General features: G+C 35.3%; 3 protein-coding genes across 3 annotated transcripts; 2 read left to right on the top strand and 1 right to left on the bottom strand.

The window, feature by feature from the left end:
• Positions 1-29,840: 29,840 nt before the first annotated feature.
• On the top strand, positions 29,841-35,038 carry LOC114162092 (FAD/NAD(P)-binding oxidoreductase family protein). Its single transcript, XM_028059365.2, has 9 exons — positions 29,841-30,070; positions 30,199-30,298; positions 30,748-30,928; positions 31,586-31,658; positions 31,750-31,929; positions 32,099-32,196; positions 32,568-32,656; positions 32,736-32,909; positions 34,758-35,038. The coding sequence occupies exons 1-9, from the start codon at positions 30,028-30,030 to the stop codon at positions 34,927-34,929; spliced, it is 1,110 nt and encodes a 369-aa protein (XP_027915166.1). The 5' UTR covers positions 29,841-30,027; the 3' UTR covers positions 34,930-35,038.
• A 1,206-nt stretch (positions 35,039-36,244) lies between these two features.
• PSBR (photosystem II subunit R) lies at positions 36,245-38,132 on the top strand. Its single transcript, XM_028047902.2, has 5 exons — positions 36,245-36,549; positions 36,635-36,693; positions 37,474-37,529; positions 37,640-37,692; positions 37,867-38,132. The coding sequence occupies exons 1-5, from the start codon at positions 36,393-36,395 to the stop codon at positions 37,959-37,961; spliced, it is 420 nt and encodes a 139-aa protein (XP_027903703.1). The 5' UTR covers positions 36,245-36,392; the 3' UTR covers positions 37,962-38,132.
• Positions 38,133-38,842: 710 nt separating this feature from the next.
• On the bottom strand, positions 38,843-47,734 carry EMB1507 (U5 small nuclear ribonucleoprotein helicase). The gene is made up of 5 exons (XM_028047893.2): positions 47,577-47,734; positions 44,493-47,488; positions 43,462-43,851; positions 40,176-43,368; positions 38,843-39,138 (listed from the first exon to the last, which is right to left on the bottom strand). The coding sequence occupies exons 2-4, from the start codon at positions 47,466-47,468 to the stop codon at positions 40,180-40,182; spliced, it is 6,555 nt and encodes a 2,184-aa protein (XP_027903694.1). The 5' UTR covers positions 47,469-47,488; positions 47,577-47,734; the 3' UTR covers positions 38,843-39,138; positions 40,176-40,179.
• Between the last annotated feature and the right edge of the window lie 24,355 nt (positions 47,735-72,089).

The raw sequence follows: 72,089 nt of genomic DNA, 5'->3' as shown, positions 1-72,089 counted from the left end.
GCCTCTTTTGCATCCATGCATCGAAGGAGAACCATATCATGATTTCTCTTGTACAACACATCCCCGCTTAGGATAAAATTTGCAGCCAACCTTCTTAGTGTCCTTTTATCATACTCAGATGTTTCTTCGGGGTATTCTCTGTTAGTTTTGAAATGGTGAGTTTAGCCAAGAAGGGGGGTTGAAGTGGCTTTATAAAACTTTTTCGAAAGCTTAAATCTTTTTTCAATTGAATCTAACGGACTGGAAAGTTTGGATGTAAATGCAGTAGACCAGTACACTTTCAGTCGATTAAAATATAAAACAACAGACTAAATTGTTCTTGATGCTTTGAAATAGTTGATTAAAAAGACAAATCAGTCGACTAAAATACTAGAGAATTATGCAAAATACAAAATTCGCGAATTCAACTCAAACAACAATCTTTTACATGCAAGACACGTTCCAATCAATATTTATAACAAGTACAAAGCTTCAGATTACACAAGAACGCATTAAATCACACCAAAGATCAAATTGCTTGGTTTTCTTGAGTTTTTAAAGAGTTTCAAAGAGAGTGAGATGAGGGAAAGAAGAATGCACAACTGTTTTTATACTGGTTCACTCAATCACAGAGCTACATCCAGTTTTCCAGGACAACCTGAACCTGATTTCCACTATATTCAAAAGTTTTACAAATCAAACACCAAGGTTACACTTTTGAACACAAAGCACACAAGATTTTTGACTCACACAAAAATCTAGAACTACAACCTACAAGAATCACACTTGCAGACCTGAAATCACATCAGGCAAACCATCCAGAGGCACAAGAACATCCAAACCTGATGGTGGTTGTCCCTAGCACACTATACATGTGTTCTTCAAGCTACTCACAAGCCAAAATGCCTCCAAGATCAACCAAGATCTTCAAACACGAGTTGCAGTTGTGTATTGCAGAGAGAGAACGCTTCCCGGAGATGAATGACACGATTTCGTTCAGAAAAACTCATATTCGCACCTCTGCTCGCGAAAACACACCTTATATAGTTTTGGTTTAAGTAAAAACAGTCGATTGAATTTTTCGTAGAGTCAGCTGATTTCACCTGACTTAAGTGAAATCAATCGATTGAAAAATAATTCAACTGACTGAATGCATTCATACCAGAAACTATATACAACAAGCCTTTTAACCTGTTAAAACCTATTTTAACAGATTAAAAGAGACACACTAAGGCACACAAGACATCTAACCTATGTCATATAGCCTATCAATAATGTATAACACTAACACATTACATTTAACATGTTATATACAGATTTAACACATCAAAAACATAATCTTCAAATGGATCTTCATCAATCTTCATCAAACACTTAAGATCTTCATGCACATGGCTTTATCAATTCTTTGCTTCAAGCTTGCTTGTGCCAACAATCTCCCCCTGAATTGATGAAGCCAACATCCTCTAGCTGAATTGATGAGCTAAGATCCATAGAGAAACCTGAAAAAGCTTTTGCATACAAGATACAAATATTCCAAATATACAACCAAGCAAAAGCACACAAGCATACATACATATCACATATGCATATGCTCCCCCTATCATTAATAATATGATTTAACTTCAGATTTTTGATTAAGTTTGCAGTATTATATGATTACAACAGATTTATTTCAGGTTTTCCAATTTTAACACAATTTTACTTAATTTTCACTCATTTTTCTCCCCCTTTGGATTCATCAAATGAAAGTAAATGCATAGATCAATTTGGAAAGATAAAAATTTTCATTAAAGCATTAACATAGGGGTGTACCAGGGCAACTGGTGCGAATACAAACACACCAAAACAGAAATAGATATTACAGAACATCATGAAGCTAAAAACTGATATAATCAGCCGACTAAAATGAGAAAATAGCCAATTAAAATACTGGAACAGATAACAAACACACAAAATGCAACATGAAAATGCAATGCATGACCTATGAGCCATCCCCTTCACTCATTCCTAGGGTTGTCTTTGTTGTAGACATTGGATAAGAGGTCATGAACATTATGGAGTTGGTCATCCAAGTCTTGAAACCTTGTTGTGCAGTACATGTGATGTGCATTTTGTACCATGTTGAGGTCTTGAAGTTGATTGAGAACCATTCTCTCAAATTGGGAGTATGTAGGTCCAGTATTCTCAAAAGGGTTGTATAGCTCAATTGCCATTGGCTGAGGTTCATCTTCCTCTTGATTTCCTCCACTAGTGTCCGCTTCATGGTCATTTGCTCCAACTTCAATGTTTGCACCTTGATATCCTTCAACTATCCAAGTGTTGGCTTCCTTGGTGAATCCCATCTTGTGTATATTCAGTGTTGAAACATGATTGAGAAGGCTAGTAGACTCCTCAAGCTCTCCTTCCACATCCACACCAAAATGCTCAATGAACTTGGAGATGAGCACCACATATGGAAGCTTGAAATCCGTGAGCCTTTTTGCCTTCATCATATGGTCACGGATTGTGTATGTCCAATCCACCATCACACCATTTTGAATGCACTACATCACCACTAGATCACCTTCATTCAAGGTAGCATGGTTGCTCCCCCTAGGCATGATGATTTTGGTCACCACCATGGCTAGCAACCTTTCCTCCACACGAAGCCTTCCCACACGGAAATTTCTAACTTGCTCACCTTGATTTCTCACACATTGGTTGAAGTAGTGCACCTTGTTGAACTCATCCACTGCACTAGTTTCACCTTTGCGGACTTGCACACCTCTTTGCCTTAGGCCAGCCACATCCTTCCATGTTTGCCTAGTGATTTCCATTTCCACACCTTTGACATTTGATTTGAGAACACCATTGCTGAACTTGAGGTTGGCATAGAACACCTTCACCAAATTCGGATACACCTTACCCGAAAGCTCAAGGAAAGTCTTCAATTTTTGAGCTTTGAGATGTTGCTCAAGGTTGCCAAAGTTTTCTACCCTTAGCCATGACATACGAATCACCTTAGGAAGGATGATTTTCTTCCTATTGATCTTAATCAAGAAGGTTTGAATTCTGTCTTCATGGCCTTCAAATCATATCTCAAGCCTTCCTTGATTCATTGCATTTGGAGAGGATGTAGTAGGTGGGGTGGAGCTTTCATCATCTGAGAGGGCAGCTCGTGATCTTCTAGGCATGGCGAAATGTAGGTTTGGCTCTTACTAGCAAATGATAATGCCAATGCATGATGCTTATGTAAGTATTTATAGAATCAGCATGTTGATTTTCAAAATCAGTCAATTGAATTGTGCAGATTTTCAGTTTTTCAATGCAGTAAAGGAAATCACAACAATTAAATGTGAGGGAATCTGAATCAGAAATGCAGTGATATGTTTCCCATGCGTTTTATGATCAATCCACTCACAAATAGTTCACATCTAATGCATGCACATTGGAAATCATGTAATTAAAGCACTTTATGGTCAATGCAATCTGAAAAGTTAATTTTAGCTGATGTAATAGCTGTTACAACTGCTCCTACAGTCCAAAAATGGTCATGTGATGCATACTTTGACTGGGTCAATCAATTAAAATCAATTCAAGCAATTCCATATCAGCATAAGTGATTTTAACACATAAAAATACAGAGTTAGTCGACTAAAAATGTACCAGTAAACTGATTTTTGGTGCAGTGGCAGTTTTAAGTGAAATCTATGTGTTAAATTTGCAGTTTTAGCTAACTAAAAATTTCAGATTTCACGAAATACACACCAGACCAATTTGAATCAAATATATGTGCTATTTTGTGAGATTTAGCAGATTGAAACAGTTCCAGAACACAAATTATGCAGATTTTGACATTTTAAATGAAATCTATGTGTTGAAATTGCAGATTTAGCTGACTGAAATTCTGGCAGTTTTCAAATTATGCAGATTTTTGTCATTTTAAATGCAGCACACACATAATCTAATAAGATTAACAATCCAAACAGATATCAACATATATTCTTCATGTCAAGAACACCTAATTCAGTTATAAGCTTATTGAATCTATCACGTGCAAGTGGTTTAGTGAATAAATTCGCCAATTGATTTTCAATTTTCATAAACATGATTTCAATATCACCTTTTTAAATATAATCTCTTATGAATTGATGCCTGATTTCAATGTGTTTAGTTTTAGAATGCTGGATTGGATTCTTAGTTAGATTGATTGCACTTGTATTATCACAATAAAGAGGTACCTTCTCTAGCTTTACACCATAATCCATAAGTTGATGCTTCAACCATATGCTTTGAGCACATGCATGTCCAGCTGCTATGTACTCAGCCTCAGCTGTAGAGAGTGCTACACAAGCTTGCTTCTTGCTATTCCATGAGATTAGGCTTGATCCAAGTAGATGGCATGTGCCACTTCTGCTTTTCCTATCCAATTTGCACCTTGCATAGTCAGAATCTGAAAAACCACTAAGAACAATGTTAGATTCATTAGGATACCATAATCCAACATTAGTTGTCCCTTTCAGATACTTGGGAATCCGTTTTACAGCTTTGAAGTGTGATTCCTTTGGATTGGATTGAAACCTAGCTCACAAGCAAACACCAAATTGTATATTCAGCCTACTAGCAGTTAGATATAGCAAGGAACCAATTAGCCCTCTATATTTGGTTGAATCAACTTGGTTTCTAGCCTCATCTGCATCCATAAGGCAGTTTGTAGCAATTGGAGTGGCAGTCTCTTTGCAATCCTCCATTTTGAACTTTTTCAGTAGATCAAAACAATATGTTGACTGGCTTAAAAATGTCCCATGCTTGAGTTGCTTCACTTGCAGCCCTAGGAAGTAGGTTAGCTCACCCATCATAGACATCTCAAATTCTCCCTGCATAGCTGCAACAAACTCTTCACACATGGAATTATTATTTGATCCAAAGATTATATCATCTACATATACTTGAACAAGTATTACATCACTTGCATGCTTTCTAATGAAAAGTGTTTTATCAACAGAACCTCTAGCATATCCTTTAGATAAAAGAAAGTTTCTTAACCTCTCATATCATTGTCATCGTGCTTGTTTCAAACCATATAAAGCCTTTTTCAATTTGAAAACATGATTAGGATAGAGGTGATCTTCAAAGCCAGGAGGTTGTGATACATACACTTCCTCATTTAAGAAACCATTCAAGAATGCACTTTTCACATCCATTTAAGAAAGTTTGAAATTACACATGCATGCATATGCTAACAATAACCTCACAGCTTCTAGCCTAGCCACAAGTGCATATGTTTCATCAAAATCAATGCCTTCCTCTTGATTATAACCTTTAGCAACTAGCCTAGCCTTATTCCTAACTATATTACCACTTTCATCCATTTTATTCTTGAACACCCATTTTGTACCAATCACATTCATTGCATCCATTTTAGGAACAAGAGACCACACATCATTCCTAGTGAATTGATTAAGTTCATCTTGCATAATAATAACCCAATTACTATTACACAATGCATCATTCACATTCTTAGGTTCAATTTGAGAAACAAATGCAACATGTTGAAAGAATGCAAGCTTGCGTCTAGTGGATACTCCTTGTTCTATGTCACTAATTATGTTGTCCTTTGATAATCCTTTGGGTTCAATCCACTCCTTGGGTAAATTGTTGTCTGCAGCTTTTTCAGTCGACTGAATTTCCTTTTCAGCTGACTGATTTCCTGCAACAGATTCCAATTCTTCAGCAGATTTCTTTTTCAGTGTTGTTTCTTCTTCATCTGCAATCTTAGGCACATGATCTTGCAATTTTGGGTTAGTTTCATCAAATACAACATGCATAGACTCTTCAACAGTCATCAATCTCTTATTATAGACTCTATATGCATGACTTTGTGTAGCATAGCCTAGAAAAACACCTTCATCCGCTTTTGCATCAAACTTGCCAAGACTTTCTTTGCCATTGTTTAAAATGAAACACTTACATCCAAATACTTTTAGGTGACTTAAAACAGGCCTCCTCCCTTTGAAAAGTTCATAGGGTGTTTTCTTCAAAATTGGCCTAATCAACACTCTATTTAAAACATAGCAAGCAGTGTTGACTGCATTATCCCAAAAGTACTTAGGTAGTGAATTCTCATTTAACATAGTTCTAGCTAGTTCCTCAAGTGATCTGTTTTTCCTTTCAACAACACCATTTTGTTGTGGGGTTCTTGGTGCAGAGAAATTATGTTTAATGCCATGCTTTTCACAAAAGTGTTCAAACTTTTCATTTTGAAATTCTCCACCATGATCACTTCGAATAGACACTATCTTGGAACTCTTTTCATTTTCAAGCAACTTAGCAAGTCTTTTAAAAGCATGAAAAATGTCATTTTTGGCAGCTAAGAGCAAAGTCCATGTGTACCTAGAGAAATCATCTACTATGACTAATGCATAAAGATTGCCACCAAGGCTCATGGTTCGAGATAGACCAAATAGATCCATGTGAACCATCTCTAAAAGTCTTTTAGTTGAAACAACATTTTTGGGTTTGAAAGAGACCTTAGTCTGTTTTCCTTTTTGACAAGCTTCACATAATCTATCCTTCTCAAATTTGAGTTTTGGTAGACCTTCAACCAGCTATTTTTTGTTTAGCCGATTAAAATGCTGTATATGTATGTGACAAAGTCTCCTACGCCATAACCAAGTGTCATCCTCTTTTGTAAGCAAACAGTGGATGCTAAATGATGCATGATGCAGATCAAGTAGATATATATTGTTGACTCTCTTTCCTATCAAAACAATACTACCATGTGCATCATATATCAAGCAATTATTTGGTTCAAACATCACTTTAAAGCCTTTGTCACATAATTGACTTATACTTATCAAATTATGTTAGAGCCCTTCTACCAGCAGCACATTCTTGATGTTGAAGGAGGATCCATTGCCTATGACTCCATTTCCAAGGATTCTTCCTTTGTTGTTGTCTCCATAGGTTACAAATCCTTCTTCTTTCAATTCTAACTTTGCAAATTTGGTCTTATCTCCTGTCATATGCCTTGAGCAGCCACTATCTAGGTACCATAGATCTTTCTTTTCTTGTTTTATGACCTGCAAAACAACATAGTATTACATGGTACCCTTTGATAGTTTGGGTCCAACATGGTTATGCCTTTCTAGACCCTTTTGGGATCCATTTCATAAATCCTTTAGGTACATCATACTTTCTAACATGACAATTCTTAAGAATATGACCTTTCTTCATACAGTAGTTGCAAGAAATGAAGGGCATAGCATTTGGCTCACTCTTGGAAAAGAAACTAGAGAACTTCTTGGCTTTCTTTTCATGGATAGGTGTATAACCAAGTCCACCCTTTCCAAAAACACAATTTTGAGAGCCAAGAACAGCTTCGAAGTTTGCTTTTCCTCTTGTGAACTTTGCACATGTTTTCAAAAGATATTTCACTTGATTTTTCAAAGTAGTGCAGTTTTCACAAGGTTTTATAGCCAGCTATTTTTCAGAGCAATCGACTGAATTACTGTAAATCATTTCCAAATGTTCGAAATCAGTTTTTAAGTCAATTGTTTCTGATTCTAGTTGGCTAACTCTGTTTTTTAGCCAGATATTTAATCCTTTTAGCCGATTGTTCATGACAACAATTTTGTTTGCCTCACTATTCAACTCTTCAAAGTCATGCAACAATTGGTAATAGTCATTCTTATCTTTGGATGACAAGGAACTTACTTGGCTTGATGAGGATGATTCATATCCGGCCATGAGGCATAGATTTGCTTCCTCACTTTCTTCTTGAGATGAAGTACTTGTTGAATCATCATTGTCCTCCCAAGCTATGTAAGCACGTCTTTCCTTGCCCTTTTTCTCCTTTTTCCTATCATCAACCTTCTCCTTCTCTTTATTAACATTAGGACATTCAATCTTGATATGTCCTTGTTTTCCACAATTATAACATGAGAATTTAGAAGAATTACTTTAATCATTTTGTTTAGAATTGTACCTCCTTTGATTACCTTTGTTGCCTTTCCTCTTGAGATACTTTCCAAACTTCTTTACTAGTAGATTTAAGTTCTCATTGTCACTAGATTCAGCAACCTCTTCCTCGGTTTCATCACTCTTCTTAGAACTAGCCTTCGAGGCTATGAGTTTTACCTTTTTCTCACTTGTTTCAAGCTCACTTAGCCTTTGCATTTCAATCGCATGCTCTCTAAGCTTACCAAACAGTGCAGCTGTTGTGATGATAGATAAATCCTTAGATTCAGATATGGCAGTCACTCTTGGTTGCTAATTTCTATCAAGACACTTAAGCACTTTGATGTTTAGCTCCTCTTTGTCAAATTCTTTGCCTAGAACCATGACATGGTTGACTATGTGAGTGAACCTCTTTTGCACTTCATCTATGGACTCTCCATTTTGCATCTTGAAAAGCTCATACTCTTGAATCAAGGCATGCTTCCTTGTTCTCTCCACTTCACTTGTTCCTTCATGTGTAACCTCTAGGACATCCCACATTTCCTTTGCATTCTTACATTGGGATACCCTAAAAAACTCATCCATGCTCAAAGATGAAGTGATGATATTTTTGGCATTGCAATCATATTGAGCTCTCCTCATTTCTTCATCAGTCCATTCACTCCAAGGCTTGTCCACCTGCTTATTTTCAAAAACACATTTAGGAGTATATGGTCCATTAACTATTGCATCCCAAATTCCTTTGTCTATAGATTCAATGAAAATTTGCATCGTTATTTTCCAAAACTGATAGTTTAGGCCATAAAACATAGGTGGTCTATGAATAGAGGCACCTTCAGCAAAAGGGAGTTTACTTTCAGCCATTTCAAAAGATTTTTTATCAAACTTCAATACCTTTCAAGAACCTTGCTCTGATACCAATTGTTAGTTTTGAAATGGTGAGTTTAGCCAAGAAGAGGGGTTGAATTGGCTTTATAAAACTTTTCTGAAAGCTTAAATCTCTTTTCAATTGAATCTAACGGACTGGAAAGTTTAGATGTAAATGCAGCAGACCAATACACTTTCAATCGATTAAAATATAAAACAGCAGACTAAATTGTTCTTGATGCTATGAAACAGTCGATTAAAAAGACAAATCAGTCGACTAAAATACTGGAGAATTATGCAAAATACAGAATTCGTGAATTCAACTCAAACAACAATCTTTTACAGGCAAGACACGTTCAAATCAATATTTATAACAAGTACAAAGCTTCAGATTACATAAGAACGCATTAAATCACACCAAAGATCAAATTGCTTGGTTTTCTTGAGTTTTTAAAGAGTTTCAAAGAGAGTGAGATGAGGGAAAGAAGAATGCACAACTGTTTTTATACTGGTTCACTCAATCACAGCGCTACATTCAGTTTTCCAAGACAAACTGAGCCTGGTTTCCACTATATTCAAAAGTTTTACAAATCAAACACCAAGGTTATAGTTTTGAACACAAAGCACACAATATTTTTGACTCACACAAAAATCTAGAACTACAACCTACAAGAATCACACTTGCAGACCTGAAATCACATCAGGCAAACCATCCAGAGGCACAAGAACATCCAAACCTGATGGTGGTTGTCCCTAGCACACCATACATGTGTTCTTCAAGCTACTCACAAGTCAAAATGCCTCCAAGATCAACCAAGATCTTCAAACACGGGTTGCAGTTGTGTATTGCAGAGAGAACGCTTCCCAGAGATGAATGACACGATGTCGTTCTGAAAAACTCAGATTCGCACCTATGCTTGCGAAAACACAGCTTATATAGTTTTGGTTTAAGTGAAAACAGTCGATTGAATTTTCCGTACAATCAGCTGATTTCACCTGACTTAAGTGAAATTAGTCGATTGAAAAATAATTCAACTAACTGAATGCATTCACACCAAAAACTATATACAGCAAGCCTTTTAACCTATTAAAACCTATTTTAACATATTAAAAGAGACACACTAAGGCACACAAGACATCTAACCTATGTCATATAGCCTATCAACAATGTATAACACTAACACATTACATTTAACACATTATATACAGATTTAACACACTAAAAACATAATCTTCAAATGGATCTTCATCAATCTTCATCAAACACTTAAGATCTTCATGCACATGGCTTTATTAATTCTTTGCTTCAAGCTTGCTTGTGCTCACATTCTTTGGTTTTTTGATAGTGTTTAATATCAAAATACCACGACTTACCATCTAACTCTTCTTCGATGAAATGGCAATATGTTGGTTCTTCATGGCTCTTCATTTGGATCATCAGCATTACCTCATCCTGATTAATCTCGAGCATCGATGATAAGGTAGCTAAGGCATCTGCCAATTGGTTATCCTCTCGCAAAATGTGGTGGAATTCGATGAAATCAAAATACTCCACCAGTTCCATGATATAAGCTCTATAGGGAATCAACTTATGATCCCTAGTCTCCCATTCTCCCCTTATTTGATGGATAACCAACGTTAAATCTCCATACACATTCAAACATTTTGCCTTTGATTCAATTACGGCTTTGATGCCTATAGCGCATGCTTCATATTCAGCGATATTGTTTGTGCAATTAAAACACAACCTTGTCGTCATCGGAATGTATTGATTTTTCGGAGATATTAGTATTGCCCCTATATCATGTCCGATGACGTTAGAAGCTCTATCAAATAATAATGTCCATGTCTTTATGTTCTGATCTTCTTGATCATCTTCAAACAAGCCCATGACGTCCTCATCGAGAAATTTGGGTTGCATCAACTGGTAATCGTTAACGGATTGTTGGGCCAAATATTCAGCCAAAGCACTACCCTTGATGGACTTCTAAGTGACATACACAATGTCGTATTCTGACAATAACATTTGCCACCGGGCTATCCTTCCAGTGAGAGCGAGTTTTTCAAAAATATACTTGATAGGGTGAGTCTTGGATATCAACCAGGTAGAATGACTCAACATGTATTGTCTTAGACGATGGGCAGCCCATGCCAATGCGCAACAAGTTCGCTCTAAAAATGAATATCGTTGCTCACATTTTGTGAACTTCTTGCTTAGGTAGTATATGGCATGCTCTCTTTTTCCAGTTTCGTCATGTTGACCCAACACACAACCCATTGACTCATCGAGTACAGTCAAATACATAATGAGTGGCTTCCCCGGTTCAGGTGGGCGTAACACAAGAGGATCTTGTAGATATTGTTTAATTTTGTCAAAAGCAACCTAACAGTCTATATTCCACTCAACAACCTAATTTTTACGCAATAGCTTGAATATTGGTTCACAAGTGGTGGTTAACTGGGAGATGAACCTAGCAATGTAGTTCAGTCTGCCCAAGAAACCTCGCACCTCCTTTTCCGTACTAGGAGCAAGCATTTCGATTATCGCACGCATCTTGTCGAGATCGACTTCTATCCCCTTTTGACTGACAACAAAACCCAACAACTTTCCATATTTCACACTGAATGTGCATTTAGCTGGGTTTAGTTTAAGTTTAAACTTCCTCAATCTCTCAAACAATTTCCTTAGGTTGATGATGTGTTCTTCTTCTGACTCAGACTTGGCGATCATGTCATCTACATAAACCTCGATTTCTTTATGCATCATATCATGAAAAAGTGCCACCATGGCCCTTTGATAGGTTGCCACAACATTCTTAAGCCCGAAAGACATCACCTTATAGCAAAATGTTCCCCACAATGTGATAAACGTGGTCTTTTCCATATCTTCAGGTGCCATCTTAATCTGATTATATCCCGAGAAGCCATCCATAAACGAAAATAGTGAGAACTTGGTTGTATTATCCACTAATGTATCGATGTGCGGTAATGGGAAGTTGTCTTTTGGACTCGCACGGTTCAAATCTCGATAGTCAACGCACATCCGAACCTTCCCATCCTTCTTGAGCACTGGTGCAATATTTGCCACCCATTGAGGGTATTTTGCCACAGCTAAAAATCCAGCGTCGAATTGCTTTTGCACTTCTTCTTTAATCTTTAATGACATTTCTAGTTTCATCCTTCTTAGCTTTTGTCTGACTAAAGGACATTCCGGCTTGAGTGGAAGCTTATGTTGTACTATATCAGTATCTAAACCAGGCATATCATTATACGACCAAGCGAACACATCCCTAAATTCCTTTAGCAACATACACAATTCTTCTTTCACTTCTTTCTTCATACTAGTGCCAATTTTCACTTCTTTCTTCTCATCCCCCTCACTCACATTGAGAACTTCAACATCTTCTTGGTCAGGTTTTATTTCCCTAGATTCTTGCTCCACTAATCTCATTAGTTCGGGGGAGGGTTTCGAATCACCTTCATAATCATCTTCCATATTATCGACAAGGTGCTCAAAATTAGGGATATCGACATTGTTATTTTCAAAACATTCATTATCATATATGCATTATTTGAGTTTATAAAAAAATGATAAATAAACAAACAAAAGTGAAAAGTACAAACAAAGATAATGAAGGTAGCAAACACAAACGGATTATCACGCTGAGCATAAAGGAAAAGGTGTTAGCCCGTTAAGTCATGAATCCTAAAGTTCCGGGTAAAGCAGTAGGATAAATTAAAAATATTACATTTTAACCAAATTAAACATCACGGGTAGATCTAAAGTCTCCCAATTATTGAGTAGTGCATTTGGAGCACAAGGCTGCACAAAAATCGAGCTTTCAGGTTCATCTTCATCTTTGACAGCTGCTATCTGACTAGTGTTAATCCATCCCGCGCTATGGAAGCTATCTTTGATGTCGCAGATGTGAATCTTTCCTGACCCCAATTCTTTTCCTTGGATTTGAGTCATACTGCGCTCTCTCCTTTCTTCCGTCAGCCTCCTCTTATCCTCTCTAGTAGGCTTGTATCCACTCACCAAAATATCTTCCTCCCTTGAAACAATCACTAATTTATCACCCATGACATATTTTAACTTTCGGTGCAAGGTTGAAGGTACCACGCCCGTTGAGTGAATCCAAGGACGACCCAACAAGCAGCTATATGCTAGGAGGATGTCCATCACTTGGAAAGTTATTTGAAAGACACATGGCCCTATTTGGATTCGCAATTCTACCTCTTCCATTACTTCTCTTTTACTCCCATCAAAAGCTCTCACTATCATTGTGCTTGGTTTCATGTGAATACCTTCACACGGTAGCTTTCCCAATGTTGCTTTCGGCATTACATTCAAGGAAGATCCATTGTCAATTAATACATATGCTATGACATGATCCAAGCATTTTATAGAGACATGGAGGGCCTTGTTGTGTCCCCTCCTTTTAGTAAGTATCTCCTCATCAGTAAAAGTGAGGTAATTGTTAGTAGTGATATTGCTAACAATTCCCTCAAAACTGTCCAGAGAAATATTTTGCTCCACATGCGCTCCACTAAGTATCTTCATTAACAACTTTCTATGGGAGGTTGAAAGCATGAGTAGTCCTAAAAGTGAGATTCGAGCAGGCATGCGGTTCAACTGTTCGACCACTTTATACTCGCTTTGTTGTATGAACTTCAAGAACTCGCAAGCCTCCTCATCAGATACTTCTTTCCCACTGTCTTTTCTTAGACCTTCGTCGGTTTGGATGGTCTTCCCTTTCAAAAGTTCCTTAGCCTTTTTGTTATTCACTGATTCATTATTACCAACTCCATCTTTCACCAAGTTTGGAGGCGTAAAGATTCGACTACTCCTCGTCATTTCACCGATGCCTGATATATTTTTCACCACTAGCTCACCATTGATAGGTTGGCCACCTACCTGTTCTTCCTCACCCAACACGCATGCACCATATTTCCATGGGATAACTTTCTCACTTTTGTAGGGAAAAGGGGATGGTGCTTGGATAATAATAGATTGTCTTTCTTGAATTGTCGGGGTAGAGGTGGATCTAGTGAAATGAATCACCAATGGCTCTGGCAAAGTCACACCGGGTTTCAAACCATCTTATGCAAATACTTCTTCCTCCATATCCCCGTGACATACTTGCACAAAGTTTTTGTCTATAAGATTTTGTAGAACATCCTCGAACCCGGTGCATTCATCGATAGAATGTTTAGCACTCGGATGGAATCCACACTTTTCACTCAGGTTATATTCCCCTTTTAACAAACCAAATTTCAATAGTGTCTCAAAAACAAACCGCTTGGAGCTCCGAATTTCACTCACATCCCTCACCAGTCAGTGTTTTCTAACCTCAATGGCATTTGTCGAAGGGTTCCCAAGTCCAAAAAAGGGATTAGCCTCAATACTGGGTTTGTCTTCGTTGAACTTTATCCATTCTGAGTTGATTAAAGCATCCACCTTGTGTTTAAGGGACACATAATTCTCAGTAGAGTGACCAACTCCCCCTCCGTGATAATCACATTTGACATTTGGATCATAATTCTTGGGGAACAGAGGTTGCACAGGCTTCATCAGACAAATGGCCACCAAACGCTTTTGGAGGAGATAAGGTAACAATTTCGTATATGACATAGGAATAGGAGTGAAATGAACGAAGTTCCTTTCTTGATTCCTCCTTAGATTAGAGTTTTGGCCCGCGTTTCTGTTGAAATTCGAGTTAGGTTCGATTTTCCAAACATTATTTGGAGCATGTTGTGGTTGATAAAGATTTGACAGTTGATAAAACCCTTGTTGTTGAGGTCGTGTTTGATGAACAAACACTGCATTAGCCACATAAGGAGGTTGGTTCAAGTGTGGTCGATAATTATTAGGAGCACGACTTTCCCACACAAGCATCACTGAGGCCACCTGTACTTCCGCTTTTTTCTTCTTTCCTGGAATAAAATTGGGTTTCTTAGGAGTTGCAGCCGCGAATGGGCCGTATGCAATCTTTCCACTTTTTAACTCAATTTCTATTATTTCCCCTATGATAATGATATCAGCAAAATTGGAAGACATGTTCCCCAACACATGCTCATAAAATGGTGAATGCAGTGTGTTTACAAATGTCGCCACCATCTCCTTATCAAGTAGAGGTGGCTCAACTTGAGCAGCCAACTCTCTCCCTTGGCGGATTGAACATCGGTAGTGCAGTCTCTGCTTCAACTAATAATAGTGGGATGTCTTCAATTGCTCCATTTACCAAGGCAGCCAGCTGTGAGAAACATCTATTCCAATGTTCTATAGTCATTTTCTGCTCCACTGCGTACTCATTCATCCGACTGATCACCTCTTGATGTTCCTTTTCCAATTCAGCTCTATGCCAACGTTCTTCGTCCATCTTCACCTCATAGGTCGACACCACTTCCCTCATTTGTCGTTCAACCTCACTGATTCTCATTTGGGCATTGTGCAACCGTCTCAGTGCTTCGGTTTTCTCTCTCTTAAATTCTTCACACAATTGATCCCTTTGGCATTTATATGTTGTTGTTGCATCTCTCTCTCGGTCCCTTGATTTTAATGTGTTGCTTGTTGTGGCCAAATCCTGTTTCACTCTGAAAGCATGATCTCGTTCTTCTCTTTGTTGCCTAAGAATCCCTTCATACGCCTTTTTCATTTCCTCATTATCACGCCTCAGATCCACATACTCGTGTCAAAGACTTTGAAGCTCGTTAATTAATTTGGCATTTTTTAGTTTCATCTTCTCCATCTCTTCATTTAGCCCTTTCACCTCCTCAGACTCAGTAGGTTTCAATCACTCTGGAGCAGGAGAGTCCGATTTGAAGGGTAACTTGATCACATTAACCCTTTCTAGAATCCATCGTCGGTAAGATATCTTCCCATCTATTAACCATGGCCTTGGGTCTTTTTATGCTCGCAGAACCTCACCCAAGCACTCCAAACTCGTCGAATTAGATCTTGGGAAATTCCTTCTTCATAATAAGTCCATATGGAAACCAGAGATTCTGGACTTGGAGAGCTCTTAATTGGACACCCAGACTGTCGTTGAGCCAGAATAGGATTATAATTCACACAACTTCTGGTGCCTATCAGAAGGGCGTTAGGGAAATTCCCATAAGAAATGACATGCGACTTGGGCAGCCCAGGTACACACCATCTAATCTTTCCCCCATTTAAACTTGCACAAAATTGGGCCCATTCTTTTCCCCCTCGAATTTCAACACCGCCATGTGGCAATTCCCCAATCTGACATTCAGCATTTACTGTACCCAAGCGGACTCGGGATATAAACCATACGTACAATATAGGTACATAACATAAAATCTTATTCCTCTTGAGTGCATATCACAAATTCAAACTCTCGTACACATCAGCTAGAACCGCAGTGACTGGGCTTTTTGAATGAATCTTATAAGCAACAAACACATCGATGGCCGCTTGATCAACAAAATTCTCCATGTTAGGGAAGAGCATGACTCCATATAGTGTGAGAGCCAACACATCCATGAAGGTTTTCCCTATTTCTTTCTCAGCCAAACGACACAAGTGCCCTTCTAAATACCCTTGGGGAATCCCCTTCGAGTTGCCCTTGGAGGCCATTTCACTCTCCAGCTCAGCAGGGTGTACCTTCAAGATTCCTGCGAACGTAGAGATAGATGCATGTTGCTCGGAATATTTGTAAGGGACTTTATCTTCCACTGACAAACCCAAAATATGCTCGAACTCTTCTACTATTGGTGCCAACTAAAAATCCTGGAAGGTGAAACATCTTAGCAGCGGATCATAATATTGGGCCAAAGCGGTGACTATTGATGCTTAGACTTCCACATTCAACAACCTCAATAAGTTCCCATACCGCTTCTTGAAAGCATTCTTCTGTATAGTCTTTATTTGTTGCATTATTTCCCTTAGACCATTCAGATTGCTATCTACAACCCTGATAGGTAACTTCTTCTTCAAGGCATCCGACCCTAAATTCCCTCCGACTTGAAATCCCAATGTAATTTCTTTTGTTTTTTTTTCAAACTCAATCACAGCCTTAAAATTTCTGACCTAGAATCACAAAAAATGTTATGGCATGTCATGACAAAATACATGTTATGTATGAACAAATAATCAAAATGCACGTGCAATGATGCCATGCAAGAATGTATAGATGCATGACTTCATTGCTAGTTCAAATAAAGCAAGAAAAACAAGATGAGAATTAAGGTAATGCACATGTCTCCCCTTGTGCCTTATCAAAGGTTCGGCAGCTAATGGTCTTAAGCTAAAATACATGTGCTCGCTAGGATGGTTTCCTAATACCTAAGGATCAAGGTCACTATAGCTATGGCCCACTTCTAGGCATTTCCCACAATAGTTGGTACACAAAAGGATGCGTGAGTACCAAAGAAGTAAACAAACTCTAGCTGGGGTTCTTACAATGACCACTTGGAAAGTTCATCCATTGTGGCACTGCTACACAATCTCCTCTAACTCTAAGTTACACAGACCCGGGTATAGGGCCCCACTCATGATATGTACAATGTGTGTATGGAGGGAGAATGATGCATACCCAAAACCCCCACCTGCAAAACAACTAGAAAATTTCCCAAACAAATATATAACAAAATATGCAAAACAATTTACACACAATCAGTCCAAGAGACAAATATATACAAATTAAAATAGAGACAAGAATATCCAAATAAAAACATAGACAAAAATATACAAATAAAAGAAAGGGGAAAGAGAGAAGAAAAAGGGAAAAACCACATTCAGTTCACATATCTAATTAAATGGTTTGACTCTCGGATGTCCTCAGTGGAGTCGCCAGCTGTCGCAACCAGAACCGCGACGGGAAGGTGAACTGAAAAAGAAAACGTGTTTTTAAAAGAGATTTGGAGTCGCCACCATAGTTATTTTTGAAAAACTATGGAAAACCATGAAAATAAGACAAGTCTGCGGAAAAACCAAATTTTTGGGTTCGGGAGTCGGTTACGCATAGGGAAGGTGTTAGCACCCTACGCACCTGCCCGAGGGCGGTACCTTTAATTAAAAATGCAAAGTCGATGTGGTTTTCAAAATGTTAATTTTCCCAAAAAAAAAATAAGACAAAAATGCTAAAAAGAAACAATTTTTTTTTTTGGGCCCGACAAGGATTGACCTTGGTCCTACGTATTCTCATTTTAAAGTGAGAAATCAAGGTTATGTAGTTCTTGAAAAGATATTTAAAAACAGTATTTGGAAAATGATTTGATTTTTTGGAGGTGAACCTGACAAGGAGTAACCTTACTCCTACGTATCTCACAATAGAGAATTAAGGATCACATAGTTCTTAAAAAGTTAGTTTGTTCGAAAATGTTGATGTTTTTATATTTTGAAATTTCATATTTATTTTGGTATTTTTGAATTACTTGGAAATATGTGTCACACGACGCGAGCGGTCGGACAGACACTAAAAGGGAAAGAAAAAATATTTTAGTATTTTTTAAAATTATTTGGAAGAAAGTGTCACAAGACGTGAGCGACCGAACAAACACAATGAAAGAGAACCTTTTTTGATTTTTTTGTCTATATTTTAATTTTTATAATTTTCAAATATAGTTGTTTTTTTTTAAATAATAAAAAAAATTATAAAAGGATGAAATTATTTAAGAAGGATAAAAGTGGAAAACAAAAATATGGGGGTACATGAGTAGTTAATGGGGGTGCACAAAATAAATACAATAACAGACCCAAAAACAATAGACAAAGATATGGCGGTGCAGGAGTATCACATGTGGGATGTGTAAGAAGTAAATGAAGTGTGTGTATTAAAAGATGGGGTGCAGCGAGTAAAATATAAATCAAGCCCAAGATAGGAGTAAAAAGTGTGTGCAGGGGTGCGGGATTAGTAATTTTGGAGGTGCGCGAGGAAGTGAATAATGCAACAAAAGCCCAACAAACAAAAAAACAAGGCGGGGGTGCAAGATTGTCATAAATGGAGGTGCACGAAGAAAAGAAATGATAAACATGAAGGTGTATGAGATAAAAAACAGGGGTGCATGCGGTAATGCAGGGTCCAAGGCCCAAAGCCCTATTCTTTCTTTTTTTCAGAAAACCCTAATTAGAGCTTATTCCCTCCGCAGCTCCTTCTTCTCGACGCCACCATCACAACTCCAGGCCTTGGGACGCACGTCTGCTCCTCCTTCAACACCGACGACGACGTAGGCCACCGTCGCGAGTGTTGCCGGCAACGACACCGTCGTTCGATTCACCTCATGTGAGGCACTCCTACAGCAATGTCCACAACGTCTTCTCTTCCTGCAAAATCTGGATCGAGACACGGTAACCACATCGCCATCACCGCTTGCCCTCGTTGGCGACACCTAGAGCCGACTACATTGCTCTTTTTTCTTCTTTTGCGTGAGACCTTTTCTTCTTCCTCTGTTGCGAAAAAACATTGGAACCTGTGGCCAAGATGTTTCTCTGCTCCAGCTCTGACCCGCCTTCTGCCTTATGCTGGGTTGTTGTGGGGAATTTGGGTGTTTCGCCATCAGTGGCTTGAGGGTGATGAATGATGGTATAGGTAGAAGGGTGGGTTTGGAGTGTTGTATTGCTTTGTTTATTGTGTATGCTGGTTCAGGTGAAGAGAAAATGAAGGTTGTTGATGTGGGGGTTGAAGTTGTGGTTGGTTTGGTTCAGGGAGTGGATCTGATGTTATGGCGGTTCTCTATTTTTAATTATTTTGTGCAGGTTGGATGAATGGAGGGAATAGGGAGATGGTCGAAGCTGATAATGAAGACTGGTGGGTGGAAAGAGTACAGTGATATTGGATTGAAATTATGAGTGGTTCTGCTTTTATGCAACAGATGGAAAGGAGAAGAAAATGAGTGAGGGCTGGAAGAGGGGGATAAAATTCGTGTTGAATGTGGCTGGAAGAGGGGGATAAAATTCGTGTTGAATGTGGCAGGAAAGGAGATGATGATTATGGAGAGGAAAGGGAAGAAATACACAGGTGAATGGTTTGAGAATGAGGTAGCAGTAACACCCAAACAATAGCAAATATGGAATAAGAACATGTCTTAACAATGGCAGATAAAAAAAAAAAGAATCGTGTTTTGTTCTTTTTTTTTCGCAGGTGCGATGGGAATAAACAAAATAAATAACAAATGTAACTATGCACACCTCAAATCATCTCCAATTCATACATTCATGAACATCAATATCAAGTCATGAACATCAATATCAAGTCATGGTAACAGAAGTTTCAATTCATACATTCATGAACATCAACAGCAATATCAAGTCACGGTAACATAAGATAAGAAGGAGTTAAGAACACTTACCGTGAAAATAAAACTTAATGCATTAACAGCTTTGCTTCTGTTTTCAATTTTGACTCATTCTCTCCCTCTTTGATTTGTAGTGCCTTCTCCCCTCTGTAGTAAAAAAAATCCCTCCCCCTTTCATGAATCTTCCTGTTTTTATTATGTAACTCTCTCATTTGTTCTATTCACTTTTCTCTGCACCTTCCAATCTCGAAATGTGGGATAAGACTGAGAGCAAATGTTGCTTCCTGCTCTTTCATCCATCATGACCATGGCCAGCTAGCTATTACAGGTCATTCCTAATACAAAAACCATGATAGCATAGCAGGCATGGGTCTGATAACATAGACCTTACGTTTCCTCTAGCTTTCTTTCTCTTTTTTCTTTTTTTTTCTTTTTGTTGTTTTTTTTTTTACTTTTCTTTTGTTGTTTTTTTTTATTAAACTAGAATGAGAGGCGTAAAACAAAATGGAATTATAATAACAGAAAGAAAAGTAATGTAATAATAGTAATAATAAAAATAAAAAGCACCAATAAATAAATAAAACAAAACAAAATTAAATTAAATTAAAAATAAAATAAATAATAAATAATAATAATAATAATAAATAAAATAAACATAGATATTTATTTTTTCTCAAACTAAAACATATTTTTTACCCTTTTTTATTTTATTAATTATTTATTTATTCTTCTTAATTGAACTTTAATTAAATTTTTTTATTTATTATTTTTATCATTGTTATCCGGACGAAATTGGGTATTGACACTTTTCAAAGGAACTAAGTTGTGTGTGCCTAAAGGGTCAATGAGGAAATTATTTGTAAAAGAAGCTCATGGAGGAGGCTTAATGGGACATTTTGGGGTTCTAAAGACCTTAGACATATTGTATGATCATTTCTTTTGGCCTCACATGAAACATGATGTGCATTCTTTTTGTAGTAAATGTATCACTTGTAAGCGTGCTAAATCTAAGTCTATGCATCATGGGATGTTTATGCCCTTACCTGTTCCTAACTCTCCTTGGACCAATATTTCTATGAATTTTGTTTTGGGTCTCCCAAGGTCCAAAAGGGGAAAAGATTATGTTTTTGTTGTGCTTGATAGGTTCTCAAAGATTCCTTGTCACAAGAGCGATGATGCCAATCATGTGGCCAATTTATTTTTCAAAGAAGGTGTAAGATTACATGTGATGAGTTCAAATTTTTGCCCTCATTTAATATTTAAATTTGGGGATTTAATTGAATTTTCTGTGCTTAAAGATTGATTTAATTAGGATTTGTGATTATTGGATTTATTGAGTAAGTTTGGTAAAAGTGGCGTAAAAATTGATTTTAGTTTCATAAAATATTATTGGATATTCTAACGTTTGTTAATGCAGCTAGAATTTATTTTTAGTCAATTAATAATGTGATTTTGAAATATTCAAAGTTACAAAATAAGTCCAAAATCAAGAAATTCTGAAAAAGAATAAATCAGGAGCTAAATGCACCCTCAGATTTTATTTGTACACTCCTCCCTCAAGTGGACCACAAAAACCTGTTCTGCACCCCCAGTTTTCACTAAGTTGCACCCCTCCTACCACTTAAACTCCACTCAACCAGATCATGCCATGTGGCAATCCTCACCTTTTAAAATTAGCCAACCATAAGCCGCCACGTGTCATAATCCTCCACTCACCCAATTGACCACTCAGATCTTGCCACGTCATCACCTTCATCTCCCAAAACCCTAACCCTAATTTTCTCCTCTCCTTCCACCCTCACACGGCAGCCGCCGCCGCCAACCCGGACCACCATTCGCGCCGCCGTTCTCGTCGCCCACCTGCATTTGCGCGAGCCAGCCACCGCGCCGCCACAATCTACTGCAGAACCACCGCGACGCAGCACCTCCATACAGAACTGCAGCAGTTCCGGCCACCACGGACAGCGCCACCTTCTTCCTCCATCGCGCCGCAACCCATCCCGCAGCCAGCCACCGCGCCGTCACGCCACCACCATCGCCATCTCCACCGCGCCTACACCTGCATCTCTGCGAGCACACAGCCTTCGCGCCGTCATCTCCGCAGCAGCGCCACCATCATCGCGACGCCACCGCGACTGCAGCAGTGCCGCCACCACGAACCTTGCTCCGCCATCTTCTTCCTCGCGCCACCACAGATCGCGAAAGCTCCGCCGCACCACGCACCACCATCTGCGCGAACCATCCTCTCCATTCTCGCAACCTTCTGCAACACCTCCACACAGCCGCCGTCGCAGCAGCACCCACCGTGACCAGCAGCCGCCGTCAGCCGCGCAGCCAAGGAAGAGTGTGAGAGAGAAACCCTAGTTCTGGAGAGAGACGCGCCACGTGTCAGACTGCTATTGGACAGTCAAACTGGTCAACTGGTCAACTCTGGTCAACTGGTCAAAGTCAGCAGTCAAATTCTGGTCAATTTTGTAAAAATGCTTAAATAAGAGGGGCAGAATTGGAAATTGGACAGAAATTAAGTTGCTAATTAATTAAATAAAAATAAATGATTTTAGCAACTGACAGATAAAGCCCAAAGTCCAGTGGAAGCCTATGTAAATAGACTTAAGGGAGCAGAAACGGGGGAACTGACATTTTTTACAGCTTACAGCTTAGACACTTAGAACTCTCTGGTTTTGGCAGATACCATCTCCACCACATCTCTCATTCTTTCTTTTATTTTCTCTTCATCATATTATCATGTATTCCATCAAAGCCATGGAGGGCTAAGCTTTAAGGGTTGATTCCACTGTAATTTCTTAAATGGATTCTGAGGTTAGATGAATTTATATGTTTTGTTATTTTGATTATTGTTGTGGTTTTTGTTTATCTATGTCCTTTGGTTCTTAATCGAATAGAAAATAATGATTTAAAATCTACATGCATGCTAATCATATGAGTTAAAAGGTTTTTAAATTAAATTGAGACTTTACTTTGATTTTGTTTAGAAACTTTCATTTGATTAAATAAGTTTTTGCCAATAATTGAGACTTTAATTTGATTAGAGGTAATTACTTTAACTAAAATTAGTCAAGACTTTACTTTGATTAATTAAGTTTTCTATTTGGTAAAGAAACAAAGGAATAGACATGATTAGGCATAGTAAAATTAATTGAGACTGTACTTTGATTGAATTTACTATGGACAATCTAATAATTCTCACTTTTAATTGAGACTGTACTTTGATTAAAAGTGAGGATGCCAACAAATGAATTGAGTCTTTACATTGATTTATTTGTAAATCAACAACAATAATTAATTTAACAATAATCTCTAGATAACCAATGAAGAATCTTATTTAGAAAAAGCAGTGGAATTGACCTATTTACTATTACTGTGTTTACAATCTTCCGTGTCATTTTCTTTGCATATCAAAACCCCCCTATTTTTATAGTTGCTAGTTTTAAATTGCATTTTTGAGAATCAAATATTTGAGATCAATTCCGTATTCGTTGTGAGACGACTCAGGGTTATCTTAACCCTAACTATTTTCTTCACTACAAACTGGCAATACTGAAGTTGCTAAAGTAGTGGTAATTTGATCGCCTAACGACAGCGATATCAACATGGCCTTCCACGGAGCATTGTCTCAGATAGGGATGTCAAATTTGTTAGCTATTTTTGGAAGGTCTTATGGGGGAAGTTAGGTACAAAGCTTCTCTTCTCTACAACTTGTTATCCTCAAACAGATGGACAGACAGAAGTGGGAAATAGAACTCTTTCGCAACTCCTTAGATGTTTTGTAAACAAAAATTTGAAAACTTGGGAGGAGTGGTTACCTCATGTGGAGTTTGCTTATAATAGGGTAGTTCATTCTACTACTCAGATGTCTCCTTTTAAGGTAGTATATGGTTTTAATCCTTTAACTCCATTAGATTTGTTACCTTAACCTGATATTGATTCTATGACTAACAAAGATGGACTTGCCAAAGCAACTTTTGTCAAGAACTTGCACAAAGAGGTAAAGGCCCAAATCGAAAAGAAGATGGAAAAGTTAGCCTCTAAGGCTTACCAAGGGAGGCAGCAGATCAATTTTGAACCTAGCGATTGGGTGTGGGTTCACTTTAGGAAGATGAACCATTTCAAGTTCTTAAAAGAATCAATGACAATGCCTATGTTGTTGATCTACCTGAAGATTATGGGGTAAGCTCTAGTTTCAATATTAATGACTTGTCTCCATTTGATGTAGGTTCGAAATTGAGGACAACTTCGATTCAAGAAGGAGGGAATGATAGAGGACTATCCCTAGATTCCATACAAGAAGAACTTGAAGAGGAACCTTTACAATTCAAAGGACCTATGACAAGGGCAAGGAGCAAGAGATTGGAAAATCACATCTATTCAAGGCTCTTGATACTACAAGCAACTACAAGTGGAAATTCAAAGGATATGAAGATCATGGCTTGGAGCACTTTTGAAGGATAGTTATTAGGAAATTAGTTTATATTTTTTAACTTTGGGTTTTCTTTTAGAAAATAGTTATGTTCTATGTTTTTGGGCTTTAGACTTTCTTTTATAAATTAGTTTATGTTTTGGCTTGGGCCTTCTTGTAGGATTTTCAGGTTTTCTTAAACTCATGTGCCTATATATAGAGGTACCAAAAACTATTGTAGACACTTTTAGTCATATATTTGAATTTGATTTCATTAAAGAGAGGATTCTCTTTGTTCTTGGCTTAGGCCTCCGATTCTTATCAAAGATTAACATCTTTGTGGCGAATCTTCACTTGACTTATCAATCTGCTAGATTGTGGTGTCCTCCATCTCTGTCTTATTCTGTGTTCTTCTCTTATTTATTCGTGTCATGCCTCTTGAGGATTCAAATTCAGAAACGATCATACTCTTTCCTGGATAGGATCGTATCATGTTTCTTATGACTTTACCTTGCTCATAAAGCTTGTTTTTGTATACCCATTTTGTTCCAACGGTGCTTTTATTTTTGGGAGGACTCACCAATGTCCAACTTTCATCATCTAAAGCTCTATCCACATTTATAGGCTCAATTTAAGATATCATTTTCAATGTTACTAACTAATCCAATGATTCTCAATAAATTGATTGGTGTCAAAAGCTAAAAACTAAATATAACGTCTTACTTGAAAATTAATTAATAAAATAGACAATTGTAAATAAACTCAAATCGTTATAAAATAATATTCCCAAAATGAGGGAAAATTTAAAAACTTGTTCATCGGGCTTAAATTCAAATCCATAAATCCATAGTAATTATTAATACAAGTTCTAAATCAATTGAAAATTAAATAAATCAATCATAAATGGTTCATAAAATAAACTCCCATGATAGCCCTCTTTCGTCTCTATGCGTCTCTAGCATCACCTGAAATATCATCTACTCATGTGTTACATGTAACACGATCATCGTGAAACACAAACAGAAAGGGTGAACTCAAATCAACATGAACACACAATTTAATAATATGAATACCCACCCAAAATACTCTAACTCCACTTAATGCTTATTCTTGAAACCTTGCTGCCCCAAGGTATTCTGAAACATACCAAACAATTACTTGCCTATGGACCTAGGATATATCATGCTTCCACAAACCTCCCCGCTTGTAGTTCAACTCTCGTCCCTTAGTCCAACACGTGTGATCCATCCAGCTACGAACATCCTCGCTCGTAGCAACTCTCAAGTGTGAGCACGGAACATACGAACCTCCCCGCTCGTAATCTCACACAAGAGTATCACTAATATGAACCTCCCAACTCATATTAATCACGCATTCCAACACAAGTCACAAACCTACCCACTCGTGAAAAAAAATCAAGCATCTCATGGTCTAGATCCGACATCTCAAAACAGATAAACACAACCAAACCAACACATTGTACCATGCGCTATCGCCTGGCATTGCCTAAGCGCCGCTAGGCGAAGTTCCAACGTAGACCGCCTAGTGGAAACCTCTTGCCGCCAAGCACCAAACACTTCCAGACCCACTGGTTTGTGACTATCGCTTGCATCTTATTTTAATTTAAAATATATTCAATTATCCAATTACGTGAATCCCACTTCATATCAAAAGGTAATACTCCTGGTTACCAATTATATTATTCTACTTTTCTTATGTATACATATATTAAATAAATTAATTGTTCCACTGTCAAAATATCACAAGAAAAATAACAACCTAAATACCCAACTACCCATGTGACCAATACTTAAAACATGTCGTTGTAACTTTTCTTCTACCAACACATAATAAATTGACTAAAACACTAATCCTAAATATCAAAACCATTTTATATATATAAAAGATTATATTTTTGTCTGATAAATATACAATTTAGGTGACTAATATGAAAATATTTATCAGACAAAAATATAATCTTTTATATATATAAAGTGGTTTTGATATTTAGGATTAGTGTTTTAGTCAATTTATTATATATATATATATATATATATATATATATATATAATAAAGATAAGTTTAACTAATAAATACAGAAATTATTAAAAATCAAATAATATTATTTAATATTATAATATACCATTATAATATTACCCAACAGTATTTACAACATAAATACAATTCATCATAACACTTAAACACTAAAGTTGCAACAACGTGAAAGATGGAAAAGTTTCCTCCCTCGATGCCACCATAGAAAATGTCATTGATTTAATAATTGAAATAGAATAAAATAAAAAGGTCCACCACAATGAAACATCCTATCAATGTTTTAGGTACTTTAATGTTAAAAGGAAAGGCTATTGCCTCAAGGATGTCTTTGCACTGCAATGTAAAATAGGAGCAGAAAGAGAAACCAAAACAAAACACTTCTCCTCGACTCAACTCTTGATACCTCCTTTACGTGAACCATAAAGCGTCCCACGAGAAAAATCTTACATGAGTTTTTCATGTGAAAACCAACTTGATGCAATGGTAGAAACCACATGAAGTCTTACACCCCAAAATGCCATAAAACATGACAGCTCCATCCAAAAGGTACAAGACTAAATTAAAATAAGGTGAAATGCTACAGCAACACAAGCATGGTTGCATCGTAACAGTAGCAACCCCCTAATGCATGCCATGGATTTTCACAAGGGAATTCAAAAATGAGAGATATGTTATCCCATTGAAACCCAACGATGCCCACTTACGTGAATAAAAACCCAAGTTACAACATCTACCATGTTGCAAAACGAACATCACAGAAAACATATTCAACACACTAAGAAGATTCTACCATACATAAACCACTCTTTCATGCATACTTGCAAAACAATTAATTAATTAAATTCTCATACTAATGGCATACATTGGACTCGATCCCAAATCATCTTAGATAACCAAGTACTTCCAACCACTTGAACTAATACTATTCATTATTATAATTGACCCAATTAATTTTATTAAATGTGTCTCCATTCCCCATTTACTGTTAAATTAAACATTTATTTATATTTAATTTTCTTGGGTCTTACACTATTGATCAAGAATCAAGTTCTTGATTTTCCCGACAAAACTCAATTTTCTATGGTGTAACGCACATTATAATTTTGATTTTTAATCTTTGTTTTCAATATTTCTTACTGTTTCTAATAAGTTTTTTTTATCTATAACATGTTTTAATCATTAGTTTTAGGTTTAGAAATCAAAATCCTTTATTTTCTTGATAGTTAGGTATCATAGTTGATTTTCCCGTTACTGTTCATCCTTTGATTTTCAATGTGATTTCGTTTTTCTGCCATTCCTTTCATGTTCCAAACATACATACATGTTTGTTTCGATATTTGAATCATATATGCACTTTTAATTCCAACATTGTACATTCAATTTCCGGATTTCAACCCATTCATAGACATTAGGTTTTCAATTCTAGATTGAATTAGGGATTTTATTTGCATTGTTTCTTTTTATATAGTTTTCGATTTAGAAGTTCATTAGCATTATATGAAGCATTTAGACGTTAGAATCATACATTTATGCATACCATCTCATATTGACTGAAAATCTGCATAATTAATTTTATTTTCAAAAACCATTCTTAGCGTTTTTATTGTCAGATTTGGTTTAACAAATGATTTTGAGGAATTGGAGTAATTAGCTTGAGTTGATCATTCATTTTACATCTTTATTATTCACATGCATTTCATCAAACATATGGTAGAAGTTAGGTTTTCATTAAGGAATTTTATCAAACATGTTTAGATTTTGCATTTAGGCGCCGTTTTAGAGAAAGTTAGAACACATTCTATTCTATTTATGGTTCCTTAGTGTTTTACATATTCATTCATCACATTACATCATTTACGTAGTGATTTGAAGTATTTCCTTATTTCATACATTGCATTATTATAGATTTTAGGCATTTGTTCATTATGCATATTTAGGATTTTGCATTAGTTCCATTTGACATTTTAGGTTAGTTAATCATGTTCTAATCCTTCCTCGATAGTTTTGTTATAGTTTTCATTGATAATGAGACAAATTAGCTACCAAGTTAGACAGTTCTTTGAATCCACACTCGTGTTATGTCCTATACTTCATTAGGAGAAATTTGAGATTTTGTTTGAACTTTTTTTATTGTTATTACAAGTAACTTTTGTCTAAATGATAGCTTCAAGTTACTTCATATCTATTTTTATTTTGTTCTTTTAGTATATGCTTTATTTTTATTTTTTTCTCTTTTATAATTTAATTCTTTTTCATAGAGATTTTTTTTTTCTTACAAAAGATAAATATCATTATTTTTAATCTTTTAACAAATACAATATGGACAATAATAAAAATTTATTATTGTTATTCAAATACTTTTATATTATATCTTATGTTCATTCAAAAATACGTTCTTTTTATTTTATTCTAAATTTCTATAGAAATATTGTGAACATTGTATGTAATTGATAAAAACAACCTAAATATGAATAACTAAGGATGTCAACGAGGCAGATATAATATGGTACGGGTAATAGTTCCTTATACCTTATCCGTTGGATAAATATATATCTGGTATCCATATCCGTCAGGTATCCGTTATGCGGGTATCCGCATAATTTTTTAATATCCACAGGTACATACAGGTATTTAAAAAAAATAAAAATAAATAATTAACAACATATTTTAATCGTAAATTCAAATAAAATACAATACATAATATTCAAAAATTTTAAACAAAGTCTAAATAACTCATTTAAATAGTGTTGAATAACAGTTTACCAAAAATTGACATTTTTCTAAAAACTAATTGATAAAAGAAAATAACTCATTCAAAATCAATATGTTAATATTTTAATTATGTTTTTTAAATTGTTTTAATTTAAATTAGAGTATAGCGGGTATGGTATCCACGGGTACAGATACTATGATACCCGTACCCGTACCCGCCCCGTTAATATGCGGGTATTAAAAATACTCGTCCCCGTTAGCCACGATATCCATTTACAATATCAATTTCCTACCTGTTGCGGATTTTATCCACGAATATTCGCGATTACAGATTTTTTTAACATCCCTACGAAGAAGTATATAAAAATTTTAAGCAAAATAATTAAAATAATTTAATGTATAAATAGAATAATATACAAATTTAAAACTATTAAGAATTAGAAACATCCTTACAAAATATTCCTTTAGAAAATATCGTTTAAACATCTGTTATATATATGTATGTATAAGTAAGTGTTACTCTTGTCAATTCAGCTATAATTGCATGGAATAACCATTTTCAGCATTTTCTGTGTCATTTTTTTTTTAAACAGAAGAGATGTTATAAACTTTGTGAAATTTTTTCAAAAAAAAAGAAAAAAAAAAACTAGGATTTTCTTTGCCAAAGATCCATATGCATTTACTGGTCCAACCACCACGACCATTGGCAAATGTTTCAATTATTTCCTAAACCTTTCCTTTTCTCTTTACCATGTTTCATATTCAGAATCTGTTAGCAGCAAAGAAACGAAACGATGAGTAGCACATCCTTTAAGGTTGCCGTGTTGGGAAGTGGAAGTAAGCACTGCACCCACTTCACCTGAAATCAACTCGTATTTATTTGTTTATTTACATTCATTATTTTGGTTTTTAGTGAACTAATTTTGAATAATAAAATAGTGATAATAAAAATGGAATATTGACAGTTTCAGGAGCCGTGTGTGCTTCAACTCTTGCCAGAAATGGGGTTTCTGTTACTCTCTTTGAGTCAGCTAGAGGCCCTGGTGGACGCATGTCCCAAAGAAGGTATTTTTATTTCATCTCCTTGAAAAAAGTATTTATTTTTTAAGGGACAAAAAAGAAACAGATTTGAAGTTTCTGATTGGTACATGTATTTCTTTGCTCTGAATATGTGGAATTAGGAAGGTTTGTCACGGCTTATGTTTTTCACATCTTCAGATTGGTAGCATGTAGCTTGATCTCTCTCTGGGAAATCTTTATCTCAATTTTCAGTGTTTTAGGTTGTTTTGTTTTAAGCATCTAATATGTTTTATGGAGGTTTTTTATTTTATTTTCTGAGATAATTTGCTGACTGTCAAAGAAGTGACACTGATATTTAGTGATAATTAGTTTACTTTTAAGTTGTAGCACAGTTAATATTGTTTTTTTCTCACTAATTATACTGGATTTTCCTTCATTAGTTTGCTGATAATTTGAAAGAGGGTCCTAAATTTTGTCAATTTCATGCAATCCAGGGAGAAAACTGAAGATGGGAAGGAGCTGCATTTTGACCATGGTGCTCCATTTTTCTCGGTTGGCAACTCTGAAGTGTTACGCCTGGTTGAAGAGTGGGAATCAAGGGGTCTTGTAGCTGAATGGAAAGAAAAATTTGGCTTCTTTGATTTTCACACCCATAAATTTAACAACATAGAACAGGTTCACAAGTATTATTCATATGCTCAAATTGTTTTATGCAGTATAAGTTGTGTATTGGTCATTGGTGTCAAGTTAAGTTCATAAAATCTTACTATCTAAGACTTCTGAAAAAATTATTTTGAGCTCTGTTAAGTTAATAGGTGAACATTGAAAAGTTACACTACAAAGCTTGTAACAAAGTTGAGGTGTATAGGTTGATTTTAACCTTCTTAAGGACTTTATTTCATGTTACATCTTTGATTTCATTCTATTTTGTTTTTTTACAAGTGTTTGTTGAGAAGTTTATCCAAATTGGATCTACCATTTCTATTGAAAAAGAATTATGTTTGGTATGCAAATGCAAAAGTTGTGTTTCATGTTCTCATGGCAAATGTAGACTTTTGACATAGGTTTGGTGTTGATTATGAAAATGTATATCTTAGCAGCGCCTTATAAATGTTAATACTACTATATGGTGAAAATATGAAGGTATATATCATAGTAGCACATGAGAATTTAGATGTTAGAAAACTTATTTTCTGGAAAATTCCTCACATTTTACTTCCATTCAAAATGTTATGTACTAATCCAAATTATGTAGACCACTTGGACAAAACCTTGTGTATCTGAGATAACTTTTTCTTGAATAGTGGTTTCTGTGACTGGAATATTTATTAGGAAGGATTAAGCAAGAGATATGTAGGTGTTCCAGGCATGAATGCTATCTGCAAATCATTGGGAAGTGAGAATGGTATCAAATTTCTCTTCATTATTTAGTATTATTGTTCAGAGTTGACCATGAAGATAGTAGAAAGTTTATTCATTAGTTTTGTCATGGTTAGGTGTGGAAAGCAAGTTTGGTGTGGGTATTGGAAGAATTGAATGGTTGCATGATGAGAAAGAGTGGTCACTGACAGGAGTGGATGGGCAAAATCTTGGTCAGTTTAAGGGGCTTGTTGCATCAGACAAGAACATAGTTTCTCCCAGGATTACACAAGTAACAGGACGGTTGCCACTACTTGGTATGTGTATGATGGTTTTCTTTTCCTGTTTCTCTTTATTTTTCCAATGTTATTTCACATCTATTTTATCTTTTTGTGGAGACAATGTTGGACTCTGCAATATGTCTTTATTTTAGAAAGTATGGATTATGTATTATTGACTATGTCTACACTCATGTGAGCGATGCAGATACAAATTTAGTGCCAGAGTTGTCAGAAAAGCTGCTCAACCTTCCTGTTAAGCCATGTTTCATTGTTATGCTGGCATTTGCAGAGCCTCTATCTACAGTATGATATAGCCAAACAAATCCCAAGCTCTTATTGAATTCAATAACCTTACAAATATATGAATTGCATATGGCTCATTTTGTTTTGGCATGATGGTTCTTGATTTCCTTTTCAGTTTTTAGTGACTTGATGTCTTCTTCTTGTGAAAAAGTTATGTAGTTTGATATCTACAATATAAAACAACTGAAAAATGACTTAAGCAAGTTAATTTTTTATGACCAAAAGATTCAAAAGCATAAAACAGACTAGCTATCATGAAAAACAACCTAGTTGGATTAAGGTTTTAATGAGTATTCTAATCTTATGTTCAGTACCATTTTTCTGACATATAATTGAGGATCTTAGTCCACAAAATTCATCTTATGATTCAGATTCCAGTCAAAGCCTTTTCTTTTGAAAATTCTAAAGTTTTAAGTCGGGCTTATTGCGATAGCAGCAAGCCTGGTCGTTCTACTGCAAGGTATGTTGCATTTGTGTTATAAATATACTTTATATCTAAGTTTCAATTGTTAATAAGGTGGTAACTGATATCTCTACAGTGAAAGATGGGTTCTTCATTCTACACCAGAATACGCTGAGGATATAATTGCTCAAACTGGACTTAAGAAGCCCTCAGACATTACACTCAACAAAGTGGCTGAACAGCTTTTGCAAGAATTTCAAAGCACAGGGCTTGTCATATCTCAACCATTTTTCAAGAAAGCTCATAGATGGTAAGTAACTAAGAATTAATGTGTATAGAAGCTCACTGCTATTTATCATGCCATGGAGTTAGTGCCTTGAATGATAGAGATATGGTTAATATCTTCTAAGATTTGGTTAATATCTTCTGTCGCTTATTACCTTTATGATTTTATATTTTTATGTTGCTTTTGTTTTCTATTTTACTATGAGTTGAATATTTCTATATATTCGATACCTCTCTTTTTCTAAAGATGAAAATTCTCATTCTCATACTTTCAATAAAGTATTTCTTTTCTAACTTTCTCTCACTTGTGTTTTATCAAACACTAATATGATATCAGATGAAAAACACCTTCTGCCATTATCTTCTCTTTGCCATTTCACTCATGGCGAGCTTTGCTTCTTTTCACCCTTTATTTCTTCATCTTGGAGAGAATAATGCACTTGTTCTTGTATATCTTTATTGTTGATAACAATTATCAGCAATGACAAAAAAAATTATTGTTGATAACATTTATCAGCTATGAAAAACAAATTATTGTTGATAACAGTTATCAGCAATGAAAAAGAGAAAAATTCTCAAGGTGCCAACTTTCTCACCTGCCGACTTTGTCAAGGTTATGGGTCTTCTCAAGTTCTCGGCCTTCACCTTTCCAAGTTGCTATTTCTAAGCTTGGTCTTTTCCATCCATACGTCTAGCTTGAGGGGATGATAAAGATATGGTTAATATCTTTTGAGATATGGTTAATATCTTTTGTTGCTTATTACGTTTATGATTTTATATTTTTAAGTTTTTATGTTGATTATGTTTCTTGTTTTTGTATGAGTTTAATATTTCTATATATTCGATGTCTCTTTTGTAAAGATGAAAATTCTCGATCTCATACTTTCAATAAAGTATTCTCTTCTAACTTTTTCTCACTTGTGTTTTATCAAACACTAAGATTGAAAGAACTATCTTGAGTTATAGAGCTTTACTATACGTTGTCATTAGATGGTTATTCAGCTCCATTTGCACTTCTTATTCATTAATCTTTTTCACATTTCAGAAACTCGGTTGCTTTTACCTATGGTTCATAATTTATGAATTTTGTCTTGGAAAACCTTTTTCTTCTTAACAAAGTTTTAACCTATCAAATATCCTTGCATTTATTTTAGGTCCAAATAAGCTCATGCAATACATCACTACCTTAAGATAAAATTACATCACACACATATGCAAAATTGCATCACCTTATACTTTGAACTTCATATACATTCCAAAAAGGCCTTTAAAACTCATTAGTGCTTTTTAGAAATCCTTACTTTGAAGGATTTAATATTAACTTTTTTTTTTTTCATATTCCTGTCGGGTTTCCTTGTAAGTTGAACTCGTTCATTATTCTCTTCGGTAATAGATCTCTCTACCCATACCCATCAAGCATATTAGTCCATTTAAAAGCTAATTTCAATTTTTCTGCAAAATGAACTTTTTTAGTCGTCAAAGAATTAGGAATTTCCTCATAACTACTAAGGTGAATCTAGGTTTTGTGAAAACCTGCAAACTATTTTAGATCACGGCTTTACATGATGACAAGTATATAATAACTAGTGTCGATTAATAGAAGAATGCTAGCTTGTCAAAGACCACTGTACTGATTTAGTTTGTATTTATATGATTTGAACACAAAGGTATCAAAAGAGTTTACAACAACTCACATGCACTTCAATGATGTTTAAAACAACGTCATTATATTTTAGTTTCCTATTTATCTGCTTTATCATTAGAAACTGCATAGAATTTCAATCATAAAAATAATGCTGTATGCAACTATTTCCATTCTGATTATGATGAGAAAGGTTTTGTTTTTATGTTGCAAAGTTGATTGGTTTTACAGGGGGAGTGCATTTCCAGCTGCTAGTATTGCCCCAGAGGAAAAATGTCTTTGGGATAGAAACAAGAAACTAGCCATCTGTGGAGACTTCTGTGTCAGTCCTAATGTTGAAGGTGCCATAGATAGTGGTTTGGCAGCTGCATTAAAGCTTAGAGATAGTGTCAGCTCTTTATAGTTGGAGCCTTTGTTATCATCGAGTCCAGATTCTCTTCTGAATTTTTTTGTATTATTTTCTACAAAAATACCCTGATGATAATACGAAAAATTCCATTAGAAAATCCAAATTTGCTATCTTAAGTCCTTTGGGATTGGCTTTTTCTGGGAAATTCATGTTAAAAAATTGTTTTAAGACATCATTGTATTGTAAGCATAATAAGGTAAAGCATCTGTCATGTGCACTAACTAGATGATGGCAAGATCAACTATATTTGTGAGTACGTTACATCTTTTTAGTTAAATAAAACACATTTAAGACAGCACTATGACAAGGCAAGAAATCAAGGTAATGATTGTATATTGAATGAATCAACTTACTAAGTAAATTTGGATACTAAGAAGTAATAATACATTTTTTGAAGACACAGATGGGGATTTAGAGAAAAACTACTCTTCAAATTAATAGTGATTTGTTTGTTGGTTATAATCACGATTGTCATGGTAGATTGGAATAAGGAGGACATGTTTCCTCCAACAAATTTTTCATAAAATGAAATAAGAAAAGAAATAAAATAAATTCTTGTAAGTTAAACTTAATTTATATATAAATTACAAAATAAGAATTAATGTGTAATAACTCTAATTTAATTAGAAGTTTTTTCATTTGTTTTTTATTTTTTCTTTTTCTTTCATTGATAATTATTAACGAAGGAACTAATTCGAAATAAGTATTTATAAACTTATAATACTGAATTAATTATTAGGTCACGTAGAAGAGTCCCGGTTGAGAAAAAAATTTTAATTACACTTTATCGGCTAAAAATAGTTCATCCAGTAATAATGACTTAAAAAAATTAATTCATTATTCAGCATATTAATTATTTATTTGCTTTTCTTTATCTAGTTGTCCAACATGTATTTTATTTTTATGAGTTATATCAATATAAAACAATAAACGAAGATGAAAAGTAATTTTCGAAAATTTGTTTCACAAATAAATTTACAAATCCTCAATAATTTAACTTATACTGAATAAATCTTGTGTCAACGGAAGCTAAGGCAAAACGAAACCATAATAACTTTTTCGTCGTTGTTGAGTGAATATTTGTTAAGTGCAATTCTGCAGTAATTTTGACCTTAAAAAACACACACAAACACATGTTGCAAAATCTCTGTTTTTTTTCCACCAGAAAAAAAGAAATGATTTTTTTCCTCTGGGAATATCCACTTTTCTTTCATGAAGATTTTTGTTTGCATATTTATGTTGATGAACAACAGGTGAAAAATTAATGTTATTCAGATAATGTTTACATTATCATATCCCTGAGTGTACCACAAATGCAATGCCACGTGTGAGAAAAGCAATCTCAAATCCTTGGCCACACTATTGTTGTTATTACTATGAGTGGCACTTGTTTTGTTTCCCATAGCAAAGAAGAAGCATCATTTGCAGAAGCAGCAACACTTAGTCTGAGCTGAAAAATGGCCTCTTCAGTGATGGCATCTGTGGCCCTTAAACCTGCCCCTTTCATTGTTGAGAAGTCTTCTGTCAGAGGACTTCCCTCCCTTTCAAGGAACTCCTCTTCCTTCAGAGTTGTGGCCAGTGGTGGCAAGAAGATCAAGACTGACAAGCCCTATGGTTTGATTTCACACATGCCCTTTTCAAAACATTGAAATACTCATTCAAAACATTGATAATGATTTTTCTGTGAATGTTTTTTCAGGAATTAATGGTGGCATGGACTTGAGGGATGGACTTGATGCATCTGGCAGGAAAGGAAAGGTTTGTGCCCTTGTGCTTCTCTTTTAATTTCCCATCTTGGATTGGATCTTAGAGCATAATTAACTCATCAGTAATCTCACTTGTTTTCAAAACAAAATTAACTCAAACTCAAGTTTCTGCATGATTTGCTTTGTGTATGACTATTTCTGGACCCTGGTTAAAGTTTATTTAACCTTAGTTAGTCTTTCTGGTTTGTTCTATTACCTTCTGTTTGTTCTGTTTGTAATCCTCTGCCTTGGCTTCTCTCTGTAACAGACCTTTTTCATCAATATCAGTTTTTTTGCTTTGTTTGCTGCGTGTTTGTTCTTTGTTATGTGATATGATATGGTATCACAGCGACTTAGACTTTATCTTTAACGAAATTTGTTAATTTTTGAATTTATTGTTTCATCTGCGATCAACCTTATAAACTGGTTTTTTTGGAATTAAGTCAGACTTAAAATCCATTTCTTAAATTCTTAACATGCATGTATGTGATAATGACTGATAAGAAATTAATTGATAAGTGTATCATGATTTGTTGTGTATGTTATCTGCTTGATAAGAAAAAAAACTGACACTTCAATACTTTCATGTATGTGTGTATGACATTGGTTATTGATTTTCTTAATCAATGACTGAAATTGTTTACCTCTTGTTTAAGATTTTGAAATTGTTAATTTATTAAATAACTCTAGAGTTTGGGTGTCTCTGATAAAGGAATCTAAAGTTGATTCATTGTTTTGAGATTGTTGGTAGTGTTTAGTGGATTATTCATCTGACTGTCAAACATGAATTCAGGGAAAGGGTGTGTACCAATTTGTTGACAAATACGGTGCTAATGTTGATGGATACAGGTAAATAAGAAGATCTATATTATTTAAAGTTTAGATATTGAAAATACAAATAATTTGTGCATTTAAATTTCTTATTCAAATTGCATTTGCCTGATTTATTTATTATGCAGTCCTATCTATGACACCAAGGACTGGTCTCCAACCGGTGATGTCTACACTGGAGGTAAGAACCCTTAATTTCATCCAAGAAAAATCAGCATGAAATATATATTATAATCTACATATCAAATTATTTTAACTCATTGTCCATTGGAATATATTCCTCTAAAGCAATATATATATTATAAATTTAGAGAATCCTTGTGGTTTCTTATTCATCTGTGTTTCCACATGGCAGGTACGACTGGTTTGGCTATCTGGGCTGTAACCCTACTTGGTCTGCTAGCTGGTGGTGTACTTCTTGTCTACAACACAAGTGCTTTGGCACAATAGACTTTGCAGATCCATGTTTATGTTACAACTTAGTTCATGTAACTATTTAAAATTCTAGAATTCTTCATCAACTACTTTGTGGATATCTGCTGTTGCTTCTGTTCTATAAATGCCTGGATGTCAAAAATATTTTCCTTACTATAATCATGCATGCATCTTCGTTCCATGTAATTCCATTTGTCATACCACTTTCTTTACAAAGGAAACCAGTAAATGTTTTTTTAACATTTATCTTACTGTTATGCTTCTTTTTTTCATTACAAAACAACTTAAACGATTGCTTAACTATGATCATATGACCTGTTTTTTAAAGTTTATGTTTGGGGAAATCACGTTCACTTGGTTTTGTTTTTCACGATGAAAATGAAAGGATCGTTCAATGGCTAATATTGTACTTCATTTGTAATCCAACACTGATGTTAATGCCTTATGCAATCTCAACCTTCGCTTGAAATCGAGTGAAATGAAATTAAAAGAAAAAGCCTGCGTTTGAATTTAAAATCAATTCAGAGAAATAGAAATAAAAAAAAAAAACTTCTGACAAGTTAAATTACTCTAATAAAATGATTGTTGTTACTATTTATTACAATGCAATGCCTTCAAAAAATTGATTTATGGTTAATTTGAAGTAATGACTCACTCCAACAAGGAACCGAGAAAGATCTCAAAGAAATTCCCTCAACAAGAGATAGGTAGAACAAGTTTCGATGTGTTAATACAGATTATTGAAAACAAAAATCAAATGGTTGAGAAGAGTGAGTAGCAACTAAAGTGAACCCAAGAGTTCAAAATGAAATTTATGTGATGGGAATAATGAACTCGGAAAACAGCCCAACAAAAACATCTATACAAGGTGCTGCAAAACATGCATCAAGACATAATTAGTTCTCCAATATCTCTGCTGTTTCTTCTTTCTGTGACATAATTAGTGCAAAATCTTACAAGAGTGTTTCAATGATGCTGCAACTATGGAGCCACCAAACTACGGTGTTTCAATAAGCAAGCTACAGTGTACTTCCTAATGTTACTTCACTTCCTACTACTGCAAATATCTCCTTTGCCTGCTACGATGCACAATTGTAAGCATGCAATTACAACTAATCAACAAGAAATCGTACATACAATACAAGGCACGATCTTCAGCAATGATTGTCCCTCCATTTGTCGCCTCACGAAACTGTAAAAGACACCAAATAAAAAGAATTCAAACAGAGACACATCAAAAACACAAACTGGCAGGCAGGGAAATGTAACTTTTTTTGTATAAATGCAGAGTGATCCAATCCCAAAAAATAGTTCAAGAAAAACAGTTGATCCCTTTCAACGACTAGGATTGACATATTTATATATTTATATTATAATCTTTCTGGACGCAAATACAAGAAAAAAAAATCATCTTTAGCTTTAATTTCGTAATTTAAAATGACTTTATCTTTGTTCCTGAACATCATACTAATAAATATAATTTTGAAGGTAATTTAGAAAAAAAAAATCTTTATTGTAAGAAAACAAGAGCATTAAATAAACTTAATTGCACGTAAAAGTCGATTATGCTTTATAAATTGAGTAGTGTTAGTACTCTTTAGTACATGTACATTTACCAAATATACTTTAAAAACTAATAACTAACAAATAATTTTTAGGATTCAACTTCATCTTCCCATCACCGACAAACAATCCACTTTGAAAAGATATATCAATGAAACTTTCTACTCCCACAATTTCAATATATAATCGATATTTCGTTATTAATTCTATATAATAATGTCTGTAATTTTAACGTTTACAAAACTCTGACGATCTGTAATACTATTTCATTTGGTTCATTGCTATAATCAACTATAACAGAGTGAAAGATTAGCTTGCCTTGCATTTTATTATTGTCTCAAATAATTAAAAATTATAAGAACCAAAACGCACAAGGTCTAATTCCGAGTCATTAAAGAGAAGAACATCAAGGGAGCTCTAGAGTATCATTGCCACCGAGTACGAGATAATGTTCTGTCAATAATGTAGGCTAACTACGAATGAAAATGTCTCAAATTTACTGACAGGGGATTCTATCGTAATCAAACAATCATTCAAGCATTATGTATATAAGAGGTAATGTAGGCTAACTCTTGACATCTTATTAGATCTTTTTGACATGCATATTAAATAAAACAAGCTAATTAATGTCCATAGTAATCATGTTTGAGGGGTCCAGAAAGCTACCTTTTCATTCTCTGCCGCTATCTTCATCATCACCATCAGCTTCCTTAACATCAACAGTGAAACCATACTCCTGATCACAACCAAGGTATGAATCACACATGAAATATAGCGCATAGGATTTCCTTCCAGTATCAGCAGGAGCTGCAAACTCCAGTTTGGCTTTTAACTTCCTCTGCAGGGAAACCCGTTTAATGGCAAGCAACAGATTGGTTTTGGTATCACCAACAACAAGCCACCATCCTTCCTCCTTGGCTTTTGGATACCTGGGAGCATCAACGGGTCCTATTTCTGTCTTTCCCTCAAGATCCCGCTCAAGAGTGACCAGTAAAGTGACATCCTCCCCAGCTCGAACATTGTCACTGTCCAGCACCTCATATGACAAATCAATATTAGGGAACCGGTTGCAAAATCGGGCAATATCCAACAACTGTGAATCTGACATGCCCAATAATTCACGCCTCTCATCATCCTCCATCTCTAATAAATCAAACACAGTTTCGATACTCTTCCCTGGGTTCTCCTGGCATTTTTTAGCCAGATCCTTTGTGAAATGAGGAAGCTGTAGTAGCATGGAATCACGTTCCCACATTCCCTGTGTCACCATTTGACTGACCTCCATCGTAAGAAGAGCCAGACTCAGCCAACCATTGCTTGATATCACGTCTACCATTGCCTGAAGCAGTCTATTTGCAGAAAGAAGCACCTCCTTCTGGTCCAATGCAAGGTTCCCACCAACAAATTGCCTAGAGAAATGGGCCTGTAGCAAGGCATTAGCTTTTACATGCGGATCTGTAACCTTAGGGTTTTCAAAGGAAAACCTCTGGTGATTAATCAACTTGCGAACAACCTCTTCCTCTCCAGGTCGTATTGGAAGCTGAGCATACTCTGAAGCTGAAGACAAAATCTCCAACAGACCCTTCATTTTTGTTTTTGAAGTCACAGATGATGAAAACCTTTCAATTGTTGTGTAACTGATGTAATAATAAGATGCTATCATTCCAAGATTGAGAGGAGAAAGGTCCATATCCTCCTCAATAGTAATGCACTTGCTCGCTTCTAAATCACTCAATGTATTTTCCACCATCTCTGAGAGGTGATCAGAAAGATGTCTGTGACTAACTCCTTGTAAATTGTAATAGTTGGGATTCTGTGTGAGCCGCCTGTACATGAATGTCCATGTAAGGTAATCTACAGCATCTTGCTTGTTCTCAATAATTCCAGCAACAATTTCAGCATTCAAGTTATCATGCAAGAAGTGATGAAGATGGCTTTCCACAGGGAATGCTTCATATAAAAACTTCTTGTAGTACTCCTTACGAGGAGCATGGCACAAGATGACACATTTTCCAGAATTGTCTACCAGAGGACGGCTGGCATGACCCATCATCTGCAGGAGATCAGTAACAGGGTAATCTGTCTGTGCATTCTCCCGCCCATCATAGTACTGTGTGCCCATCACAACAACCAAATGAGCTGACAATGTCACCCCCCAACACATGGAACTATTTAAAACACAAACTTGAATCCAGCCTGCATCAAATAGCTGTGTCACAATGTCATGATCAAGACTGTTCAAGCCCTCATGCAGGTATCCTACTCCTTCACGCAAAGTAACTTTCAACATTTCATCACTAATCTTGTCAAGGAAAGGTTCGAGCTCTTCTGGGGACCGCAACAAAAATGGCTTCTCTCCACTGTCTGCACCTGAGTATGTAATCAGATCCACAGCAGTCAACCGAACATGCTTCCTAGTAGGTACAAATACGAGTGCAGGTTTCCTATTCTTTGCATGTTGAACAATAGCAGTGTAAGTTGGCTTGGTCATTGCCTGCATCCTTGCCTCAAAATTAGCAATATCTACACCTTGAATGTGAATTTCCAAAGGCACTGGACGAACACCCGGGGGAAAATTGAAAAGACCATGGGAGGTAGCTCCAATCCATTCTCCAAGATCTTTGGCATTTGCAAGTGAGGTGGACAAAGCCACAATGCGAATCTTGTTTTCTACCTGACTAGCAATATATCGCATCCTGGAAACAACAACCTCTAATATGGGACCTCCTTGACCTCCAATCAAGTGGAGCTCATCAATGATGAAAAGACTAACTTGTTGAACATGTTTCCTCTGTTTCCAGCGGCGGGACAATGCATCCCATTTCTCAGGAGTACTAATAATAATCTGACCTTTCTCAAGCAGTTTCAAGTCAGTTGCAGTTTCTCCAGTCAACTCAACCACCCTTAGTTTTAGACCTCCCCCAAATTTCCTCTCCCAATCACGGTACCTCTCCTTGGCAAGAGCTTCAATGGGTGCAACATAAACAACACGCATGACACTATCAGGACCTTTCTGATGATTCCTCAAAATAGCAAATTCTGCACATATAGTCTTACCACTCCCAGTTGGAGCAGCAACTAGGACATTGTCATCAGAATTGTATAGAACTGTGAAAACTTGTGTCTGAACAGGATTAAAATGCTTAAAATCCTGATATAAAGCTTCATATGATGGATTTCGCAGTGCAGTCACAGGAAGTGGTTGCAGATCCAATAGCTCAGTTGGTGGAGGATACTTTTCAGGCAAGATCAGGTGTCTGAAAGAAACAGGTAAAACAGTTTGGGACCCAAGCCATTTATCTGAAACCACATGGATGAAGTATTGAGGGGGAAGAGGCTCATAAATTGGCACTGTGAAATTCAGTGTGTGGTCCTCATCAATATACTGCTTTTTCAGCATAAAATATTCATGGTGAAGAATGTATTCTCCATCGTTATCCTCCACAATCACCCAGAATGGTTCAACATATCCATGAATTCTGTCATCCCATGCAAAATCCGGAGTTATCGTCAGCTCAACTCTCAAAACTGTCCTAGTAATTGGCTGCACATGTGCTGCAAGGTTCAGTTTAGGAAACTGATGGATAAATTTATGAAGTGTCCTTCCCATCTTCGGTGCTCGAATGAGTTCACCTATCTCTTGTGATGATAAATCGTAATACCTTTCCCAAGCCAGATCTTTCTTCTCCAATTTCGTTAGTAAATCACTTGGAATTCCATTGAATTGACGAAGAGGAGTTTGGACACTCCACATCCTCTTGGTCACCATTTTGCACAAGTTCAAAGCCTTCTCAGCCAATTGTGCCCAGCCACGCTTCAAAACAATCTCAAAGAGTGCCCGTAAAAGGCGTCCAGCACTCTGAAAAGAAAAGGTGGGGGTAAACAAGAATCAGCAAGTCAAAAAACAGACATTTCCAAAATTAATCAATCAAGGGAATGAACGAGGTCTAACCTGAGTTATAAAGACCATATCAGATGTCAGTGAGAGTCCTTCAAGCTTTAATTGTGAAATGTATGCTTGCAGTAAAACATTGATCTTAGCACTTGGCTCTTCCAGACTTTCCTTGATGGGAATGGGTACACGGTCCAAAAGTTTTGCTAGCTCCATCTTCTCATCCTGCCTTACTGTTACATACTTAAATTCTTCGCTTAATGAGAACAATCGGCAAAGCTCTATGTCCCCCATTGTAGGCTTCAAATGCTCGTTATATGTCGATATGGTTCCATGTGTTATGTAGTAGTAGCTAGCAATACGGCCTAGATCAGTGACCTGAAAATATCCACTCTTCCTATCATACTTCACCAAATTATTTCTATCCAAGATGGTTGCAGCAGTATGGATCTGCAAGATTTCAACAAAAATAGATTAATCAATATCCACCAAAAAAATACAACATTATGAACAGGCAATATACAACATAAAACTTCAACAATGAATATCTGTTAGGGTATAAAGAGAAGGACTTAGTTAAGATAGCTAGATAATGAGTTAGTTCGTTGGCAAGAGGTAGAAGAATAGGACAGACTAATATTTGTTGTCGTTGTAAATTGAGCAATGGCTCTTTATGAAGGGAAAACTCGGCTAGAGTTTAATCTCATATTCATTGTTCTTTTCATCCTATTCAATAAAAACCATTTTCTTCTTTCTTATTTAAATTCTTTGTTCCTAACAATATCATATTTTCATTCAGAAAAAGATTTGAAGTAAGAAATGCAAAACTATTTATGAGGCCAAGAACCTATTGCTAACTAGAATGAATATTTTTCACAACCAATGTCGATTTGGTTCCCTTGTCATGCTAATCTACAGTAATATTGACAATGATAAGCACAAACATAACTGAAGCACAACAGATAAAGATCGCTAAAAAGCAGGAAAGAAATACACCTAATAATAAAGCAAATAACTACAATCACATCAACCTAAGCTCAGATAATTGTATTCTATAGTAAGATGAGATATTAGAGTGTTGAGTTGCGTACCAAATCAGCCCTTCTCTCTTCCAATGTTATATCCCTTGTTAGGACGTCGGGTGCTATACCATACAATGAAGGATTCCTCAGCATGCGTACATACAAGTAAGTATATCCAATCCAATTACAAGCTTCCCTAGCATTTTGTACAGTACCAAGAACAATCTCTGCATTCAGCTGATCAGCCAGCTTGGACACAAACTGACTTTCAATAGGAAGTTGTTGGTTCATAAGAGAGAGGTAATACTGCAACTCACTATGACCAGTAACAATTATTCCCTCACCGTATGAATCATACTGCGGCCTTCCAGCACGACCCAGCATCTGCATCACATCAAGAGGACTTAATTCAGTCCAGGCCCCCTTTTCGGGATTATAAATCTGTGTTCCTTTAATAATCACTGTATGGGCCGGTAGATTAACACCCCACGCAAGGGTCGCAGTTGATACCAACACTTGAACATGTCCATCGGCAAAAAGATCTTCAACAAGCTGGCGATCTGTCCTGGTCATACCAGCATGATGAATAGCAAAACCATATGGCAGAAGATCTTTAAGATCATTGCTCTTCACAAGATCAGTATGAGTTTGAAGAATCTCACGGCTTGCACTATCTTCTTTAAGGAACCTACCAAGAGTGTCCTTTGCCAGCGCAGCATCTCTGATGGCTCTAGCAGTTTTGGCAGTTTCTTTCCTAGAGTGTACAAATATAAGCACCTGATGTTTCCCAGCCACAGCCATAACTTTCTCATAACAGATATCATTCATCAACTGGAACCTCTGAAGTGGCTTTTTCACTGTGATTCCAACATACTGTTGCGAAAGTGGAACAGGTCTGTAACTATTATCAAAATAAAACAAACCCTTCTTCAGATCAACACGCAAGAACAGTGCAACATCTTCATAATTAGGGAGCGTAGCAGACAGTCCCACCAAACGAATATAGTCCTTTGTGGTTTCAATTTGCCTTACTGTTCTAGCAACGATACTTTCAAGAACAGGTCCTCTGTTGTCATGAAGTAGATGAATCTCATCAATAATCAGAAGTTTTACAAGCTGTGTATAAGTTCGGTCTCCCGACTTTCGGGTGATAATATCCCACTTTTCAGGGGTTGTCACTATAATCTGAGTCTCTTCTATCTGTTGCCGGGTTAGTGACTGGTCTCCACTGAGCTCCCTGACTTTAACATCATATTCCTGCAATCTATTGGACAAATTCCCAACTACCTCAGCCACAAGAGCTTTCATAGGTGCAACATAAACAATTTTATAGGCACTATGATCAATAGAGCCATCCTCAGGATTCCTATGCCGTGCAATTTGTTGAAGTATAGTGAGAACTGCAACATTAGTTTTTCCAGCTCCAGTTGGGGCACAGAGCAGAAGATTATCGGGCTTAAAAAGCGCAGTCTCATATACTTTGCTCTGCACTCTATTCAACTGTGTCATCCCTTTAAAAGCCGGTTGTGCCCAATCAGGCATAGATGATATTTTCACAAGCTTCTCATTTGGATCAAGCGCTTTAGCTTTCAAGGCAGGCACGTGTATCTCTTCATATCCCTTACTGAGATGCCTGTAAGACCCATCAGGCAGGTCACACTTCTTCTTAGCCATGAAAAAACCACCTTGAGCAAAAGCAATGTTATCAAGATCAAGCATCTGCCGCTGTCCCTTCAACCATCCACTCTCTCCATCTCTATCAGCAAGCCCTCTCCTGCCCCTGTCCCTCTCTTTATCCCCATCTCCACCAGTGTCATCCTTCAACCTCCTAGCCTCCTCCCTTATACTCTTCTCCAAGTTCTTCTGCCTCTCCTTTGCGGATGCCCTTGTAGCGTGCAACTGCTCCAAAATGGGCTGCAACTCAGTTCCCTTCATCTCCTCCTCAATCCTCTCCCTCTCCTCCTGGTCCTGTGCCCTTGCCAACCGTGTACACCACACAATCTTCAACCTATTCCTAAGCAAAAACTTAATGAGGCTGAACTTATCAAACTCGAGGTGAAACAAAAGTTTGCTCTCCACCTCCCTGTCATCCCCCTCAGCCAGAATCTTGAGCACCTCCTCCGCGAGCTTCTGGCACTGCTGCGGATCAATCTGCTGCTCAAAAGCCAGAGAGATTTTCCTCTGAAGCCAATACGCATCAATATCCTGCACATTCAAACTCATCCCTTCATTGCCATCTTCCATATCCTCGTCATCAATCCCACCCCCCATTTGCATAGCGCCAGAACCATTCTGCTCCACCCCATCCTCCTCCTCTTCCTCATCATCCTGCACAATATCCAAATCACTCTCCTCGTCATCATCCTCATTCTCCTCAAACTCAACAGCAACACCAACATCATCATCGAGCCCCTCCTCACCATCCATAGCCGAATTCCCATTCGGAACATCAGCAGCCTCTTGAAAGTCAGTAATCAACTTCCCAATCGAAACTAGCTGGTCAAAAACATGGTTAGGTATGGGATTCAAAAGCTTCTCTATATCTTTCTTCTTGTCAGTGTTCTTAAGAGTATCGTTTTTAAGCACAGCAAGTATCTCATCTGCAGCAGCACTGACAATGCTGAGGGGCTGACCGCCGAGCTGGTGCTGGATGACACTTAGCATGGCCTCATAGGCTGCGCGCGTCTCCTTCGTCTTCGGCTGGTACACGCCGTCGTCGGAGGCGGAGAGAACACTGTCATGCTGAACACGGCGCCGCTTTGAGGGGACGGAGACGGCGGCATCGGCGGCGGCATCACGGTCCTTCTTCTTCTTCTTGTTCTTCGCCTTTTCAAGCTTCTCGTCGAGCTCCGCCGGTCGGCCCCGGTAGGCGCGGTCGCCGAAGCTCTTGGGATCAATCTTCCCCCAGAGAGACTCGGGCTCACCGGTGGGCTCATGCGTGTCGCGCGGCCTAGAGTCGGTGGTGAGAACCAGGCTGGAGTTGGCACGGTACTCGTACTGCTTGAACCGCGCGTGCGCTTCCGCACCTCCACCTAGGTGCGCCATTTTCGAAACCCTAGAAAAACCTGCGGGAGCAAATGCGAAAGCGTGAAACCCTAAGAAGCAATTGAAGAAGAAAAGAGATTTGAAAATCTTTCAAGAGTGAAAGGGTACACTAATTTGAAGCTGCGAGAGAACGCCGTTGCCACTGGTAATGGTGGTAGTGTTGTGAACGGTGAAACGTGGTTTTCAGAACGTCATTCTGATAAATGAGAAGCCGTTAACGTGTATCTACTAAGAAGAGAGGGAGAAAAATAGATCAAGGGTTTTTGTGGGAAACACGGACAATGTTCTATGAAAAATTAAGGCGGTGGTGTTAATGGGTCTGGCCCATCCGTTTGGACAGGCTTGATTCGGCCTCTCAGCCCACTATCATGAATATGTTTAGGCTAAAGCTTCCTGCACCCCGACAGAATTCACCTTCCATCTAGGAATGTTGAAGTGGGTCAGCATGGTTCATATAAGTTGGCTCACTTAAAAATAATATTTTGTTTTATAAGTGAATTAACTCAATTTATTTTTTATAATATTAAAATTAAAATATTCATTTAATGTTCTCAAATTATTATTATAAAAATAGTAGTTAAAGATTAAAGTATTAACATTGTTGACAAAAAAAAAAGATTGATTAAAAAAATTTTAATGATGATAAAGATTGAAGAAAATACTTGAAGATATTGAAGACAATACATTGTATATTTAAAATTCTTATTGTAATAGGCTTATTTGGACGTAAGGTCTTTTGATTTGAACCAGTATAAATATCAGTGTTTATCTTCTTCCCTAAACTCTTTATTTATCTGCATTTGCATTTAAAGTAACTGTGACTTTAAGTTAATCATTAAAATTTTGAGAAAATTTTTAAATCTGTTAAGTTTTATAAAAATCCAATTCACCCTCCTCTTGGCTTTTGACCACTATCTAGTCATTTCGTTGCGTGATACCAACAATTGGTACCAGAGTTTGCTTTGATAGTTATTCAAATTTTTTGAAAATGGTAGGGTTAAACCAAACTTTTGCTAAAGGTGCAAGTGTGTCTATCAATAGACCTCCACTTTTTACTGGTGAAAATTACCCATTTTAGAAAGTTAGAATGCAAATATTTTTGGAATCAATTGATAGGAGTATTTGGAATACTATTTTGAATGGACCATTTGTTCCTGTTAACATTATTAATGAAGTGCAGGAACCAAAGTCTTTTGCACAATGGACTGTTGATGAAAATAGGCGAGCTCAATATGATGTTAAAGCCAGAAACATCATATTATCTGCTCTAACTCTTGATGAGTTCTACAGAATATTTGTTTGCACCAGTGCATGCGAGATGTGGAAATCCTTCGAGTGACTCACGAAGGAACTGATGATGTCAAACAGGCTAGAAAGAACTCTTTGATTCAAGAATATCAAATGTTTCGCATGCAGCAAGGAGAAACCATCTACGATGTGCAGAAGCGGTTCACACACATCGTCAACCATCTGAGTGGGCTAGGTAAAACCTTTGATACTGATGAACTTAACATAAAAATTATTAAATCTTTGAATAGGACTTGGTAGCCAAAGGTAACGACCATCACAGAGTCACAAAATCTTTCAACAATGACCATGGCGGCTCTCTTTGGAAAATTGAGGGAGCACAAGCATGAACTAGGTAGATTGAATGATGAAGAAGATCAAGGAAGGAAGAAGAATATTGCATTCAAAATTGAAGTTGTCAAAGGCAATAAGCAAAAAGAATAAGAAGATTCTGATGATGATGAGAACCTTAGTCTCATGATAAAGAAGTTCACAAAGTTCATGAAGGTCAAAGGCAGAAATCAATTCAAGAGCAATAAGAAGGAGAGTTAAGGGTTCTCCTCAAACTTTAAATGCTATGGATGTGAAGAAACTGGTCATGTAAAAGCAAACTGCCCAAATTCAAAAAGGAGTGATGAAAAAAAGGGCAAAAAATATTTTAAGAAAAAGACATACATAACATGGGAAGATAATGCCTCAAGTTCATCTAGGTCCAGTGAATATGATGAGGAAGAAGCAGAGTTTTGCTTAATGGCCAATAATGATCTCTCTAACAGTGAGGTAAGCTCCTTTGATAATGAAAATGATTATAATTCTCTCTATGATGCCTCTCAAGAATTGCTTGCTAAATCTAGTAAACTAGATATTTCTCACAAAAAATTAAAAGGTGATTTTAAAGAATTACAGAGAAATCTTGAAAAATCTCATAAAGAAGAAAAGGTCTTGAAAGATAAAATTTTAATTTTGGAAAATAGAGAAATTAAGACAATTGAATGTGCATCTTGCAAAAGCTATATGCTTGATTTAATGATTTTAGAAAAACAACTTGAAGATGCTTTAGAAAATAAATCTTTTGAAAAACAAATTTTTAAGAAAAAGAATCTAAGTAGAAACAAGTATGTTCCTAAAAATAAAATTAAAAGAACTCGTAGAGTGTGGGTAGGAAAAGGAACTGCTTACTCTATAAATACTTGTATAGCTACTTGTTTTTATTGCATGAAAAAGAGGCATACATCAAATAAATGCAATGTTAAACATTATGATGTTCCAAATGGGAAGTATACTTAGATGCCTATTGTTTAGATAGTTAGTATGTCTCTCTAACCCCATGGACCCAATAAAGTTAATGAGGACTTAAAGAAATTATTTTACTTATTTTGTAGTTAACTTCCAAATCCAAAAAATCAATGTGGTATCTTGACAATGGATGTTCAAGACACATGACTAGTGATAAGAGGAAGATCAAGAATCTCAAAAGATCAATGATTTGTTACATATGGAGATAACAACAAAGGGAAAATGCTTGGAACTAGAGAAGTTGGTGGAGGGGATACCTTGGAGATCAAGGATATGCTACTTGTAGAATGACTGAAGCACAATCTCCTTAGTATTAGTCAACTATGTGATAAAGGTCTCAAAGTCATCTTTGAAAGTGATTATTGCACTAACCACCAAAAGAATTCTAAGGAAATTGCTCTAAAAGGTATGGGACATAACAATATCTATTTAATTGATCTTGATAATGCATCATCTAGTAATATAACATATCTAGTTGCTAAAGAAGAAAATCCTTGGTTATGGCATAAATGAGTTGTTCATATTCACATGGAACACTTGAATAAATTGATTTCTAAGGATTTAGTAATTGGTTTACCAAAAATAAAGTTTGAAAAAGATGAATTATGTGCTACCTGTCAAAAAGGAAAACAAGTAAAATAATCTTTTCATTCAAAAAATATTATATCTATTTCAAAGACATAAGAACTTTTGCATACAGATTTATTTTGTTTTTCTAGGATTAAAAGTTATGGAGGAAATTATTATGCTCTTGTTACTGTTGATGATTACTTTAGGTTTACTTGGACATTCTTTCTTACTTTAAAAAGTGAAGCCTTTAAAGCATTTAAAAAATTTGCAAAATTGGTTCAAAATGAAAAAGATTTGAAAAACAAGATTTTAAGAAGTGATCATGGTGAGGAATTTCAAAATGAGTCATTTGAAAATTTTTGTGATGAAAATGGAATTTTGCATAATTTCTCTGCACCTAGGATGTAACACCCAAATTTTGGGATGTCACGAAAAGTTAGAAAATTTTCGCGTTTAGCGGAAAAAGAATTATCATTGAAAATGTACTAATAAAAAATCTTTTAATTTGATTTAAATTACATAATTCAAAAGATCAAGTTGTCAAAAAAATTCAAATAACAATTACGAACAAAATAAAATTACATAATTTTTAGTATCTGATTTAAAACAACTAAATAAATTATAAAAAACTCCCAAGTCCACCCCAGCCTCTCGTCAATCTACTCCATGCCAAGATTATCTGCAATATCATCTACTCCCGTATAACGATCATCGCACATACAACAAACACGCAAACAAACAAATAGGGGTAAGCTAACCATAAACAATGATATATAAAAGAAATTGGTAAATAAAACATGGCAATTAATACTCAACATCTCATTCAAGTAACCCTTTAGCATTATGATCACAATCAATCCTTGGTTTGAACACACAAACCCCAAAATCCAAACAATCATACCAAACCAAACATAGTATCACAATGATATAAAATCTTTTAAACATAGTGATCATAATCAAGCTTTGGTTTTTCGCGGCCTCTTACCCCACAACAACATCTAGTTTCCTAGAAACAGATGGTTCAATGTGTCCCACTATCGCAGCCAGACTGTCTCCCTTATTCCTCAAGGAATTATGAGTAAAAACGTTGATGCATCACACACCAGGCAATATACTCGCAACGAGCCAAAATAAGGTGAAAACATCTTCCCCCTCCCCACTACTTCACATAGGCGAGAGAGTACAACACTCGAACCAATCCTCTACCATTGCTTCACACAGGCGAAGAGGACCCATTTCCACTGCTTCACATAGGCGAAAGAGTCACCACTAGGTTCCTAGGTACGGAAAACCTCACACAACACTTAATTTCACCAAGAGTCTTCAAACAAGGCAAAATACTCCCCACATGCATCACATGAAGAATACATATTGCCAACAAAATACACGCCACCACATCATGCATGGAAAATAAAGTTCCATCAAAGCCCATCAACTTACCAAACAATATATTTAAGCATCAAACTCAACGAATGACATTCATTCAAACACAGCCATAACATCACATACAAATAATTATCCTCAAACTACCACTTAAACTCCATAACCATGCAACCCATGAAAGCTTATATCATTCCAATCAAGAACACCAACAACCCCACATATATGGCAACTAGATGAAAGAGAAAATAACATGAATGCACCATGGCTGCATGCTATGTATTTTTCCATGTAATAAAAGACAAAATGATAAAGTGACCTACACTACCCTTTTTCAGTCTCTGCACTAAAGCCACCTAAAGAAAAAAAATTGCATGAGGACCCATCCAACTTACAATCATACATGATAATTGAGAGAGATAGAGAGAAAAAACAAAACTAATGCAAGCAAGACCCAAACCACTAAAGATACATGGTTGCACAAAGCCACGACGCAAGCAAAGTGAAAAGAAGAGAAAGTGAATGTAATTTATATGTGATCATGCATACGTGAAAGAGAATAGAAAAAGGAAGAAAGAGAAAAGCAATCCCATGACAATTCAATGCAACCAACAACTTAAAAGAGAGCAAAACTTTGCACGTGGACCCCATCCATGCACCAACCAACGAATTTGGATTTTCTGCTGGATTTTTTTGTATTGTTCCTCTACTGTGCTTTCATAATACACTAATTACCATTAATTTTGACGTTTTAAAATATATTAAAAACATATTTAAAATACCAACACAATGTATTTTTAATGCTCAACAGAGGACAACGCCAAAAAAAGCAGTAGAGAATTTGGACTCCCAACCAACATGCTAAATTTTGATAGCACTAGAAGCCACCCACATTTACGTGCAAGAGACAAGAAAAGGAGGAAAGAGAATAACCCCTTAATCCCACATTTACGTGTGGTGGTCTGCACCCACATTTACTTGAAAGAGAAAAGCTAAGGAAGAAAGAGAAAAGCAATGTGGTGTGCAAATGAAGAAAGGGTCTGCACCATAAAATAGGAAACAAAATCCTATGGATTCCATGGAAGACTATGGTTCACCCTTTTTTTTATTATCATGCAATACTCTATTTTAAATAAAAACTTTTAGAAGTAAATGGAATGAATGCAGAGGTTACGTAACCCTTTCTATTGCCCATCAAAACCTTAATTGTCTTAACACACATCTATTTACGGCAAACTAACCCATGCAAGGAGTGGTTCAATAATAGCGACAATGTTGCGATCAAGCAATTAAATAAATCTATCTTACACGCTCTATGGCAATTCAAGGAAGAATTATGATAGACCACTGTCCACGTCTAAAAAAGGTGAAGACCAACCAAGTCATAGAAATCCAACCACAAAACACATCCCTGCACTAGCTATGCAAAGCCTAGAGAAAGAGCAAAAAGAGAGCAACCCTCATACATCAAACGAACCCCCTCAGAAACAACATCAACATGTTATTCATGCACCCACGAATATATCATCCACTTCTCTCAAAGTTTCACGTCAAAACAACACCCAACAACACCATTAGAAACCATCATCGCTGCACCACATTCGAAACACAAAAACTATGGAAACCATGGACTTTTACAACACCCACACTCATAGCAAACAAGTATCATTGGTGAGAACATGATTCAACAACAAACGACACAACCACACTCATCACATGCAAGCATCATTCATCAAATCAACCAAACAATAAAGAAAAGGAGATCAAGGTCTAAATAAAGACACAAAAGGTTGGCTTTCCCTACACATGTATGCTTTTCCAACTTCATCCATCAAACAAACTACAGGAAAAAAAAGAGAAGAAAACAAGGTTGGCTTCCCCTACTTGGTTAATTCTTCTAATATCGTTGCACCAACGACTCTTTCACGTCTCTTTGTATGCTTCACGTTTCTCTATCGTTCACTCCCCTTTCTCTCTACCTCCTAAAACTTATAACCTAGAGTGGTTTTTTTATCAAAAACCCTAGCCTTCACTTAATACTAATACCTTCCCGTTTTGGGTTTTTAATATTTGGTTAAGATTCTATAAATTAAAAATCTCCCCCTTTTTATTATTTTCTCATAGCATCAAAAATTTGAAAATAAAAACAGAATGTAAATGCTGCAACGATTTTTTTTAGGAGAAATAAAAGAATCAGATTTTTGTGCATGAATGGCAATAAGGATATGTAAAGACCCACAAAATAAAAACTGTAGCATGCACCCTTTAGAGAAAAAATACTACACGTGAATGAGGTGAGATAAAACTAAACAAATTTCTCGTGGGCCCCACCAAAAGAGAAGAGAGAAAATAAAATAATTATTGCACGGTACAATAGGCTACAGAGGGTTCAAACTCAAGCACCTTCACACTACTACCACACAGACAAACCATTACGCTATGTGCATCTCAATGATAACTTGCGCACTACAACTTTATAAACACATATTCGCAACATTATGTATATGATATTAAAATTTATTATAAATCACTCAAATATTAATTATTTCATATTTCACAATCTAATAACCTAATTAAATTAAATAAATCAACAATATTAATCAAGCCATTAATTTTTTTCCATGTGTTTCCGTAGTCTAATTTTTTTAGGGTCTTACATAGGACACCTCAACAAAATAGAGTTGTAGAGAGGAAAAATAGGTCCTTGGAGGAACTAGTTAGAACAATGCTAAATGAATATAATGTTCCTAAGTATTTTTGGGTTGATGTTGTAAGTACTACATGTTATGTTTTAAATAGAATGCTTATTAGGCCTATTTTAAAAATTACTCCTTATGAATTATTTAAAGGAAGAAAGCCAAATGGTGCTCATCTTAAAATTTTTGGATGCACATGTTTTATTTTAAATAATGGAAAAGAAAATTTAGGAAAATTTGATTCTAAAGTTGATGAGGAAATATTTCTAGGATATTCTCTTACTAGTAAAGCATATAGAGTTTTTCATGGAAGAACTTTGAATGTTGAAGAATCCATGCATGTTGTTTTGATGAAATCGTAGACCTCGAGGAGAACCCTCTTGAGTCAAATAAGTTTCTGGAAATTTTCCAGAAACCGCCTGGCAGTGAAGAGCTGCCGCCAGGCGATGTGTGTTGGTGTTCTTTTCATGAAAAAAGTGCTGTTTTTCGTACTTTTCACGCAACAAGAACCGCTAGGCGCCAGACTCTTGATTTCTAGGCGCTAGGCACCATAGATTTTTTTATCTGCACAGTTTTCGTAAAATTGCGTTTCCCAATTCGTTAACAATCTGATTTAGGTGAAATTTTGACAAGTGGTCCATAACATGTTGTTCTTCACTTTGAACGGTGGAGATTTAATTTGGAGGTCAATAACTAGAGATATATGTTACTCATTATTGCTGGTTTTGAAGTCTTTAAAATACATGAATAAGCTCTTCATAATTTCAAGTTACTTCTAATGAAGCATGATTGGGTTATGTTGTAAGTCTCTATGAATTTGAATGTTCTTTTGGGTTAGTCACATGTTGAGAATTGGTTTATTGGGGAATGCATGTGTGTCAATATAAATTAACTTATTGCATAGGAGAGGTAATAATGCTATATTAATTTGCATTGATGCATAGTGTAACGTCCCTACTAGAAATTACTTAATTAAATAAATAAATATAATAGAAAATTAATCGATATAATTTTATTATTTCCAAACGCGGGAAAATTTGAAATATTTTCAGGCGCCAAAAATTTAATTAAAACTAAAGTAATAATCGTATTACAAAATTCCAAAATCCGAAAAAATGGTGAAAAGCATAATAAAATCCCTGGCTTAAGTCCCCAAGCTAGCCCTTTCTCCGTCGCCTATGCATCAACATCATCACCTGTAATATCATCTGCTCTCGTATGATAAATCACACGATCATCGCCAAACACAAACAAAAAGGGTGAGCTCAAAAATAAACATTCAGTTAATTGAATAAAATTAACAATACACCCAATTGTTTTATTCTAATTAATTTCTTGGCCAAAACCTTAAACCCCAAGGTCTTTCTGTAACGTCCCTACTTGAAATTACTTAATTAAAATAAATAAATAAATAAATAAAAAATTAAAATTCAAACATCGCAATTTTATAATTCCCAAAACGCGGGAAAATTCAAATTATTTTTCAACGCTCCATAATTTAAACATAACTAAATAATAATCTTATTACAAATTTCAAAATCCGATAAAGTAAATGAAAACATAACAAAATCCCTAGCTCAAGTCAAAAGCTAGTCCTCTCTCCGTCGTTTATGCATCCACAACGTCACTTGGAATATGATCTGCTCCCGTATGACAAGTCACACAATCATCGCCAATCACAAACAAAAAGGGTGAGCTAATAAATAAAAATAACATGTAATTTAACAACATAAAAGCAATACACCCATTTGATTCATCCTAGTTAGTTCTTGGCCAAGACCTTAATCCCCAAGACTTTTCAACCTTCACAACACATAAATAGTTAGTCTTGGATTCAGGATTTATGATGCTCACACGAACCTGCTCGCTCGTGGTCCTGCCTCTTCGAACCTCCCCGCTCGTAGTCCTGCTCTACGGACCTTCCCGCTCATAGTCCTACTCTATGGACCTGCCTGCCCGTAGTCCAACACACGTGATCCACCAGCTACGTACCTCCCCGCACACAACATCTCTCAAGTGTGAGCACGAAACATACGAACCTACCTCGCTCGTATCCCTACACGAGAGTAACAGGATATGAACCTCCCCGCTCATATCATCACGTGTTCACTAGCATCCTTGAACCTACCTGCTCATGGCACAACATCCCTTGATCCAAGTATCACATAACTGCGTAAAAGCATCACATGCAAGCCACTAACCGCATCATTATCGCCTGGTGTAGCCTAAGCGCTGCCAGGTGAAACCTGTGCAGACCACCTGACGGGACCTTCCCGTCGCCAGGCGCCAAGCCCTAAATAGACCCATTGTTTTAGAGTCTGTCGCCTGGCGGACCACACCCTGCCGCCAGACGCCATACCAATAACTCGTCCCTGTTGGTTTTGACACCAAATCGGACCCATTCCACTCTGCAATACCTTCAACCTACACCCTTCCCTTCAAATAATTTGTCTAATTCCAGGTACTTGGCCTTCTCACATGTAATATCGTACCTTAACTTGATTACATAACTCCTTGTTGACTAAATTACTCATTAGTTACTCCAACCTACATCATGCCTTAGTTAACCTTATGAATATGACCTGCACTCCCTTATTCCCTCTTCTAGCAATTGTTAACATCGTCTTGCCACCACATATGCCTAATACAACTCCAGAATTTCCATATAATAGCCAATTAATATTTCCACAAATCGCCCTCGTCATCCATCCAGTGAACATACTTTAACTAAGGGTTATAAATCAACCATAATCCTAGGTAGTATGAGACTCATACCAAATTAAATCCTTATCTCTTCCACCACTATATTCCACACATTTTCAATTATTAGACTTAACCAAATTTAATATATCATTCCATTAATTTTTCATTGAATTCCAACTCCATAACCACAGAATTCCACCATTTCAATTCAGTTAGTCTCTTCCTCTCTGTTCACTCACGTAGGATTGTTGATCCATACCTGAACTTCATCACTTATTTATTGGCATCCCTTCATCCCAAGTACACCTACGCAATCTATGCATTGCCTATATCATCACTAACCCGCCCATGTTTTCTTTATTTTTTTCATCTAATCACAATGAATTTGCTCTCAACTCAATTCCCTAGCATCCTCTCTTACAGTCAGAAAGCCAATTTTCCAGAACAATGCTTGTCCTCCATTATCGCCTGGCGGCTAATAAGATATCGCCAAGCGGCATGTCAGTTCCTAGGTAAAAACCTAGGTTTTCTGCACCCGTTAGAATCATGTTCTACTTCTCATAGTTTCGTTATATCAATACTGGAATACACACGCTTTCCATCCAATGTTTATTACTTATGCACCAATTGGTATCATATGCGCACAATCACGTATCGATAAGCCACTAATCCATCAATTTAAATGAATTATTAATTCTAACATAAACTCTCCAAGTGTACATCTCCATTGATAACCACAAGCACCCAATACTAAGAATATCATAGTATAACACAATAGCAGACATAAAAGTCAAACTAAAAGATCCAAGGATAATCACAAAAACACAGCGAAACAACAACATATATAATACATCGCCTGGAGGATTCCATCTCACCGCTAGGCAATTCGTGACAAAACCCATAATCTAGGTTAGAGCTGATGCGTCGCCTGGCGGCACCATCATCACCGTCAGGCGGTTTCTGGGCGGAAACCCAAAGACCTCAAAAAGCAGTGTGAAAAGGAGGGGTGTTCATGTAGTTTGATCATTGCAAATCACAATACATTAAACACGAACCATAAACATATACAAACAGTTCCCCTTACCCAGATTCCTTGCTCAAATTCAAATTTGGTGTGTGTCCTTAGCCAAAACTCTCTTAGTCTTTGCTTCCACCTTAACAATGGATTCCTCCCTCACTCTTTTTGCTACCAACATGCACTCTTTTGTAAAATATCTCTGCCCAATCACTCACACAATAAGCAACCATTCTTTTTCCTCCAAAATCCTTTTCTCTCTCAATTACTACCCTAATTAAGAATGATTAACCCCAAAATCGAAAATGCCATTAAGTTTTAGGTTAGTGGTTAATCAAGAACCATTATTTGGTTGTCCCCCAACCCACTAGGTTTTCTCCCTTAGCAGTTAGAGTTTTCTCCACCCTTTCATATTCAAGTTAAAATAAAATTTGGCAAAAAAGAGAGTATAGTTTCATTCTTAGCAAGGTTTGAACCCACAACCATTCAATCACAAAGCAAGTGCACAACTAACTCAACCAATCATGTTTCGTGATAATTCCTATAATTTTAGGATTACATTATCACTACTCACATTCAACATAACATTAAAAATGATGCAATTATTAAAATAACATACAATTTGACACACATAGGACTTAAACCTAAGTTCTCTCACACATTTAAGTACTCTCAACCACTTGAGCTAGTATTTTTCCACATCATAACAATCTACATTAAATGTCATAAAGGCTCATACTATCCGTATTTATTAAATAATTATTTATCTAGTTATTCAATTTCCTCGGGTCTTACAACGTCTATCAATATACCTCCACTTTTTACAAGTAAAATTACCCATTCTGGAAAGTTAGAATGCAAATATTTTTGGAATCAGTTGATAAGGGTACTTGGGATGCTGTTTTGAAGAGACCATTTGTTCCTGTTAACATCATTAATGAAGTGCATGAACTAAAGTCTTTTGCACAATGGACTGGTGATGAAAATAGGCGAGCTCAATATGATGTTAAAGCTAGAAACATCATATCATCTGCTCTAACTCTTGATGAGTTCTATAGAATTTCTGTTTGCACCAGTGCACGCGAGATGTGGGAAATCCTTCGAGTGACTCACGAAGGAACTGATGATGTCAAACGGGCTAGAAAGAACTCTTTGATTCAAGAATATGAAATGTTTCACATGAAGCTTGGAAAAACCATCTACGATGTGCAAAAGCGGTTCACACACATCGTCAACCATCTGAGTGGGCTAGGTAAAACCTTTGATATTGATGAACTTAACATAAAAATTCTTAAATCTTTGAATAGGACTTGGCAGCCAAAGGTGATGACCATCACGGAGTCACAAAATTTTGCAATAATGACCATGGCGGCTCTCTTTGTAAAACTGAGGGAGCACGAGCTTGAACTGGGCATATTGAATGATGAAGAAGATCAAGGAAGAAAGAAGAATATTGCATTCAAAACTGAAGTTGTCAAAGGCAAGAAGCAAAAAGAAGAAGAAAGATTCTAATGGTGATGAGAACCTTAGTCTCATGATAAAGAAGTTCACAAAGTCCATGAAGGCCAAAGGATGAATTCAATTCAAGAGCAATAAGAAGGAGAATCAAGGATCCTCCTCAAACTTTACAAATTTCAATACGAGTTGATTTTTGACCTGGCTCACCCGGGTTGAACCCGTGGTGAGCCTGGTTGGTGCAAATAAAGGGTCACACAAGTGTTTTTCATTAAGTTGGACTTTGCATTTGGGTCATGTTAGGTTGTTTTTTTTAATCAACACATAGATAATTTGTATTTTTGTGATTTTGGTTTGTATTTGGATTGTATTAAAATTTGTTTAGACTTTAATTAGAATTATAATTTAGTTTTGACTGAAAAAATAAAAAAATGTATTTTTTTAATTAAGTGAACCCGTGAGCCAACCCGTTTTAACCACAAACCCGTGATGGGTCGGGCCTGGTTCAAATTTTGTTGACTCACTAATAAGTGAGTCGGGTTGGGTTGGCTAACTAAGTGATCAACTCGTGGTGGGGTCGAGCTGGGTCGGGTCAGATTACCCATTTTGACAACTCTATGATAAATAATTATAATGAAAAAATTAAAATTATAAAAAAAATTATAGTGTTGGTGGTGGTGGGTTGCTGGTTAACCCACTTCCGACCCAATTTGAACCCATTTAACCCGTGAGTTAAATGAGTCAGGTTCAGTTTAATCAACTCTTGAAAAAATGAAGTTGGATCACGAGTTGGAATCCATTTTGATATCTTTACTCCCACTCCATCAAAATATTTTGAAAAATATTTTCTGTAAAAGGAGGGGTGATTGATTTCTGAAAAAAAAAATCTAAAATTGCTTATTGTGTTTAAAAAATAAATTTCGAAAGTAATATGAGAAGTGATGGAGTGTACGAAGAAAATGATAGAATGAATAAGTAATTCTCATATTTTAAAGAAAATAATTGTAAAAAAAATTGTCCTTTTTTTTTTCTCGCACCAATGATTACTACCAATACCCTTTGTTCAATGTGAAAAAACTAAAATATTCTCTTTGCTACTCACTACATCACCGCTACGGTTGTAAAACGAGTTAGTTCGTCTTGTATGACCCATTTCCTATCTTTGGCTCGTAAAAAACAGGTTGGTCCATCAAAAGATATGGATCATAAATTGCAATATGTCCCATAAAAAAACTAGTTGGCAGGATGTTCCAAAACCTTTTTTTCTATTTCTTTTTTTAAATTTATAAATAAATATTTAAAACATATTTAATCATATAAATATTTTTTTAATTTTTAATTAATTAATTAATATTTTTAATTAAATAAATTAAAATAATTATTATATTTATATATTAAATTACTCTAATATATTAATAATTAGAATTTAATTTGTAAGTATGAATAATTTAAATTATAATAGTATAACATATTTACATTTTTAACAAAATTAATATAAAAGAAATTAATTCTTTTAATTATATTTATTGTAATTTAAAAAAATAATAAATCAAAATTAAACTGGACCAACGAATGAGAAACATATTGACTCATAAATTAATAGACTAATCAGATCGAACCAATACAAGATGACTAGTCGTCCCAGTCACCAATTTCAACTACAGTTTCATTTTCTATCACTGTTTGCACTACGAAGAAGAGAAGTTTGTACAAAACGTATTAACAGTGAAAACATATGTAATTTATTCTATGATAATAAAAACTAATTATATAATTATTAAATTAAATATAAAAATTGTAATAATTTTATTGTAAATAATTTTTATTTATTTTGCACAAAAAAATGGTCAAATAAAAAAGATAATTAAATTAAGAAAAAGGGTAAAAAATTGATAAAATAATTAATTTATTTTAAAAATATATATTTAAAAAGTAAAATGAGAAGCAAATGTAAACAAAGAAAAAGAATCCTTTATATATATATGTATATATATATATATATATATGTATATATATATATATATATATGTATATATATATATATATATATAAAAGAATAAATATATTTTTTAAAAGGTTGTTCCAAAATTCATCTCTTATGTTAATTGTTTCAAAAACCTTAGTGTCATATATGTTTCAAAATGTTCATATTAGATTTTTTTTTTTTGGGAAAATTCATTCTAGAATACATTTAATGTGTTTTCAAAAAAGTATATTACAAAAGCTTTATTCCTAAAATCCGGCATGTTTTGAAATTTGTAGAAAATTTATTCCACCAGTCACTTTTATAGACAGTAAAATAATTATTTTAAAATTGTGGGGGTACCAATAGAAATTACGGGGATGAAGGAAGAGCAAACCAATATATTTTCACTAATAATTAGATCCTGGGCTCACCATTTCTTTCTTACAAAGACTTGCAATTTATAAAGAATAATATAAAAAACTAATAATTAAGTTTGATTAAACCTAAATAAATGATTTGTGGAATGGTGTTATTCTCTCCGTACGAACACAACATAGCAAGAGAAATAATAATAATAACATAATTTATTAGTTATTATAAAAAATTTCTTTCTAATTTTCTCTTTCGTTCTTCATCATTAAAATTTTAATTCTTTAATTTGACTAGATATATTTTTCAGCAGCGGTTGTAACCACCATTTACTTTATTTTCGTTAGTTATTTAATCAATATAGAGTTTAGCGTCATAAAAGCGTAATAACATCGATTTAATATAAATATTAGAATAATTGTCGTTAAAATATTAGAGACAGTTGCCGCCTTTAAATTAATTTTAAAAATTATCATCCAATGTTTAATGATGGTTATAATTGTCAATATAACTAATTCTTTTGAAAAAAAAATCATATTTAGTGATGGTCAGTCAACAAAATCATAATTTAAGTTAAATATTTTTTAGTCCTAAAATTTTGATGTGAAATTAGATATCATTTATGTTTCAAACTTTGATACATCTTAATTTTTAAACTTTAAAAATAAATAGACATAGTCCTCTTAACACGATCGCATTAAAACAAATTTGTGTCAAATATGTTTTAGGATGACTTTTGAATTGTTTGCACCATTTTGATACATTCAATCTCAAATGTCAGTTTGAAAATTGTTTAACAAGCCCAAAAAAATAAACATCATTATGTTAGAATGACTATATTCATTTATTTTTAAAGTTTGAGAATCAAAATGTATCAAAGTTGAGAGATGGAAGAATTCCAATTTCATATGTAAGTTCAAAGATTAAAAACACCCTTAAAAAATCTTTTCAATATTTAGTGACAATTCTAACTGCCACTAAATCATAACTTTTCTAAAATAAAAAATAAATGCAGAAAACATAACCAAAATACAACTAGAAATAAAGAAAAAAAATTTATGTAAAATGAAAAAATATGTCAAAAAGTATAACTTTTCAAAATGTTAAATAAGAGCAATGGTCTATGGAAACTTGGGTCATCCATTCAGTTCCTAGTGGTCTTTCACAATAACATTCATTTAATTTTGTCATCATTAACATTTATCATGGGTTGGTAATTTGTCTCTTGTAATTAAAAGCACTGCAATTTACGCACCCCTATAAAATTATATGAAAATAAACATTGTTTCATGCATTCCTTTTCCTCACAAAATTATTTTTTCATTGATTAATTTTCATGTCATATGCTTTTAATGCACGTGCAACGTTCCTATTGTCATGCTAAAACTGTAAACAACTACATGAACACCCTCAATATGTAGATCATATTTTGGGTATGATATTTATGGTTGAGGTCTCCACATCAAATGTTATAATATTAGAAAGAGCAATATTTCAAAATAATACAACACTTTATCATACATTTAAATATCTCCAAAGTGATACCACTTAAAAACTATTAGTCCTAACCTTATTTTGTGTACAAATTCTCTCTTTGTTTGGAAGGGGATTCTATAAGCTACTAGTTTTTTGTGACCATTCTCACCATTATAATCCCATAATAGTGATACAAATTCTCACCATATCACTTCCTTACTCTCTATCTTTGTTTGAATATCTCATCAAAATCATGAAAAAGCTACACTACATGGAAAATATAAACTATTATCAAAAAATGATGACAACAAAGTATAATCATCAGAAAGGACATAACAACTTAGCCAGTGTATCATCATCATAAGTCAACATTTTATCTTCAGTCCTTCTACTAAGCATAAGATCCTGAATCCTACTTCTTGATCTTCTTTTCAAAACATTCTAAAACATCATAAGGTCTAAATCACAATCTAGTTAAAACATCAAATGTACAAATACTAATATAGTAAGAGCTTTAAAGTATTTCTAAGATTGACTAGCTCTAACATTTGATGATGAATGATGATCACTTGAGCTTTCTTGTTGCAGAAATAATAAAAGTACAAGAATAATTTGTTATTTCTATGAATAGATTGAAGTTTTATAACTAATTATGATATATGATTGGAGAAACTTACTACAACATCAAGTTCTTCATGAAGAATTGACATTGATGAATTTTGTAGGAGTTGTACAAGTAATGTAGCCGTTGTTTTCATATTCCCATTCTTTGTCTCTATTTTACTTTTCAACTCTTGAACTTCAATTTGAAGTTCTTAAACACATATTTGCTCACCTAAATTAGCATAAGTAGGAATGCCACCAAATCGTGGGTTTGTGATGGTCCAAAAACTTAGGATGGATAAACTTTGTCTCCCAAACCTCGTACTCGATCTGAATGTTCTTTTCTAAACACTTGACCAAGGGAATCATTAGATAAGAATTCCATAGAAGTAGTTCCTTGATTCTCTATCTCAACAATCTTCTCCTGTATAATTTAAGTTACATGATATAAATATAACTTAAAAACAAAATGAACAAAACATACAAATAAGTAATTACCGACACAAACAATTTGAGTCTCTTCATTTATGTATGTCCCATCGGCTCTCATATGATTATGATTATACAAATTACCTCTACTCATATTTTGGTAGTGGCCATACCTTTCTACCGGATACATCTATATATAATATACTATTCCTCCAAATTTTGCTTCATCAACTAGATGCACCATAAGATGAACCATAATCGTGAAGAATGATGGAGGAAACAATACACATTATAAGAAAAATTTGTTCTTTAAGCTTGTCTACTTCATCATGGCTTAGCACTTTAGTACATAGTAACTTAAAAAATTTGCACAAATCAATAAAAATAGTTGCAACTTGGATAGGCAACACATTTCTAACTAACAAGGGCAATAATTGCTCCATTAGAATGTGACAATCATTACTTTTTAACCAAGAAATTTTTCTTTGATTAATATCTAGAAATGTTGCTTGAATATCGAGCTAGCACCCTAACATTTTTCAAGGTGAATAACAAAATGTCTAGCTTTTCCTTTTCTAGTATAAACAAAGTTGCATGAAACTTTTTTTCCATCATTTGGTGGCCAAAGTTCTCTTCTTATACCCATTGCTTACAAGTCCTTTCAAGTCTTTATCATTTATCAACGTAAAAATTATGTTGCCACTTACATTCTTTTCAATATACATCATATCCAAATTGTGTCCCAACAAATTAAATTCCCAATATGGAAGTTGTAAGAATGTTCTTTTCTTCTTCCATTATTGTGTTTGATATGTAGTGGTGTTTTTCTTTACAATTTATCTTTTGTTTAGCTAATGATTTTGGTTTCTTCCTAAATGTAATGTTTATATTCTTGACTTGCTCCAAAATTTACAAGCCAAATAATTGGTTTGGTGGGTTCCTATCCTTAATGTTTCCATTAAATTGGACTTGGTTCAATCGAAATTTATGCCATCTAGACAAAAATCGTCAATGACCCATAAAACACCATTTACTGCTAAATGGAAGAAGAAGTGGATTTGCACAAATATTACAAGATGGACAACTAGACCAATATAAATATTCCATCCTAAAAGCATTCCAAGATTAAGAAAGTCACTAATGGTCCATAATAGACATGCTCACATCATGAACACTTTATTCTTTGAAGCATCGTATGTTTAAACACCTTTTTCTCATAACTTTTTCAACTTTGCTACAAAGGCCTGCATGTAGATGTCAATTTCGTTACCTGACATTCACTTTCGCGAAATTATGCCTGAGAGAATAAAGTTTGTTTCCTTCATACATATCCATGAGGGAGTGTTGTATGGAGTGATAACTAATGGCCAAACACTATAATTATTGCTCAAAGATCCAAAAGGATTAAAACCATCACTTACTGAAGCCAGTCATACATTTCAAGGATTTAAATGAAAATCGGGATATTTTATATCAAAAGTATTCCAAGCCTTTGAATCTCTAGGATGTCTTATCAACCAATCATTGTTATTGTTCTGAACATGTCAACTCATACTCTTAGTTGTCTTTGAATACGTAAACATCATTTTCAATCACGAGATCAATGGAAAGTAGTGTAAAACTTTTGTTGGAAACGTTTTTGTTGTTCTTGTTTTTATTTATCAAATTGTGTTCACTAGCAGTTCCATGACCATTTTGCTTTCATCCCAGATCTCTTGCATCTTTTTGCATTCCTTTTGACCTCCATTCTCTCCCCAATATAACATATAATCATTAAGACATACATGTGTTTTATTATAATGAAGACCAAGCTTGTTGAGAAGCTTCTTTGCTTCGTAATTAGATGAAGGGATGCTTGCATGTTTAAAGGAATCATGCAACAAGTCAATGATCATATTCATTGCTTTGTTGCTAATTCGACACAAAACTTTAATGTAATATAATTTCACAAAGAAAGATAATTTTGAATACTTGGTACATCCATTATAGAGTGGTTGTTTCCCATCTTTAAGTAAATCAAACAATTTTTTTTAACCTTGTCATTACGTTCAAATAATTGTGCATGTGACTATTCATTGGTACACATGTAAGAGAATCCAAATGTATCATTTATCATTATTTGCATTGGATTTTCATTTTCTATATTTGTCATTCTATCTCCATTTATCAATATAAGCTCCCCTGATATTGTCTCCTCATGATGACACTAAAATGTGTAACTTTCAAGCAAGGGTTTAAGAAGCAAGTGGTCATACACTACTTCTCGAGTTTTCCATTTCGTAAAGCCACATTTACTACATGAGCATATTATCGTGCTAGCACTTGCTTCGTGTTGAAAGGAAAAATCTAAAAATTTATTTAGTGCCACTAAATACTCTGGTGTATTACAAGGCACTTGATCTAATATTTATTCATCTATCAAATTAAACATGTGTAATCAATCAATTAGCATAATATCATTAAGTGATTATAGAAGGAAAACATATAAGATGGTGCAAAAAAATTTAAATTACAAATATACAATTATATAGAGCTGTCAAAATGGGTCATTCGACCCACCACGGGTTGATCACTTAGTACGTCAACCCAACCCATCTCACTTATTAACGAGCCAAAAAAATTCGAACCCGGCCCGACCCACCACGGGTTGGGGAGTTAAACGGGTTGGATCACTTAATTAAAAAAATATAATTTTTTTCAATCCTAAAATACCCTAATTATAATTCTGATTAAAATTTACATAAATTTCAATACAATAAAATCCATAAAATATTAGAAGAAATCTTAGCATATATTAATAAAATAAAATCTACGCTCTTGTAGCACAATGCATGAACTCATGAGCCTGCTATGACATGAAAGAAAAATAAAGTTGCAGTGGAGTTACCCTCGTGGACGTGTTAATGAATTTAACAATTTCCAAGTTTTAAATATACAAATAGTAGAATTTAAGAATCTGCATCTGATTGTTTGGTTCTCTTTATCACCCAATAATATAAGTTTCAACATTAATTAATTAATTGTTTCACATCCAGTGGTTGAGTCCTTCATTGTCACAAACTTTTTCGACATAAATATTAGCATGTGCAGGCTTGTTCACCATTTGTTGTGTCTTATATTATTTCCTTTTCATAACAGTACAATTACAATATGGTAATGAAAAATTTAACTCCAAATAAATTTAAGATGCAAGAAAGATGAGATTGTAATGAGGGAGAAAGAAAAATAGAAAATGAGGTTGAGATGAGAGATAGAGTCATGAAAGATGAAGTTAGGGTGTTTGAATAAGAACTATATCACCATCACCTTCGAATAGAGCAGCAAAAAGGAGTCTATGAAGAGGAGAGAAACGAAAAGAGAAGCATGTAGAGGCAGTCATCAAGAAGAGGAAACGAGAAGTAGAAAGAGAATAACAATTAGGGTTTTCGTTTTTTATATAATTTAATATTTATTTAAAATTTATGGGTGGGTCAGTGAGCTAGGTTCTTAGTGGGTAGGGTCCATTTTTGGCCCGTACCAAAATTTGTAATTTTTTTTCAACCCAACTTGGCCCGAACCTGTGGTGGGTCAGGTTGGCTCGCAGGTTATAACTAGGGATGTCAATGGGGCGAGTAGGGTACGGGTAGTAGCTCCCTCGTATCCTACCCACTGTAGAAATATATGCCTTGTACCCGTACCCATATCCGTCGGGTATCCATTATGCGGGTACCCGCATAATTTTTTAATATCCACGGATATCCACGGATACCCATGAGTATTTACAAAAAAAATAAAAACAAATATTTAACAACACATTTGAATCATAAATTCAAATAAAATATCATACATAACATTCATAAATTTTAAACAAAGTCCAAATAACTTATTTAAATAGTATTGAATGACAATTTACAAAAAAATGATTTTTTTTTTAAAAAAACTAATTGATAAAAAAATAACTCATTCAAAATCAATATGTTAATATTTTAAGCATGTTTTTTTTTATATTTTAAATTAGAGTATAGCGGGTACGGGTATCCACGGGTACAAATACTATAATATTCGTACCCGCCCCGTTAACATGCGGGTAAAAATACCTGTACCCGTTACCCGCAGGTATCCATTTACAATATCAATTTCTTACCTATTGCGGGTTTTATCCACGGATATCCGCGGGTACGAATTTTTTTGACATCCTTAGTTATAACCCATTTTGACAACTCTACAATTATATATAATCTATTTAAAAGGATATGATATGTTTTGTTAAACATAACTAATTTGAAGAACAAAAGTAAGGGAATAAAAAACTAAGAGACAAAAAAAATTATGAAGAAAAAAATGTCTAACTGAGCTAAATAATAAACTAATGATTCAATTTCACCACAAAACCAATAATATAAGGTTAGAATCTGAATTTCATACAAAATATTATCAATAGGTATAAACTACCATTTATACCTATTAAAGTTTAACTTGACAATGCAAATGTCTGTATCTTTAAAGTGTTAAAAATAGTTAAGAAGAAACAATGAAAAGATAGCATATTACACCCATGGGAAATTTTTGACATTAGAGAGAGAATTTTGTATATTTGAAAAATGTTGATATCATATTACTTTAAATCTATTAAAAACATAAAATTAAGTGATCACATATATTCTTTAGTGAACTAAATTTATAATATTTCATATCTAATTAATTTTTAATTAGACTAAGTGTATAATAATAACAAAAAGTAAATAAAAAAAGTGATGAGATAGAAAATATTCTATTCCTCCAAAAAGGCTATAGGCTTTCATTGGATCTAAGATAGAAAATTAATTGAGATTCCATTTTGGTTTCATGTTATTTCCTTTAATACAAAAAATTGTAAGTTTGGTTAATGTTAGAAAAAACAATTTTCTATGAATCAAAATGTTTCAAAACGTTTAATCCAACAATTCTATATTTTTGAAATGAAATTCAATTGAGAAATAATACGCTACATCTACCCATCCATCAATTCCGAAATTTCAACAAAAATGGAAATATGAACACCTATAGATACAATCTCATATGCAACCCAAAATACTAGTGTATGATCACAAACTGAAATGAAACCAAGTGCAGCTGGACATGATTTTATATATCCAATTTACGATGGTAGCACACTCGATTCCATTCACTTTCAAATGCAATGCATGGGGAGAATCTAATGGAATGTGGGATGGTGAATTGAATTAAATATGGAATGAATTTGAAAGATGCACTGCCAAACTCAAGTGAACATGTGTGAAAATGCTATGGCAGCAACAAGGCAGAATCTGCAACCGCTGACCTAATAAAACAGAAATGCATTATGCCCACCAATTTGATTGAACCTTGCATCACAAATGGTCTGTGACAGTAAGGAATGCAAATGGGACTAGATGAGAATGTGCATCAAACCATGTGGCAGTAGAAAGATTAATCAGCAAAACCAAAGTCCACTAAGCTCATGTTCTAGACCCAATGCTAGTGTGGACGATGTAACAAGAAACATGTAGCATTATCTAATCTAATTCATTCTAGATGCATGATATGCTAGGGAAAAGAAAATATGAATGATGTAGTATAATAAACCTGGAAATTAGAACATGCAAATGCAAATGTGTGTGAGAGCACTACACAATTATGAAACTAGAAAATTCAGAACCAAAACAAAATTTAAAAGACAACTAAAACAAAAGAAACACTAAAAAAGACTAGATTTAGGCATGTGAAATCAAAATCGAGGAACTAAAACACCTAAACAGATTTAAAGCAATGAAAATAAGAATTCAATAGAAGGTAAGTAAGATTTAGCACAATCCCAACCACTTTGCGGTCGTGATTCGCTATGTGAGACTACCTAACACACTAGAGAAAACCTCAATCTCTGAAGGTTACTTTGTGCTCATCAGAGAATGAGGAACCCCATTACAATGCACTCTTCTCACTCTCGCGCCAGACCTTCCTCGAACCCTAGCCTCTACACAAATATCTCTTCGCGCACACGCTAGGGCTCACCTGTAACATCCGTAAGGAATATTACTTAAGTAAATAAATAAATAAAGGAAAAGAAATTAAAACGTCGCAATATTATTATTCTCAAACGCAGGAAATATTTAAAATGTTCAAACAACGCACCAACATTTATAAAGTAGTAGTAATAAAAATGTACAACTTCCAAAATCCTTTAACATAAATGAAATCATAGTAAAATCTCCTAGCTCTAATCCCAGCTAGCCCTCACTCTGTCGTCTGCGCATCCACAACATCACCTATATCATCATCTGCTCCCGTGTAACGAATCACACGATCATCACCAATCACAAACAGAAAGGGTGAGCTGATAAAGTTAGAAATATTATATAAATTAATAGAATATATAAATAAGGCACCCATCTTATTCATTCTACTTAGTTCTTGTCCAAGATCTTAATCCCCAAGGCTTTTCAACCTTTAATCACACAAATAGTTAGCCTTGGACTCAGGAATATGATGCTCACACGAACATGCCCACTCGTGGTCCTGCCTCTACGAACCTCCCCGCTCGTAGTCCTACTCTATGAACCTTGCCGCTCGTATTTGTAAGTTCCAAATTCATACATAATTAGTACAATAGTAACAAAAATATCATTCTCAAGTAAATACATGAATATAGCCATTCAATAGAGACTCTTTCACGGACAATTTCACAGAAATGAAAAGACTGCAACCAACCACTACATGTCGCCTGGCGGTTTCTCCCTCACCGCCAGGCAGTTCATACTAGAACCCGTGAAAAATGGGCCAGATGAGTTGAGTCACCTGGCGGCACAAGCATTTCCATCAGGCGATTTCTGGCCACAAACCCAGAAACCTTCGAGAATCAGCGCAAACAAGAGAATTTCTCATGCATTCGATCATATCATACCACAATTCATCAAATATGAATAAAATCATGTGAGAACAGCTCCCCTTACCTGGAATCCTCGCTCAAATTCGAATTTGGGTGTGTGGGTCTTTAACCCAAAAGCTCCCTTGCCTTTGCTCCCTCTCCAACAATGGTTTTCACTCCAATTCTTTGCTCCACACAATATGAATTACTCTGGAAAACCTCTGCCTAACCCTCACACGAAAAATGCAACACTCCTTTCTCTAATTCCCTTCTTTCTCAAGATTAATTCTCTCTTAATTACCCTTTAATTCATTAAAACGAATTTTAAATAAAAAAATGATGATTAAGGCCATTCAATGAGTATTAACCTAGTGTTTTCCATCCCCTAGGTTGCCTCTCCATTAGCTGTTAGGGTTCTTAAACCCTTTCATATCCATGCCAAAAAGGAAGTTGGCAAAAAGGAAGTTTAGTTTTGTTCTTAGCAAGGTTTGAACACATAACCACCTAATTACAA

Source organism: Vigna unguiculata, chromosome 1, assembly GCF_037176805.1.
Source record: "Vigna unguiculata cultivar grain cowpea cultivar isolate G323 ecotype 2 chromosome 1, ASM3717680v1, whole genome shotgun sequence".
NCBI lineage: Eukaryota > Viridiplantae > Streptophyta > Magnoliopsida > Fabales > Fabaceae > Vigna > Vigna unguiculata.
The sequence above is the reverse complement of the archived record's forward strand: the minus strand, read 5'-3'. Positions and strand labels throughout refer to the sequence as shown.

Coding starts and splice junctions, on each gene's coding strand:
- LOC114162092 (XM_028059365.2), top strand. CDS start 30,028: ATGAGTAGCACATCCTTTAAGGTTGCCGTGTTGGGAAGTGGAA. Junction 30,929..31,585: donor AATTTAACAACATAGAACAG/GTTCACAAGTAT, acceptor AATATTTATTAG/GAAGGATTAAGCAAGAGATA. Junction 32,197..32,567: donor TTGCAGAGCCTCTATCTACA/GTATGATATAGC, acceptor CTTATGATTCAG/ATTCCAGTCAAAGCCTTTTC.
- PSBR (XM_028047902.2), top strand. CDS start 36,393: ATGGCCTCTTCAGTGATGGCATCTGTGGCCCTTAAACCTGCCCCTTTC. Junction 36,550..36,634: donor CAAGACTGACAAGCCCTATG/GTTTGATTTCAC, acceptor ATGTTTTTTCAG/GAATTAATGGTGGCATGGAC. Junction 36,694..37,473: donor CATCTGGCAGGAAAGGAAAG/GTTTGTGCCCTT, acceptor ACATGAATTCAG/GGAAAGGGTGTGTACCAATT.
- EMB1507 (XM_028047893.2), bottom strand. CDS start 47,468: ATGGCGCACCTAGGTGGAGGTGCGGAAGCGCACGCGCGGTTCAAGCAG. Junction 43,852..44,492: donor AAGAGAGAAGGGCTGATTTG/GTACGCAACTCA, acceptor GAAATCTTGCAG/ATCCATACTGCTGCAACCAT. Junction 43,369..43,461: donor ATATGGTCTTTATAACTCAG/GTTAGACCTCGT, acceptor TTTTCTTTTCAG/AGTGCTGGACGCCTTTTACG.